This window comes from Notolepis coatsorum, assembly GCF_963971535.1.
Source record: "Notolepis coatsorum genome assembly, chromosome: 14".
Classification (NCBI taxonomy): Eukaryota; Metazoa; Chordata; class Actinopteri; order Aulopiformes; family Paralepididae; genus Notolepis; species Notolepis coatsorum.
Window position 1 is genome coordinate 64,640,254 of NC_140178.1, and position 72,089 is coordinate 64,712,342.

Genomic DNA, 72,089 nt, shown 5'->3' on the forward strand with positions numbered 1-72,089 from the left:
AGACCCCCGTCCTCGTGACCGTTCTGCTGACCGTCCTGCTCCCTCCGTGACTGGTGGGTTTTTTCCCTCCCGAGCTGTGACCGAGGAGGAACCCATGCAGCTGGGACGCACCCGCCTTAGCCCGGCCGAACGGGAGTCCAGGCTCAGGTCCGGCCTCTGCCTCTACTGCGGCCGGGATGGACACCGTGTCTCCAATTGCCCTACCCGGCCAAGAAGACCAGGCTCGCCGGGACCCCGGGAGATCCTGGTGAGCCGTTTTTCCTGTTCCCACACCCGTGCACCACCTAACCGTCTGACGAGCGTCACCCTAGCCTGGGCGGACCAGCGGGCGACGGTGGGTGCACTCATTGACTCTGGTGCTGATGGGAGTTTCCTGGACATTGAGTTTGCCACCCGGGCCAACATTCCACTTGAGGACCTCGAGAGGCCCTTGGAGGTTTTCGTGCTGGATCATCGCCGCCTGGCTGACATCACTCAACGTACCTGTCCCGTCCTCCTCACCATGGCTGGTAACCACGTTGAGAGACTCCAGTTTTTTATTACCAGATCCCCTCTTGTCCCCGTAGTCCTGGGTCGGCCCTGGCTCGCGCAGCATGAGCCCCACATCGCCTGGTCCTCCGGCACCATCAGGGGGTGGAGCCCCTCCTGTCATGCCCAGTGTCTTCAGGCGGCGTCCAGTCCTTCGCCCCGGGGTTCCCCTTGTGTCCCTGTCTCTAGCCCCCTCTCCGGGCCTCTGTCTCCGTCTCTGGCCTCCCTCGCCGGTTCCCTGTCCCTTTCTCCGGCCCCCCTCACCGGGTCCCTGTCCCCGTCTCCAGCTTCCCTCGCCGGTCCTCTGTCTCCGTCTCCGGTCCCCCTCTCCGGGCCTCTGTCTCTGTCCCCCTCTCCAGTGCCCCTGATCGCCGGCTTCCTTCGGTCCCATCCAGGCAGGCCGGGGCCGAGTGGGTCGCCGGGTGGCTCCCGTGGAGGGGGGGGTACTGTGAGGATTTGTTCATTCCCCGCCACACGCTTCTTAAGGTACTGTGATGATTGGTCCATTCCCCGCCACACGCTTCAGGAGCGATTATTCAATTCCATCACGCACCTGTTGTAGTTTGTAATTAGCGCTCCAGAGGCTTCATATACTAGGACCTTCTTTCAATCGATGTCGGGTCGTTTTGAGTACTACTGCTTTGAATACTACTGCTTCTGCCTGCTTTCCCCCCGTTGTTGTGCCTCGTCTACTTTTCCTCCAGGACATCTTTGGATTGCCGCTGGTGAATACCTTGTTCCTCTATTTGGAGCTGCGCTTCGTTGCCCGCTTTACGCGTTTGCGCTTTGGTGAGTTGGAACCAAACCCTTTTTGGATTATCTGTTTTTGTGTGTTTAGATAACACTGAAGAGTATCGTTTTTGTTTGCACTGGACTCAGCTAAATTGTGTGTTTAAGATAAACACTGAAGAGTATCGTTTTTGTTTGCACTGGACTCAGCTAAATTGTGTGTTTTGGATAACACTGAAGAGTATCGTTTTTGTTTGTACTGGACTCAGCTAAATTGTGTGTTTTGGATAAACACTGAAGAAGTACCGTTTTGTTTTGTTCTGGACTCAGCTAAGGGAGGACGGTACTGCACTGCCTCTGTGTACTGTTGGACTGTTGTTGATCTCTCTCTCTCTCTCCGTTTCCACGTCGAGTTGAAGCTGGGAGTATCTGCAGAGCCGCAACGGCGTCAACGCCGATTCCCCACCTCTAACACCAAGAGGATCTGCAGAGCCGCAGATAACTCTGCCGAAGGCAGTCTCCTTTTTTGTTGTTCAGAATTGTTACTTGACTCTTTTTGACTCTGTAAATAAATACGCCCTAGTATTTGGCTAACTCTGAACTACCTGTCTGTGCCGTGCTGTTGAGGTCGGTTTCAAACCCTAACAGGAAGTGCCTCAGACAAAGTTTTACTTGCAGCGTATTCCATAAAAAGGGAGCATAGTGGGAGAATGCAGCTTTACCAAGCTCTGACTGCATCAAAGGAACATTTAAAAGCATCCCATTTGCTGCTCGTCTGGTATTAAAAAAGCAAGTATAAAAGGACAGAAGTCTGGAGATATATAAGGGCAGCTTACCTAGCAATGACTTAAGGATAAAAATCAACATGTGTGATTGTCTTCTTTGGTACAGAGAGGACCATCCTAAGGACTGATACAGAGTGCAGTGGTGGGTGCGAGAGCCTGCACCCGTTACAAAACGTATGGTACGCAGAATCCAGCTTTTTAAGCAGGGAGGAAGGAGCATGCATATAGATCACATCGCCATAGTCTAATACAGACAGAAAGGAACTCTGCACAATTCTCTTCCTGGCTTCAGACAGGAAACATTTCTTTAGACGGAAGAAAAAGCCCAGTTTAGGTCTAAGCTTTCTCAGTAGGTTCCCAATATGAACATCAAAGGCCATCTTGTCATCAATCCATATGCCCAGATATTTGTAGGATGTTACTTTGTCAAGGCATGTCCCTTCCAGTGTCAGAATCGGAGGGACAGCTGTATTAGCTCGAGAGCGAGAGAAGGTCATGTACTTGGTCTTTTTTGCATTAAGGAACAGTCTTAGCCTTAGCAAGGAGTGTTGCAGTGTATTAAAAGCATCCTGTAGAAGCTCTATGGCCTGAGTTAAAGAGGAAGCCACTGTGTAAACAACTGTATCATCGGCATATAAATGAAAACGTGATATGAAATTGAGTTTCTCCCAACTCTCACATTGACATGCAAAGGCTTTTCCCTGTGTTGTAAACAAGTAGTCATCTCATGTACAAGTTGTGAAAAACTTAGCCTTTGTCAGTATAGTACAGTATGTGGGAATATAGGAGCAGTATAGTACAGTATGTGGGAATTACAACATACGAGCAACACTCGAAATATGTGCCCGTCAATTGCTGGCAGAGCTGATGCTAAACAATGCCAGAAACAAAGATGTCAGCACTTTGTCCACAGCAGATATAAATAGCTCCATAGTTGTTTTAAAGGAGTAGTTCACCCAAATCACAAAACAATTTTGTTTCCCTTACCTGGAGTGCTATCTATCCACCCCAACAGTTTTGGTGTGATTTGCTGAGGTTTGGTATCCCTCAGCCTAATACAAATGGTGCTCAAAATGTATTTGGAAAACTCAACAGCAATGTCTCCAAAAATCATGACTCAGTTACTCGCAATAAATCCACAGACCGCATTGTGAACAGTTTAATTGGGAACTGTTTTCCACCAAAAACACACAGACCATAAGAGTTGTGAAAGTGTTCACAATGAGGTCTTTGGATTATCTTCAGTAACCATGCCATTATTTCTGGAAAGAGATGTTGCAGTTGAGCTTTTAAAATGTGATTTTCTGATGCTTTGAGCGCTACAAAAAAAATACCCATTGTACTGGCAGCTAACATCTCTATGGCTGATATCTCCAGCAAATCACAGTGAAACTATCTGGATGGATAGACAGCTGATGATAAAAATCTGATTCAAAATGTGTTTTTCAAGGGAAAGGGGCACATTTTTGAGACATGAATATTCTAGTAAGAATGAATCATGTTGGATGAAGAATCTGATATGAATTTTCTTTTTTAATGAAGGCTGTTAATTTTGTAAGGAAAAATGGGCAAATATTTGTCAATGCAAAAGTATTTGTCTACACAAAAGTCAACGAGACGGTTGAGAAAGGAAGAATTATCTGGCGCTCGCCAGAGAAGAAAACAAACATTGATTCAAATGATGATTTAAATTTTGAAGTGCTAAACTGATCTCTCGGAATGCTGATCCCTGCTCTTCACACAGCTGTGATCGCAATGACCCAAGGCCATAAATAGGACACCACATATGACACTGTGGAAAGAATGTAAAGTGGTGTGTGTCTGTGCCTGGCATTCTATATCGGCCTGCATTACCCGACCATCACACTTGACACATTTTAGTTCTGTCTTTGCGATCTTCTTTGACGAAAAAGTGGAGAACATCCGCACCTCCTTCTCCCAACCCCCACCCATTCCAAATACTGAATCGAGAACCTCATCCTTCACTCTGTCATCTTTCTCTCCCATTACAGATGCTGAGACCCTCACGCTGGTAACGCTGAACCTTTCCACTACATGCCAGATACCCTCCCCACTCCTTCAGACCATAGCACCAGACATTCTCCCATTCCTAACTGCAACCATCAACTCCTCCCTCAACTCGGGGGTGGTCCCCACCTTGCTAAAACAAGCCAGAGTCACACCGCTCATAAAAACAACAACCATGAACCCCACCGTCATAGACAACTATTGGCCTGTCTCTCTTCTCTCCTTCCTGTCTAAAACATTTGAACGTGCTGTATCCAACCAACTTACTGATTATCTCTTAAAGAATGACCTCCTATACTCATCATCTATCACCTATAATCATCAGGACTTGTCACTCCAAGTTCAAGTTCAAGTTCAAGTTTCTTTATTCAATCAATCAATCAATCAATCAATCAATCAATCAATCAATCAATCAATCAATCAATCAATCAAATGTATTTATATAGCACGTTTAAACATGCCGCTTGTCAACCAAAGTGCTTCACATAGCTAAGCTAAGAACAAAGAAAAGTATAAAATAAACAGAATATAGAAATACAGAATACTTTTATATGAAATGCTTCTTTCCGTTTTGCTCCTGAGAGTGTGCTATATAAAAGGATAAGTATAAAAAGTATAATATAAGTATAGAATAGAAAGTCAATTACGTAAACAAGTGTAAACAAAACAAAAATTTTCAATATACATATATACAATACAATATACAGTGCAGAGTAGAGAAAGGTAACTGAGTTCCCATACAGTACAATTACTGGACAAGCTCAACTCTTTCTACGCTCGGTTTGGTGTAGACAGTGGTGCTGCTAGCTCTCCGGCTAGTGACGTCACTGGCGCGCCGGCTGTTGTAGAGGGGGGGGGGGCAACCGCGGGGGGGGCGGGGACGCTCTCTCGTTGTCGGAACACAGTGTGAGAAGAGCATTTATGCAGGTGAACACCAGGAACGCGGCAGGCCCAGATGGTATAACAGGACGCATACTTAAGTCCTGTGCCAACCAGCTAGCCCCGGTGTTCACCGCCATATTTAATCAATCCCTGGCGGAGTCAGTGGTCCCTGCCTGCTTCAAGATGTCTACCATCATCCCTGTACCGAAGAAACCCTCCCCAACATGTCTCAATGACTACAGACCGGTGGCACTCAACTCTGTGGTCATGAAATGTTTCGAGAGGCTGGTCAAGGACCACATTTGTGCCTCCCTCCCCAGTGATATGGACCCTATGCAATTTGCATACAGGACAAACAGGTCCACCGACGACGCGGTCTCCCAGGTACTGCACAGCACCCTCTCTCACCTTGTACTGGACTTTCTGAGTGAAAGACCCCAGGCGGTCAGGGTGGGGGGTCAGACCTCCAACACCATCACCCTGAGCATCAGGTCCCCCCAGGGCTGTGTTCTGAGCCCCCTGCTGTACTCACTCTACACACACGATTGTGTGGCCAAGTTCAGCTCCAACTCCATAGTGAAGTTCGCAGACGACACAGTGGTGGTGGGGCTGATCTCGGACAACGACGAGAAGGCCTACCGGGAGGAGGTTGAGGTACTGGAACGCTGGTGCCAGGACAACAGCCTGCTCCTGAACATTGGTAAAACCAAGGAGCTGATCGTGGATTATAGGAGAGAACAGCAGGAGACACACACACCACTGATGATAAACGGGGCTACCGTGGACAGGGTGAGCAGCTTTAAGTACCTGGGGGTCCACATCTCAGAGGATCTGACATGGCCAACACACATAGACACATTCGTAAAAAAGGCGAAGCAGCGCCTCTACCACCTGAGACAGTTAAGGAAGTTCAGAGTATCGGGGAAGATACTCCAGTCCTTCTACTCCGGAGCTGTAGAGAGCATCTTGACTGGAAACATCACTGCCTGGTATGGAAACAGCACGGCACAGGACAAGAAGGCCCTACAGAGAGTGGTGCGCTCAGCCGAGCATACCACGGGTATTGCACTACCTCCCCTGCAGGTACTATACAACAAGAGGTGCAAATCCAGAGCCTGCAGAATAATGAAAGACCCCCACCACCCCAATAACAGCCTGTTCCAGCTGCTGAGGTCAGGCAGACGCCTGCGAACCCCAGCTACTAGGACAGAGAGGCTTAGGCTCAGCTTCTTCCCCCAGGCCATCAGAGCCTTGAACAATGAACACTGAGTGCCACAGAACACTGATCTATCCACACACAAGCACACATGAGCACACACACGACACGCACGCTGTGCACGCTCACACACTAGCAGCCACTTTAACACTTTAACATGAGCAGACACACACTCATGCCACACACGCCCACACTTATGGCCAAAAAGGAAAGGTCACTTTAAATTAGTATAACAACAGTAACAGTGTATTGCACTACCTAAGCTACCTAGCATGTCCTATATGCCCTGTAAATAACTATGTACAGATACCGAGATGTCCCACCATGCTACCTGTTACCTGTCTATTGCACAATGTTGTTTTTTATTGGATTCTATTACATGTTGTACCACTGTATTGCACATCGTTGCGGGCAAGACCACCCGCATTTCATTGTATACTTGTATGCCGTGACAAATAAAAACTCTTGACTTGACTTGACTTGAATGAGGTACAACTTAGCTTAGCTTGTGGTGCCACCTTGTGGTGGTGAGGTGCAATGAGGTAAAATATACAAATATTCCAGTATACCAATAAATATAAAGTGTGTTAAGTGTCTAAAGTGGGTAAAGTGGGTGCTACAGTGAGTTGTTTATTAAAGTGAGTGTGTACATGTGGATGTGTGTGCTGTGAGTGTATTTGATGGTTTGTTACATAGTGTTATTTTCATTGATTGTCATTGAGCATCCTGATGGCCTGGGGATAGAAGCTCCTTCTGAGTCTCTCTGTGCTTGCCATGAGACTCCGGTATTGCTTGCCTGACCGCAGCAGTTCAAAGAGGCAGTTGTTTGGGTGGCTAGAGTCTTTTATTATTCTCTTAGCCTTATTTTTGCAACGCTTGTTGTAAATGTCACCCCCACCCTCAGATCACTTCACTGGCTCCCGTGGAACACAGGATTGAGTAGAAGGTCTCCCTCCTCACGCACCAGTGCGTACACAGTGGTGCCCCTGCATACCTCAAGGAACTCCTCACCCCCCAGTCCTCCTCACGCTCCCTCCCCTCCGGCACAGCCTACCTCCTCAAAGCCCCCAGGACTAAGCTGCACACCATGGGCGATTGAGCCTTCTGCTCTGCCGCACCCAGACTGTGGAATGCTCTCCCCAACCACCTGAGAGCACCACAAACTGTTGACACTTTTAAACATGGACTCAAGACCTACCTTTTTAGAAAGGCCTTTTATTAGTTTTTATGTCTTATCATGTTTTTCTTTTTTATATATCTATTTTTCTTTTATTCTTTTTAGGCACTCTGTAGCACTCTGAGATTATTATTATTATTATTATTATTATTATTATTATTATTATTATTATTATTATTATTATTATTATTATTATTATTATTATTATTATTATTATTATTATTATTATTATTATTATTATTATTATTATTATTATTATTATTATTATTATTATTATTATTATTATTATTATTATTATTATTATTATTATTATTATTATTATTATTATTATTATTATTATTATTATTATTATTATTATTATTATTATTATTATTATTATTATTATTATTATTATTATTATTATTATGTCTTGGAGAGTGGGGAGCCCACCACCTTCTGCGTTCGGCTGAGCGGCCACTCTCTGTAGTCTGCTGCGGTCTTGTGCGGTGCTATTCCCAAACCAGGAGGTGATATTGCCTGTCAGGGTGCTTTCTATTGTGCATGAGTAAAAGTTCTTAACTCACGTTGAACCTCCTTAGGCGCCTAAGGAAGTAGAGGCGGTGTCGTGCTTTCTTCACTACACTGTCAATGTGTGTGGTCCATGTCAAGTCCTCGGATATGTGGACTCCGACGTACTTAAAACTGTTTACTCTCCACAGAGACGGCCCTCATTGCGGTCACAGAGGCACTTCACTTAGCAAACGCGAAAGGCCTCTCCTCTGTCCTGATTCTCCTAGACCTGTCTGCAGCCTTCGACACAGTCAACCATCAGATCCTCTTCGCATCCCTCGCAGGAATGGGAGTGGCTTGCTCTGCGCTGACATCATACCTCAAGGACCGCTCCTGCCAAGTGTCATGGAGAGGGACCCTGTCGGCCTCCCGCCCCCCTGCAGACCGGTGTCCCCCAGGGCTCAGTCCTTGGACCCCTTCTCTTCTCCCTCTACACTAAATCTCTGAGTAACATTATCACGTCTCATGCCTTCTCGTACCATTAGTATGCTGATGATACTCAACTCTTCCTCTCCTTTCCTCCCTCGGATATCTACGTCTCTAAGCGGATCTCGGCCTGTCTGTCCGACATCTCCGCCTGGATGACGACCAACCACCTCAAACTGAATCTAAGCAAAACAGAATTGCTTCACCTGCCGGCCAAAAAGAATGCAGCCATCATCATTAGGGCATCCAAAATCATCAACTGCACACTCCCCACCCTGGACTCCATACACAAACATCACACCATCACACGCGCACACAAAATCATCAGTGACCCCCTGCACCCAGCTCATCACCTCTTCCAACTCCTCCCCTCTGGTAGAAGGTTTAGGTCACTAGGTAGTCGCACGGTTAGGTTCAACAACAGTTTCTTCCCCAAGGCCATACAATTACTCAACTCCAACTCATCCTAATTTCACCCCCTGCTGTTATGTTATGTTATGCATGTTATGTTATGTTATGTTATGTTGTTGTTGATGTTATGTTGTGTTCCATCATCCATGTGGTGTATTGTCGCAGCTACCACCTGCACCGTGCTCAAATTCCACCGGCCTGGCCGTGTGGCAATAAAAGAAACTTGAACTTGAACTTGAACTTGAGCCATGACCGCATCCCTGACCGCCAAGAACCTTGATGTTGTGCTCGACGACCAGTTGAACTTCTCCGCTCACATCGCAGCGACAACCAGAACCTGCAGATTCCTCCTGAGCAACGTCAGAAGGATCCGCCTCTTCCTGATAAAAGAAGCCACCCAACTCCTCTTCCAATCAACAGTCATCTCCCGCGTTGACTACTGCAACGCACTGCTTGCTGGCCTTCCGACCACTGCCACCAAGCCTCTTCAACTCATTCAAAACACAGACGCCCGCCTGATCTCAAACCTACCGAAATCAGCCCATGTCACCCCACTTCTTAGGGACCTGCACTGGTTCCCCATTGCCGCACAAATTCGTTTCAAGGCCTCGACCTAGCATATCGTGCGGCGAAGGGAATGGCTCCCGCCTACATCCAGTCAATGGTCTCTAACTACACACCCTCAAGACCCCTACGCTCTGCATCTTCCGGCCGCCTCAGACCTACTCCTATCCGAGCTCCAGGAGGGTCATCAAAGAAGCCACCTATTCTCAGTCCTTGCCCCACAATGGTGGAACGAACTTCCCACCAGTTAGGACAGCCGAAACCCGTCCAATATTTCGCTGTCGACTAAAGACACACTTCTTCAACCAATATCTGAAATGAAAAAAAATAACCCTAACTAACCTTACTGTCATGCACTGTCACACACTTATACTAACCTACACTGTAGCACTCAACACTTTGATGAGCATTGTTATCCAACTGATTTGAGTTGTGCCCTTCCTGATGACTTGTCGTACAGAACTTGTAAGTCGCTTTGGATAAAAGCGTCAGCTAAACGACTTAATGGTCTCTAACTACACACCCTCAAGACCCCTACGCTCTGCATCTTCTGGCCGCCTCAGACCTACTCCTATCCGAGCTCCAGGAGGGTCATCAAAGAAGCCACCTATTCTCAGTCCTTGCCCCACAATGGTGGAACGAACTTCCCACCAGTTAGGACAGCCGAAACCCGTCCAATATTTCGCTGTCGACTAAAGGCACTTCTTCAACCAATATCTGATATGAAAAAAAATAACCCTAACTAACCTTACTGTCATGCACTGTCACACACTGATATACTAACCTACACTGTAGCACTCAACACTTGAGCATTTTTTTTTCCGATTTTTTTTCCGATTTTTCTCCCATCCCACTGTTAGTCGTTATGCCAATTCCCAACCCCCTTCCTGGTTGTTGCGCACCCCCCCCCTACTGTTGGTCCGGGAGGCCGGAGACTGTCACATGCTTTCCTCCGACACATGTGCAGCCAGCCGGCAGCCAGCCTGGCAGCGCAGAATCTCACCGGGGAACGTGTGGAAGGTCACACTACCTTTCTACAGATCCTACCCTCGCTGTGCAGGCGCCCCGACCGAACTGTAGGGGTCGCTGTCCACAATGCCCAGGACCCACCCACGGCTTCCCTCCCCCTAACTCAGCCAAACGAGTTAGTATAGCGATCAGCCCAAGCCAAGGCAATGCTGACTCTCCGGGAGTCGAGACCGCAGCCTCTTGCATTGGTGACGAGCACAATCTCCGCTACGCCACCTGACCGCCCATTGATGGGCATTGTTATCCAACTGATTTGAGTTGTGCCCTTCCTGATGACTTGTCGTACAGAACTTGTAAGTCGCTTTGGATAAAAGCATCAGCTAAATGACTAAATGTAAATGTAATATAAATGTCTAGTACCAATTACCCAAATCAGATAAAAACGCCCATGTTAAAACACAGTGTGTTTCCCTCGCTGCTCTGGGAGATATGTTTGACCCTGCAACTGGGGCCAGAATTGTGTGTGGAGTAACTATTCCTTGGAAACCATCAATGTTCCTGAGAAACGGCCACTGATGCAAGCATTTGGACCGGTTAGGTCATCATTGTCCTTAAATGGAACCCATTGTGGGAAATGTCTTTTTCCTAATCTTTGTGTGGATCTGGAAGTCTGAAATGTAATTTAGGCACAGGGGAGGGAATGACATAGGTATTCCTTGCCATTTGGCCAGGATTTGAAGTATCTAGAGTCTAGACTAACAAGCCTAAATAAACTATTCAGAAGTATTGCCCTTTGTGATGTCACAAGGCAGACACAAGCAATAAATGAGCTTCATTTAATCAAATAGCTGTGCTTTTTGGAGCCAGGAACACAGGCCTACCTAATGTGCTGCCCAATATGTAAAAGGTGTTTACTCTTGGGTGCAGAGTAGCCAGGCAGGGAAGGAAATACGGAATTTAAATGTGTGCTACACTCACCAAAAATTCCATGTTCAATACAAGGGAAGAGTGAGTGGTGCTGTAAAATAAATAATTTAAATTATATTTAGATGAGAATTTACAGGAATGTCCCACAGATTCAAGGAAGTCATATACATTTTTTAAAGGTACATACTATCCCCTTCAATGCCTGTGTTGTAAAGATGTGTAGAAGTAAAGAACATGTTTGTTTAAATCTTTTTCCTGGATACATTTGAGATTTATGAGAGTAGACAACAAAAAGCCTATCATTTCAATAATGATTTGTCAAAAACTATCGCCGCCAAACACGTCTGATTTCTTGGCATGTTGATGTGTTGTTCTCATCTGTGGTAACCATTGAGGATACTTTACATACTTCTCAGAAATAAACAAAGGAGTAATTGAGGGCAACGCAGAGAGGGAGAGATAGACTGAGGCTGCGGTTACACTAATGGCCAGTTTTCGTTTCGTTGTCAGGGTCAGTTTCGCTTTTCAGAACGCAATGTAATGGCAGGCAAGTTAGACATTGTTTTTTCCTCCTGAGCAGTGATGTATATACATGTAGTACAATGCCAAAGCAGTAGGTGGCAGTAGGTGGCGATGTAGTTCAAACATGGAAGGCAATTTTCAACCAATCAGAAAAGTTGAATGTGCCAATACACTTCCTGCTCAAAATCAACAATCTACCATCTTTAAATGCCTCGCGTGAGCCATTTAGCCAACGTAGCATTTATTTTTCAGCAAAGAAAGTGCAATAAAAGTGCAATAAAGAAAACGGATACATTCACTGTGTGTTCTGCCTCTCATTTGTTGATGAAACAAAACTAACACAATTGACCACCAAGAGCGGAGTTTAGTCTCACAAAAAGATTGTTGCCGATTTTGTTAGCTTACGTGCTAACGTGATTGGAATATGCCAGTATAACAGTATAGCATTGTGGCTAGCAGCGCAGTTTGTTAGCTTATGTGCTAACGTGATTGGGATATGCCAGTATAACAGTATAGCATTGTGGCTAGCAGCTTGGTAACGTTAATGCTAGCAGAATGAATGGATGTAAACTTTATTTAACAGATTGCAGAATGGGTACAATATACGGCTCAATACAAACAATTGTTAAGGGAATGCAGACTGTTGTAGCTTGGACTGGGCTCCTTATAACAATAACTTGAGAGAGAGAGAATTACCTGGAAATTATGGCTTGACGAATAGTAGTCTATCATACTCAGCAGCATTGCCCAACAAACAAGGACGTGCTGCTAATAGTCATGGAATGAGTCATCGGGGAAGGTCAGAAGACATAGTGTGACTTTACAAAATTACCATGTAACATTCACACAAAAATAATATGTTAATTTGATGGGTTGTGACACCTTACAGTAAAGGATATGAGAAATGCAACCAATCATAGAGGCTTTTACACAGGAAGTGAGGCCACCGTGGCGATAGTGTCCTAACAGGAATTAGATTGACTGATAAGCTGTCTCTGGTGCCAGGAACCTTTCTGAACCTCCCAGGTCACTACAGTGCAGTACACTAACACCATGTATTGCATATCACACACAGGCTTACACTACTTCCTCATCACATCTCTAACACATTTAACACACTCTGGATAATATATACTGGACATCTACATACCTGACACATAAATCCACATACATTCTGCAGATCCACACAAACACACACACAAACACACACTCTTTCTCATACACACACACTCTCTCTCCACGTCCAACTATCCACATTCATGATCAGGGGCATAGCTGGGGGGGGGGGGGGGGTAGCTTAGGATGATTCCAAGGGCCCAGCACTGGGGGGGGGGCCCAAATTTTTTTTTTTTTTTTTTTTTTACTAGACATCACTCAGGTGTATTATTGATGCTCTCATTGATACTATGTTTGTTTCTGAAGTGTGTGTGTGTGTGTGTGTGTGTGTGTGTGTGTGTGTGTGTGTGTGTGTGTGTGTGTGTGTGTGTGTGTGTGTGTGTGTGTGTGTGTGTGTGTGTGTGTGTGTGTGTGTGTGTGTGTGTGTGAGATATATAGAGAGAGAGGGGGGGGCTTTGGTAGACTATTGCATTGGTCCATTCATTGAAGATGAACGCAATGCGACATCCTTTACTAGGCTCACCCACCAACAGTGCAGGTGCTGAACTGCTGATCCGAATGTATAGGTAAAAACCATATTATGCGTTTTCATCAATAAAAAAATGGCACAAAAAAATTCTGCTCGCGCGCTGACGCGCGCTCGCATTCACTGGGGGCCTACAAATACATTCTTTCAGGGGGCCCAGAATCTGGAGCTACACCCCTGTTCATGATGTACGTCATACAGCTGACATCTTCCAGTGCCTTTCTGAGATGAGCTGAGATTTTAGCGTCTAAAATAGAGAAGACCCTGTGGCGTGGTGGTATACCTATCTCTCTCTCTCTCTCTCTCTCTCTCTCTCTCTCCTCTCTCTCTCTCTCTCTCTCTCTCTCTCTCTCTCTCTCTCTCTCTCTCTCTCTCTCTCTCTCTCTCCCTCTCTCTCTCTCTCTCACACACACAGAGCAAACAAACACACCTACAATAGTTAACAAATGCAGATGCCATCCATTACCATTAGTTATAATTACCTAATACACTTGCACAACATACACAGAGATTGTCCATTGTCTGCGGGAAAAAAACATAGACAAAGAAAGCAGATCTCCCTGCACTATTCCTATTAAACTATTACATATTAGACATTACACACTATTACACTATTACTATTACACACTATCACACTATTACACTATTACTATTACATACTATTACAATATCACACTATTACACACTATTATAATATCACACTATTACACACTATTACAACAGCACAATTAAGAAACATCAATGAATACAAGAATGGTAACAATAGGTAGTAGTAGTAACATCAAAATAAAATATTAAATGAGGTAAGATAAAAAGTAAATTATTTACATTTAAGTGTCTTGTGTGTAGTGTATGTGCATGATAAGGTGCAGGGTGTATGTGTCCAATAACAATAATACTTTATAGAACTTTATATTATTAATAGTAACCTCTGGTCAGGGCCGCCTGGGAGAAATGCGAGGCCCTGTGCGAGATTTAACGCGAGCCCCCCCCCCCCCAAAGGTTAAAAAAAATAAAATAAAAAATTATATATATATATATTTTTTTTTTTTTTTTTTTTTATACAGTCAACATATTCTTAAATAATAGCGCTGCCCGAGGCGGGGCATGATACAGTCAACATATAGCAAAAGAGAGAGCGAGAGAGAGCTCCCGTTCTACAGTCAATATACAGTGTACAGAGAGAGAGAGAGAGAGAGACACATTGGAAAGAAATTGAAATGCTATTTGGCCCTAAACAGAGAGTACACAGTGGCAGAATACCTGAGCACTGTGACTGAAGATCCTTGACTATGTACAGACTCAGCGAGCACAGCCTAGCCATCGAGAAAGGCCGCCATAGGCAGACTGTGTGTGTTAGAAAGAGAGAGAGAGAGAGAGAGAGAACATGTGTGTTTGTCATGTGTGTGTGTGTTAGAGAGAGAGCATGTATGAGAGATCCAAAAGGACAAAGATCAACACTTTAATCCAAGAGAGAGAGAGAGAGAGAGAGAGACACACATTGGAAAGAAATTGAAATGCTATTTGGCCCTAAACAGAGAGTACACAGTGGCAGAATACCTGAGCACTGTGACTGAAGATCCTTGACTATACAGACTCAGCGAGCACAGCCTAGCCATCGAGAAAGGCCGCCATAGGCAGACTGTGTGTGTTAGAAAGAGAGAGAGAGAGAGAGAGCATGTGTGTTAGAGAGAGAGCATGTATGAGAGAGAGAGAGAGAGAGAGAGAGAGAGAGAGAGAGAGAGAGAGAGAGCACGTGTGTGTGTTAGAGAGAGCATGTATGAGAGATCCAAAAGGACAAAGATCAACACTTAAATCCAAAGAGAAGAGGGTCTATACCAGAGAAACCAAAGCAGCAAGGAGCCAATGGCCGACATCAGCTAAATAGGCTAGCCAGGTACTGTGACACCAGGCCACACACAGCTTTGGCCAACGGCCCAACGCTACCCAAGCTACACAAACGACCAAGACATTCACACACAGCACATGTCGTATCTCCAAATGTTGTGAAGTAGCATATGTTTTGCCTGGAAAAAAACATCGTTATTAACAAAACATTCGGGAGGGGAAGGAAGGAAGAGTGGGGTAATGTCATGACATTTTCATTAATCTTACCTGCACCAAGGAACGCAGGGCGAAAGGCCGCAACACAGGTCTCCACGTTGACGAAAGGCCTCTCGCTGTCGGGACAAAAATAAGCTGCTGCCAGAGCCTTGTCATGGTGCAGGCCCGACTACATCTTCTGTCAAAGATGATGTCGTAGTCAGAGTGCCAGAACCCCCTGCTATTCTCACGGCTAATGTCAATGGTCGTAGCACAAGCTAACAGCTAACTCAAGGCTAACTGATAGCATCAAACGAACGTTCCCAGCCGAGCGCAGCCGGCAGTTAACGTCGAAGCTAAACAGCTAACTGGCTAACAGTTAGCTCAACCAGGCTATCGCTAACCATTAGCTAACGCAGAAGCAAGCTATGCGGCTACATACAGCCAGGTGCTGACACCAGGCACACACCGTTAGCTACTAGTAGTACTACAATAGCTAGTCGGCCAGTTTAGCTCCAGAGAGTGAGAGAGAGAGAGAGAGAGAGAGAGAGCGATGTCCACGGCGGGAATAGAATAGAGTTAATAGAATAGGTTAAAAACTCACCAAACGTCCAAGAGGATGGAGACAACCGCGTGGAGTTGACGAAGTTCATCTGCCAAACGACCATCCTCTTCATCTTGGCTGCAGGTTAGCTAACGCTAGATAGCCTTTAGCTAAGCTAGCTACTAGCCGACATCATCATGGGCCATGGCTATATCCCGACTGCATCATGACAAGGCTCCGGCCATTTGTCCCGCCTTTCGTCAACGTTCCTTGGTGACTGACCGACTGATAATGACCGACCTTGGCTGGCATAACTAAGCATAATAGTCAAAAGCTGCACGCGCGAAATATTCAAACGCAGCTGACTCTTCTTCTTCTTCTTCGTTTAAGTTTCCGGCGGCGTACTATGATGTAAGTAACCACTCCCTTCGTTGAAACCAATAGTATGTCTGCTGCAGAGCACCAGAGCTCCAATAGTGACCCAGGTGCAGACCCAGGAACAAGTCAGACACATTCTACAAACGTGTCTAATGTGAAATATATAAGCATATAAGCAAAACTAGATTTTAGGTATGTGATGAAAAAGGGCCTCGCGGGAAGGGGGGCCTCGCAAAAAAATAAAAAAAAATAAAAAAAATAATTTTTTTTTTTTTTTTTTTTTTTTGCGAGGCCCCCCTTCCCGCGAGGCCCTGTGCGACCGCACTGCTCGCACACCCCCTGAGGCGGCCCTGCCTCTGGTGTTATGGGTCAAATGTTACCCGTATAGATTTATGCTAGAAAAAGCTGAACATTTAAGCTTTTTTATCATAAACACAACATTATTTTTAACAGATACTTCATACCATCCAGTACTCTCCCAGATCCCCTCATACCACCCATTACCCTCACAGATCCGCTCATACCACCCATTATCCTCCCAGATCCCCTCATACCACCCATTACCCTCCCAGATCCCCTCATACCACCCAGTACCCTGGCAGATCCCCTCATACCAGCCAGTACCCTGGCAGATCCCCTCATACCACCCAGTACCCTCCCAGATCCCCTCATACCACCCAGTACCCTCCCAGATCCCCTCATACCACCCAGTACCCTCCCAGATCCCCTCATACCACCCAGTACCCTCCCAGATCCCCTCATACCCTCCCAGATCCCCTCATACCACCCAATACCCTCCCAGATCCCCTCATGCACCCAGTACTCTCCCAGAATCCCCTCATACCACCCAGTACTCTCCCAGATCCCCTCATACTGTACCACCCAGTACCTTCCCAGATCCCCTCATACCACCCTGTATACTGAAATTAACCTGACAGAGATATTTATAGATGTTCACGCAAGACAATCTGTGCAATGTTTTTCATGCCACGCCCCCCACAAGATGATCAAAGCCTACACTGTACTGCAAGAGTGTGTGTGTGCATGTGTGCGTGCGTACGTGTGTGTGCGTGCGTGCATGTGTGTGTGCGCATGCATGTGTGTGTTTACATTCAAGTTGAATATCAGTGTCCATATTCTGTGAGAAAGGTTGAGTTCCCGTGGGGGGAGTGGTGCAGGAGGGATTGGGAGAACAGGTGCATGTTGCAAAAAGTAATTGTTCCCGTGGAGGAAAGAGGTGGGGGTGGGGTTGAATCTTGACTGACCCAAATTTGACCCAGAGTTACCCACAACATTTAAATGCACTGCTGGGTCTAGAAAGTATTCTACTTCCGTTCGTAAGCACAGAATTTTTAATGTGTGCACGCATTTTTTTTTTATATATATCTTTTTCCCCCTCCATTTTCCTCCGATTTTCTCCCATCCCAATGTTAGTCGTATGCCAATTCCCAGTCCCTTCCTGGTCGCTGCGCACTTACCCCCCACAGTCAGATCATCTGGGAGAGTGGAGGCTACCACGTGCTTCCTCCGACACACGTCCAGCCAATCACCGCTTCTTTTCACCTGGCAGCGCGGATTCTCATCGAGAGGGCGTAGCGTGTGGGAGGATCACACTATCCCCCTCAAGTCCTATCCGCGCTTAGCAGGCACCCCGACCGAACTGTAGGAGTCGCTGTTTACAACGACCCGGACCCACCCCGCCAGCTTCTCCCACCCTCTAATACAGCCAATTGTATTAGTGCAGACGGCCAGCCAAGCTGGTGACAACCCCGGAGCTGTGAGCTGGATTCGAACAGGCGAATCCAGCTGGATTCGAACAGGCGAATCCAGCTCACAGCTCCGGGGTTGGTGACGAACTCAATCTCCGCTCGGCCACCTAACCGCCCCTACGCACACCTGTCTTGATAAATATCACCTTGCTCCTAAGCTGGAGCTTGTGCACTGTTTTAAGTATTTGCATGCCAGAACCGCCCCGATTAACCATATACGGTAATTGAACACCCCCATGAAATGTGGAAAAGTGGACTAAGCCGAGGGAAGCGTGTTATGGAGAAATACGTGACAGGCTGACAGACGTGTACACGTACGGTGATGTCGGATATGATATCTATTAACCATTGCTGCCTGGGCAGCGCAAACACTAATAAAGACCGTGCTGGAATATGACTGCCTTTTTCCGTTTTGTTCGATTAATACCCAGGGATTAAAGTTCTCCTCAATTTTATTCCAAATCGCGACGGATTTTCCATCAATTTTCTACCTGCTGCATATGATTTCTATGATTTTCACTTAAGTTAAGTACCCTCCCTTTGTTTACGGCCAGCAGCCCCTGAAAATTAACACCTGAGTGCTAGTTCTAAAGTGACATAGGAGTGGTAGAGGAGTGGCAGTGGGGACCTGATTCTGGAGGGCTTCTACTGTATCTAGGGGCATCTATGGATCTCAGGGAATGTATTCCCAGTCTCGGAAATGTTGTGTCTGTTACGCTTGAGTAAATTGTAATTAACCAAAGGAGAATATACATTTTCTTTTTTTTCTTTTCTTTTTTCATCTTTGACGGTGAATAACAGCATGCTAATATTGCCCAGACATGGAAAATTGCCACTGAGCTCATTCAGCACCTTCTTGAGATCACATATACAAGAAATCTAAGCAAATTAATAAAGGGCAGATGATTAAACAGAAGGTTTTGTAGATACAGTACTGAATTCTGCCATCCGGACACATGCTATTTGAAATATGATTATAGAATATAGAATATCAGGCCTATAAATGACCTTATTATGACCAAGTCACACATCAATGGATCAGGCCAAATCTTCCCTTTCCAATGGTAGAGTTCAATCTGGATTTAGTATCAGGCGTGCAGCAAAAACCGTGAATGAAATCTACTGTAAGAACAGTTACCTTTTTATAATGTACATTTCTCCGCCATTTTCCATCAGATTGCAACACCGTTTTTTTCTAGACGTTCAAAGAGAGGTAGAGAAACGAACTGTGTTCTAATTTATGGCAATAATGTTCAGGTTTGTTCCACTTGTGAGATATGATCCCGAAAATAAAGAGAAAAAAGAAAGAAAAAGAAGTCAGATGATTGACAGGGGCTGGCGTGAGCTGGGAAGTGTAGTATTTTAGAAAGCCCTGGGGCTCTTCTCTCAAAAGACTACACTCAAGTTAGGTTGCGCCGAATCCTTGCGACAATCCTCGCCTTTTTCCGACTCGATGCCCTGAGATTTCTATAAACTAATATTTCACTAATAACACAATCATTGGTAAATAAACGTAGTGCTGAAAATATACACTTCGACTGATGTTTTAACAGGGTTAGGGTCTTTACTCTTGGCTACATTTGAAAAATAAACCCAACATTAATTCATACATTCTGTAGAGATGGATTTATGGCGTGATGTCATTCTCATAACGGTACCGGACCGCTCGGGCTTAAGAGGTTAAATACGCTCCAGTCCGTGATGTGGAGGGCTTGTATGCATCCCGGAAGGGAGTGTAAACATGATCCAGCTTGTTGTTCCCGTGGGTCAGAAAGTTGATGACTCCTCTCGACTCCTGGAGTCAGCATTGCCTTGGCTTGGGCTGATCGCTATACTAACTAGTTTGGCTGAGTTAGGGGGAGGGAAGCCGTGGGTGGGTCCTGGGCGTTGTGGACAGCGACTCCTACAGTTCGGTCGGGGCGCCTGCACAGCGAGGGTAGGATCTGGAGAAAGGTAGTGTGACCTTCCACACGTTACACTCTCCCGGTGAGAATCTGCGCTGCCAGGCTGGCTGCCGGCTGGCTGCACATGTGTCAGAGGAAAGCATGTGACAGTCTCCGGCCTCCCGGACCAACAGTAGGGGGGGGGTGCGCAACAACCAGGAAGGGGGTTGGGAATTGGCATAACGACTAACAGTGGGATGGGAGAAGAATCTGAAAAAAGAGGGGGAAAAAGATAATAGGAAGAAAGTTGATGTGCTGCTTGTATTTTGACAATACTTTCTTCATGTTTGCTCAATTGAAATCTCCAGCAACAATGAAGGCTAAAGGCAGCCTCCGCTCAGAGAGTCTCATGTCTATCGATAACGTTAAACAGCTCGTCCAGAGCACGCATCTTTTTGGCTTGCGGTGGAAGGTACACAGCCGTTATCACAACAGATGAAAATTCTCTTGATAAATAGAATGGCCGGCATGTGATCGTTAGGTGCTCTATATTAGCAGAGCATCCCTTAGAAATAATCTCCACATCTGAGCACCACAGTTTGTTGATCATAAAACAAACGCCCCCACCTTTGGATTTACCTGAGTCTGCGGTCTGATCCTGCCGGTAAACAGCTATGTGCAGGAGCTATAAACAGGAGCCAGAGAGCTGATTCCCAAAGGCACTGAGCAGTGAACCTTTGTAGTATCACCTTCTTGCTTTCAGAAAGTGTAACTTCATACTGAATATCTATTTCGATGGACAATGATAGAAATGTATTTAAATACTTGTTGAAAAATATTCCAGAATACTGTCAGTTTATGTGCAACATTTCATCCACCTCTGCCTTGTAGTTTTGTTTTGTGAGATTTGCTGTGGATACACAGACATACACACACACAGACAGACCGGGCCGATTACATGATCTCCCCCGGTCTGGTGGAGATAACTACATTCATGGTGAATACTACATCATTTTTAAGTTAAGACCTTTTTCATCCCGAGGGAAGTTTTCCTTGTTGACAGCAGAGGAGTATAAAAAAGAATAAGAAATATAAGAAATCACCACTAAATAACCACTAAATTATCTATGGACAGAAATATATCTTATGTCTTGGAGCAACCGTAGGACTCACCACAACAATTGAATTATTTCCTATTTTCATGGTTCAAAGATGTTGTTGCACTTTGCACTTGAAGTCTCAATCTGAATTTGGGGCTCACTGAATTCAGCTGTGCAAACAGTGAGCGACGCCTTTGTGATCGCTAAGACTTAAAAGTAATCTCATAAAAGTGGCATAACATACAAACCTTGAAGATCTCCCAGCTCAGTCAAATACGGCTAAACCCACGGCCCGCAAAAATATTTAGTAGCATAACATTCTTCAACCCCTTGCTCTTCTTTTCATTAGAGAACTCAGCTTCCCTTATTTTCCCTCTATACCCACTGGGTTACGGGAACTGTGTGCCTGAGTACAGTTTCTGAGTCAGTGTGGGAAAACCTACAGTATGAAACAGCAGCCTATTCCTCTAAACGGAGCGCCTCAGACCACTAGACTGCTATGTGAGTGTAAATCACACAGATATGAGTTCAGATACATCATCTAGATATGTATATATGTAAGTACAGCAATGTGGGGGAAAAAACATTTGTTTAGCTTACCAGTGACACAAACCAAAAGAAATGTAAGGCACGCGCGCGCGCACACACACACACACACACACACACACACACACACACACACACACACACACACACACACACACACACACACACACACACACACACACACACACACACACACACACACACACACACACACACACACGGAGAGAGAGCCAAATCTGTCATGGTTCTAGCCAAGCCTCTCACCCTGTGCTTCAGATGTAGTGCCAGAGGCCCACAGTGCATTGGAATAACAGAGACTATTGAGAGGCTTTCTCAGTTCCAGGTCACTTGGTTTGTTAGCAGGCATGACTGACACAGCCAGTTGACTGGTGAACTCTGGTTTAAGTACACAATATATTTATTATTTCTAAAGTCTCTGATGATGTCTGATAGTGGTTAAGTCTCTGGTCTCCATCCTGCTCTTAGATAAACTTTTAAAAAGGTCCTTCCATTCCTCACCATCTAAAGCCTACTGTAGATGGGCCATTACAGTACTGTAGAAAGTAATTGGAGTATTTAAAACCAACAAAAAAGGCCTTTCCACGCTAGGGGTGGGGGAAAAAATCAACACAACATAGTATCGCAATATTTTGCATGGCAATATTGTATCAATACACAGACGGTAAGTATTTTTTCTGCAATGACTGAAAATGTTATCTTATTATTAGATAAAACAGATGTTGATCAAGTTTTCCTCTGGGGACATAATTTGCAGTTGAAAAAGGTAATAAATTGCAGCATATCGCAAAATGTTTAAAATCGCAATACTATCGCATTGGACTTCAGTATAGTGATAATATCGTATCGTGGGGCCTCCAAATGCTTTAATGATGCTTGCGTTGCAGTTTCTATGGAGACCTCAAGCTTGTGTGGAGGTTTTGTTTTTTCTCATGTAGACCAACTCACTGCTTCCTTCCTTCCATTCACTGTCATTATGATTCCGGGAGGGACCATAAAGACGGGAGTGTGCGCGGCTCAGAGTGATGACACAATAGATTTTCTGGAAACAAGTGGAATGTCATGGAGCTATCCTGGTGGCGTGTAGCATAATGACAAGCAAGCAGTGCAAAAATGCGGAAGCATTCGTCACCGCACGCCACTACGGTAAAGCGCCTTTCTTTTCAGGCCCGCTTTGGGAGCTGTCGCGCGGAAATAGGCTGTCTATTGCCATTCTCTTTGACAAACTCTAACCTTAACCAGCTCCTTAACAGCGCCTAAACTTAACCGTTCTAACCTTAACCAACTCCGAAACAATGCCTAACCTTAACCTTAACCTTAACCATGCCTAACCTTAACCATAGAAAGAATATTGCCATTCTCTTTGACAAACTCTAACCTTAACCAGCTCCTTAACAGCGCCTAAACTTAACCGTTCTAACCTTAACCAACTCCGAAACAATGCCTAACCTTAACCTTAACCTTAACCATGCCTAACCTTAACCATAGAAAGAATATTGCCATTCTCTTTGACAAACTCTAACCTTAACCAGCTCCTTAACAGCGCCTAAACTTAACCGTTCTAACCTTAACCAACTCCGAAACAATGCCTAACCTTAACCTTAACCTTAACCTTAACCATGCCTAACCTTAACCATAGAAAGAATATTGCCATTCTCTTTGACAAACTCTAACCTTAACCAGCTCCTTAACAGCGCCTAAACTTAACCGTTCTAACCTTAACCAACTCCGAAACAATGCCTAACCTTAACCTTAACCTTAACCATGCCTAACCTTAACCGGCGAAAGAATACACGTTAAAAAAAAATCACGTTAAAAAAAAAATATTTGATGGGATTCAAACTCGCCAGCAAACAAGCTGTAGGATCCACAGCCATGCAGTCTTGCCAATTGAGCTATTTCTGGATACTGAATAAGGAGCGGTGACTTATATATATTGAGCTCCGCTCGTGTCGAACCAAGGCGGGATCTCATGCGCATGCGCGGGCACCTCGCGCGAGCACGCCGGCGCACGCACGCACCTGAGCGAGCACGCCGCCGCCGGTGCACGCACCTGGGCGCTGGGCGAAGGAAAATGAAAGGCGCATTACCGCACGCCACTACGGTAGAATGCTTCCGCATTCTTGCACTGCTTGCTTGACATTAAGGAACAGGCATCCTGGTGCTCGCTCACCCTACCCCCATTATCCTGGTGGTCTGAGTTAGACAACACCTGACTCACCTCTGTGGACACAGCTGCCCTTTGCCCAAACTCATTAGGCTCTAGTAGTCTATGGCCAGCGTCACCCCCCCCCCCCCCCCCCCCTGGTAAAGGTATGGTAAAACGAAGAATCCCACTGTGTCCTGCATGCTGGGCTGTCTTTGTTGAACCTGTGGGGTTGCTGCTTTGTGATCAACCACAGCTCAGGCTCTCATCACACCAACACCACACCACACCACACCACACCACACCACACCACAACACACCACACCACACCACACCACACCACAACACAACACACCACACCACACCACACCACACCACAACACACCACACCACAACACACCACACCACACCACAACACACCACACCACACAACACCACACTACACCACACCACAACACACCACACCACACCACAACACACCACACCACACCACACCACCCGCACCACCCCACTCTCTCCCTGGTGGAATTGTGGTGAACTGCCTTCCACTAATGAGTAAAAGAGTGAAGTGGTGGGTATAACTTAAGACAGCAAGGCCTGGGCATGACAGGTTAACCCTGAGTTAATCAGTCTATAATCCCCCCCCCCACACACACGCACGCACGCACGCACGCGCACACACACACACACACACACACACACACACACACACACACACACACACACACACACACCCCTAGGCTAAGAGTGATCCAGCATATAGCTGAGTCAGCAGGAAGAGGGAAGGGAGTGTGTGTGTTGGGGGGGGGGGGGGGGGTGTATCCACCATTCATGATTGTACTGTGATGTGTATAACCTATAATAACTTTTAAGTAAGTAATAATAAGCAGTACAAAACATACTGCTTTTGGAGAATGTCTTCCTTCAAAACTGGATGTTAGAACCTTAAGTAGAATGATAGGGACTTTGGAATAGGCATAAAACAGTATCAAAACCATTGCTATGGTAGGGAGGCTGCCATAATAACAAAATAAAGGCATAATAAACTTCCATAGCAATGGGGAAATACTATCATTCATGCGTTCATGCCAGCTGTTGTTGCTAAAAGTAATGTCCCCTGAACCATACTGGTGCCCTCTATGGGCGGTTCAGCCACATGGTACTCTGCCCGAGCTTGCATACGGTAATGCTCTTTTTAGGAGGAATTATGATGCACTTACAACAACTATCAAAAATGTGACATATAACCTCAAATTTAAAGTTAAAGTTAAACTTGATCAAATCAAACTAATAAATCTATGATATATAACTCTAAATTCATGTTAATGTGTACCCCTCCTGGCCTGGTGACAAAAAAAAGCTTCCTAGAACGATGATTATAACATGATCATTGCATTGCACCATAGGCACGTTGATACAGACAGAAGACGCATTGCTTGGAACTCTCTCCTTAACTTCATTTAGAAGGAACAGCACGGGGGAGGGGACTTCATACCAGGAAACCTTAAAAAAAGAAGCTTACTGTCAAATCTGCCAAGAGGCCTTTACTGGAAGGAGGGAGGAGCCTCCTGACACATATGAGCGCTACTCTCTGTGGCAAATGAACTCACTACAACCCACTGGGCAATGAGAGCACACACGGGCTTGTATAGTGCACTGAAGGAACACGACTCAACTCTGTGAAGTGTGCATTGCCGAGGATTTTACATTCATCACAATACTATCCCAAGAGAACATCGTCAACAATTCAATTTACTCAAGGATTGTGAAACATTTGGATTTAAATTCACAAGTTTTGAGAATCAGCGAAGGTAAGAGTCGTGACCGTTATGTTTGTATTCCTGTTTTTTATTCCCTTTTAATTGCTTTCACTTTGAAAGTAACTCAAGACTTAAATAAGTGGTAAACTAAGTTTGTGAATATGCTGAGTGATAGTGTAGGACCGGTCATATGTAAATTAATTGCGCAACGGTTCACGGACTATGCTGTCTTTACTGGAACCGGCCGAGGTGCGTGAGCCCCGGGGGCAGATCATATTAAAAAACTTTCCCGTAAATTGTGGCAACTCATAATTGTTGTATGCAGATTTGACCGTGCATTTATATCGCTACTCTAGCCCATCCAACTATTAAGTATACGTTAATAAGTAGATAGCGATTTGCCCACTATGAGCAACTCTCAACTTTTAGCCTAAGAAGGGAATCGAGCAGGGTTGAATCGTGGTGTGTTTCTTCAGGGGGGAGTTTGTGGGCCCATGATGTACAACCACATTTGCAATAACCAAAGCATAGTCTTTGCCTAAGAGCTGCATTGGTCGAACAGTATCACATTACCCCTCATCCTGTCACAGTTCCACTATAAATAAATCAGATCTGGACGATCATATTAGTGTGTAATTAAAAGATAGATAATGAATTGTTATATTCCTTGTAATAAATTGGCATTGGCCATCGACACCAATGCTACATGTTAATCATGTTTTAATGTAAACACTAGGCCATACTGTGCTCACTTGTTCCATACAGATTCCTAATACTTCTTGTCTTTTGTCTTTTCAGGTGTTACATCTCCGGACTGACTTCAAGATTTAGTGACAGCTGACATCCACTCGCTCTCTCAGAGAGTCCTGAACCTCTGTTTGACCCCCTCTCTTCTCTTTGTCTGCGTGGTGCCCAGTGCTCACGAAGCAGTCCAGAGGGCGGGCACAGCGCCATGGTAACTCAAAGCAAGTTTAACTCCGCAATGAGCTGCAGCCCCTTCGACGCCAACATGCGGCTGCCTCACCGTTACAAGACCTTCAGCTGCCGGACGCAGTACCAGATGGTACTCACCACGGTCCACAAGCTCCAAGAGAGCGGCTTCTACTGGGGTGCCATTAGTGGCAAGGAGGCCAACGCCATGCTGTCGTCTGAGCCCACCGGAACCTTCCTCATCCGGGACAGCTCAGACAACAGACACTTCTTCACCCTCAGCATCAAGACGGCGTCGGGTACCAAGAACCTGCGTATCCAGTGTGACACAGGCTCCTTCTTTCTGCAGACAGACCCCAAGAGTGTCCAGTCTGTCCCCCGCTTTGACTGTGTCCTCAAGCTGGTCCATTATTACATGCCCCAGAGCAAGGGGGCCTTGTCGTCTGTGGGGAACACACGTGGCGGGAACGCCTACTACATCTACTCCGGAGGGGAGAAGATCCCCCTGGAGCTCATCAAGCCCTTTTCCTCCAGCTTGTCCACCCTGCAGCACCTGTGTAGGAAAACGGTCAATGGACACTTGGACATATCTACGAAAAGGGACCAGCTCCCCCATCCTCTCAAAGAGTTCCTCCAGGAGTATGATGCTCCTATTTAGAGACTGTGGACTGGTGCCACTGAAGGGGGCCAGAGACTTAAGAGTGATGAGGGAACTCAGTGGTTGCAGAGTAGCCATGTTCCTATGTTCCTGACACCTGAGAAGATAAAACGCTACCAGTGTCTTAAGCAGGATATGGTTGAATCAAAGAAGCGAATGGATGTGGATGGGTCTTATACCTCCATAGCCCAGGCCTGAGCTGGTCATAAGAAACAGTACTGTACTGGCGAGTTGAATTCAACAGGTCTACAGCTCTCACCATCAGCCGTTCCAGAACCTCATTCAAGGTTGAGCCATTGAGTCTGTGTGGACTAATCCATTAAGAGGGTCGGCAGAAAGAGTGCACAGCTATAGATTGGGGTGGAAGCAAACAGCACCTTCCTCAATTCTATGACCTAAAAATTCCTTCTGAAGGCTGCTTGAATGGGACTCACAGCCAGCAAACCAGACAGAGATGACGCACACGTTCCTTCTGCTGCTAACCATGGGGCTGTAGGACTGACAGACACACACAAACCAGCCTTAGAAAATTATTCATCCATTATAGCTGGACTGGCTTTTATGACTGGACTGGCTCTAGCTGGCGCTGGATGGTAGTCATCATGGACATAAATCAGCCTCAAACCTGGAAGTATTAGACATGTCAGACCAGCCCTCTGGGATCTTTAAAGAGTTCTGAGTGGGCATACGCTGTGAATTCACAGACAAATGAACATTGGTGGTGGCGTCTTTTGTGAATCGCTGTAGCCCGGACATAATCAGAAAAGGCTTGAACTTTGTCCTTCATGTTACAGAAGTTACAGAAGAAATGTCAAAACCAAAATGAGGCCTTTTTTTAGACATGACTTATGTGGAAAGATGTGTAACAATAACATTCATCGGAAGGGTTTATTATGCCAAACTTGCCTGAACTAGCCAATGAACATGACTAAATGTCAAATCAATCTCACGTGGGGTCACTTTAGACTAGAGTACAGTATCACTGCTTCAGGGCGAGTGAGCCTACAGATCCTGACACAAACCCCAAAGGAGTCAGCAGCATCCGCACCACAGGCAGGATACCAGTCACTTGCTATTGAATGTATGAGAATCTATTTTTTTTTCTTACAAAAAGAGGTTTATATTATTTGATAGATTTTCCTTAAAACAAGACAATGTTTACATTTGTGAAGATAAATAGCATGTCTGTGTTTCTCCTATCTTTTATAAAGATGCAATGCCCAGCCAGTACACTGGCTGTAGATGTGTGAATGATATTTGAAGAGATGTTGAGACATAGCAGAAGCAAGCAGACTGAAATAACTTTGCACATATTTATATTTATATGATCATTTCAATAATTTATAATAAAAAAGACACTATTTTTCTATGAATGGACTTCCTGTTGTGTGCTTTGCTTTTTGTGGATTAAAAACATTGAACCATGATCAGGTACAAATACACCATTTGAAACATTGGGAGGTACAAATACACCATTTGAAACATTGGGAGGTACACATACACCATTTGAAACATTGGGAGGTACACATACTGGCTTTTCTTTTTTACCCGCTTGGGGACCAGGTTTCCATGATGCCAGTTACCCAGGTGGGGTATCTCCCAGGCCTTTCTGTGTGGAGTTTGCATGTTCTCCCCGTGCTCGCAAGGGTTTCCCCCCCCGATAAGATAAACCCAATGGAAAAACATGCACAACAACAAGATCGCTAACGCTGTGGCGTCCTTGACGAAGACGGACAGGAGCACTTGGATTGGTCCCCTGGCGCGGCTCACGTGGCGCCTGTCTGCTCCCGGCTGCCCTTGGGGGGGAAGGACGACGGGATGGGTTAATCGCAGATACGCATTGTATGCATGGTTCGCATGTGTGCCAAATGATGACCTCGGAGCAGGTCCTAAATTATTATTATTATATTATTATTACACCATTTTGGGAAAGATCCTCTACACTAGTGGTCCCTGACATTTTCCTGCACACATGTTAAAATTAAAGGTCAACAATTTAAAGACATTTTCCTTGGTTATCCCACAACATAAACACTTATAGTAAACATATTTTGCAGTACACTCAAGTTCTCTATCTCCTTTCATATGACTATTTGCCTCCAATTCATGGAGGCCTCAGCCCTCCCTCACACATAACACACACAAACCCTTGCATCTGAGCCCCCAGTTGGGAATCACTGCCCTGCACAATATTGCATAATTAAAGCCAAAACACTGCATTTTATTGCAATACAAACAAGCAGCTGAATATATCATCACTTTTAATCTTTTTGCTGTGTTATGAATGCCCTTAAAATATTCAATGTCATGATAAGCAGAGATGCAGTGGAGGGTAAACCCACCTACATTCTTATAATTAAATACAATTTACCCACTCTTTTAAGCTAATATAAACCTAATGATTTAAATGATAGTTATCAGATGGATGGAAGTTACATGCAAATGTAACTTCGAGAAGACACAGCTTCACATACGTACATAGTGACATTATTGATAGAGTATACTGTACATGTCTCACCTGTTCACTCAGGTAAGAGTGTGCACATACATCTGAACCAAATAGGGCAGATACTGAGCCAAAGGTGAGCAATTTCAAATCAACAAATTAATAAAAAGCTTGCACACTGCAGAGCTCCAATGTTCAATTATTAAATTATTTATTGCACCTGAATAGTGTTGTCTCCAGCTAATGCTCTTCTTTAGATTTACTTCAGACTTTCTTCAGGACTATTGGGGTAGAGATAGTGGCTCAGGAGGTAGAGCGGTCATCTGGTAATCAGAAGGTTTACAGTTCAATGCCTGCTCCTCCTGGCAGCACGTTGAAGTGTCGTTGAGCAAGACACTTAACCCCTAACTGCTCCCAATGAGGAGGTTGGCACCTTGCATGGTTACCTCCACCGTCGGTGTGTGAATGTATGAGTGAATGTGAGGCATAAGTTGTAAAGCACTTTGGATAAAAGCACTATATAAATGCAGTCCATTTACTATTGTGCTGGCCTCTCACACCTGGCCCACACCTTGGTAACCTCATATGACCTCACATTATTGATTATTGTACTTGATGAATATAGAGTTATGTATACTGAGTGTATACTAGAATGTGTGTGTATATGTATGTATGTATGTATGTATGTATGTATGTATGTATGTATGTATGTATGTATGTATGTATGTATGTATGTATGTATGTATGTATGTATGTATGTATGTATGTATGTATGTATGTATGTATGTATGTATGTATGTATGTATGTGTATTATATACACTGTACTTAATATGTATGATTCTTTATATTAATGGGGATAAGTGTTATTGCACATGATGTGACCAGAGCAATATTGTAGTCGAGTCACTAAATATTGAGTCAGAGTCGAGTCTCGAGTCCCCAGTGTTCGAGTCTGAGTCCAAGTCCGAGTCACCAAAGAAGAGCCTGAGTCGAGTCCGAGTCGAGTCCCCATTACCAGAGTCAGAGTCAGAGTCCAAGTCATCAAGGTGAGTCCACTCCACAGATGTCTGTTGAAGTTTGAGGTTGCCCCAGTCTTCTCTTCAATAGTTTGTTTACATATAATGGTAAATGGTAAATGGCTGCTTTTTTATATAGCGCTTTTATCCAAAGCGCTTTACAATTTGTTCCTCACATTTTACCCATTCACTCACACATTCACTCACACATTCACACACCGAAGGCGGAGGCGACCATGCAAGGTGCCAACCTGCTCATCGGGAGCAATTAGGGGTTAAGTGTCTTGCTCAAGGACACATCGACACGCTGCCCGGGAGAAGCGGGAATCAAACCGGGAATCTCCGGATTGCCAGACAACTGCTCTACCTCCCGAGCCACTGTCGCCCCACATATCGAACATCTAGCAGTGCTCTTGCTGGAATTTGATGTAAAATCACACGTGTCTGCCCTTGACTTACTTGACTTAAACCCTTTTGCTCTTTGGGGAGCATAGGTCATTCATGAAATCTCTCCAGCTGGTTCGGTGTTGGGCGATTTTCTCTGCTTCCTTCCATGATGTTCTTTCTTCCTTGAGATTCACCTCGACAGACCTTCTCCAGCTGTTTCTGGGTCTTCCTGGCTTTCTCTTCCCCTGTGGGTTCCAGGTTAAGGCCTGCCTGGTTGTGTTGGAGGATGGTTTTCTCAGGGTGTGTCCAATCCAGCCCCATTTCCTGCGTTTGATTAGGGTTTCAAGTGGTTCTTGTTGAGTGGTTTGCCAGACCTGTTCGTTTGTGATGGTGTTTGGCCAGTAGATTCCCAGGATGTGTCGTAAACATCTGTTTATGAAGGTTTGCAGTTTGTTTGAGGTTGCTTTTGTGGTTCTCCATGTTTCTGCTCCATATAATAGAACTGATTTGACATTGGTGTTGAAGATGCGGAGTTTGGTCTTTGTGGAGATGTGGTTTGAATTCCATGTTTGCTTCAGTATTAAAAATGCTGTTCTTGCCTTCCCTATTCTTGCTTTGATGTCTTTGTCGCTGCCTCGATCCTTCCCCACGATGCTTCCCAGTGTCTGCCCTTGCACAAAATTAAATAATATTACGGTATTAATATAGCCATCAATATCTTATGCCAAATGATTAGGGCCTATTACAAAAATATATATAATTAAATTAATTAACAATGAACAAGTCCGAGTCTGCACCTTCTGAGTCCGAATGCAGTCAATGCTTGAGTCCAAGTCCAAGTCAGAGTCATCAGTGCTCAAGTCCAAGTCGAGTCACAAGTCCTGAAAATCTGACCAGGACTCGAGTCACAAGTCCTGGAAATCAGACCAGGACTCGAGTACTACAACACTGGACCAGAGCATACAGTCTATCTAAAGATGGCAACCATGTTTGTATGTTTAAGACGGAAGACAAACGTTAGCTCGAAACGTCAATACTACTACTATTCAGGTGCAATACATTATTTAACATTGGAGCCCTGCAGTGATCAAGCTGTTTATTTGTTAATCCGATCTTTATCTTTAGTGTTGAGTGTCTGCTTCAAACAAAATACAGCAGAACGATCACTCCTTTTATTTTCTAGAGAAAAAGGAGTGCCTACATGCTCTATATGACTCAGTAGATTCTATGTGTGTGTGTGCTTGTGCATGTGCGTGTGTGTGCATGTGTGTGTGCGTGTGTGTGTATGTTTTATGAAACAAATTTATAAGCACTGACATGGCCCTCATTACAAACACTCTACTTTGCTGTGTTTCAGCTCAAATTGAATGCCCTCTCATTTGGTCGGTTCTCCGAGAGAAAAGCACACAAACTACTTTTCATATTCCCAGAAATAACAATCCCCCTGGGGAAGAAAGTTATAATATAAGCACTATTTAAATTCAATTCAAACCTTTATTTATTCTCGAAAAGACAATTGAGGTCACCCTCATTTTCAATGTCGTTGAGACTTTACAGACATTTCAATGCACACATTTCTACAATATATAACAATAATAAATATGAATAACTATCTATATAGTACTTTTTTTCACACATGGACCGCAGTCCAGAGTGCCCCACAGCAATTAGTATAAAATGGACATAGTCATAAAATCAGCACACAATTGACAGAATAAAAAACAATGCCTAAATTTCAGACATAAGAATAGGTATAAAATACAATAAAAGTAGTGCAATGTAAACGTGTGTCAGAATGCAGGTAGGTGAATTCCAATGGTTGAAGGCAATCACAGAGACAGAGAGTGTTTACTCTTGAACAGGTTCGACTTTAATAGTAAGAACACAGAGTAAATTCTAAGAGAGAACAAGTGCTAAAAGCACAAGTGTAAGATAAGGTAAATGGGAGCTTATTGGAGGTCCAAAGTAGAACCGTCCGCGTTATCCCCGAACGCAATTAGTGAAGACCTGACAATGGACAAGCAGAAGAGAGGTATGTTAAATAGAGACAAAATACCAACATTCCACACACACCCCCGTGACAGCCAATCAGGAACCACCCCTAAGTGACAGCACTAATTGACAGGGAAATGACAGGTGACAAGCCCAGTGACAAATGCCAGGAATGTGCGTGGTCACCGACCGAGGTCGGTGTCCAGAACGTAACAGTACCCTCCCCCGACGAACGGCACCAGACGTTCACCTAGGAGCCTCGGGATTCAGCCGCCGGAAATCAACGATCAGGCTGGGATCTAAAATATCCCTTTGAGGCACCCAAGAACGCTCTTCTATCCCGTACCCCTCCCAATCCACCAAGAACTGAAACCCCCTACCCCTCCGCCTACAACCCAGTATCCTCCGCACCGTGTAAATGGGTTGACCGCCAATAAACCGGGGCGGAGGAACCACAGGCAGTGGCGGGGCCAAGGGCGATGAGAGGAATGGCTTCAACAGGGACACATGAAACATCGGATGAACCCTCATAGAGCTCGGAAGTCGTAGCTTGTAAGCCACTGGATTAACCCGATGAATCACTTTAAATGGTCCTATAAAGCGAGGAGCCAGCTTCTTGGATTCCACCCGGAGAGGGAGATCCCGGGTGGAAAGCCAAACCCGCTGCCCTGGACGGTAAACTGGAGCCGGACGACGCTTACGGTTAGCCTGCCGTTGGGTACTGACCGAAACCTTCTGTAGCGCCTTCCGAACCTGTTTCCACGTCCTGCGACAGCGAGCCACATGTGCCTGGGCCGAGGGCACCTCCGCCTCCTGCTCCTGCTCGGGAAACAGAGGAGGTTGAAAACCATACTGGCACTGAAAGGGAGACATACCGGTAGAAGAGGAGAGAAGGGTATTATGCGCGTACTCAGCCCAAGCCAACCTCCTACTCCACGTTGCCGGACTACCGGCAACGTAACACCTCAAGACCCCCTCCAAATCCTGGTTGACCCTCTCCGTCTGCCCGTTCGACTGTGGATGGAACCCAGACGACAGACTGACAGAGGCGCCGAGGCCGGCGGCAAACACCTTCCAGAACCTGGAGGCGAACTGAGGACCCCGGTCCGACACGATATCTGCTGGCAGCCCGTGGACCCGAAAGACATGCTGTATAATTAAATCAGCAGTCTCCCGGGCCGAAGGAAGCTTGGGGAGAGGGACAAAGTGAGCCGCCTTAGAGAACCGATCCACCACCACCAAAATGGTGGTGAATCCGTCCGAAAGGGGAAGACCAGAAATAAAGTCCAGAGATATGTGTGACCAGGGTCGTTTAGGAATAGGAAGTGGTCGGAGGAGACCCGCCGGTGCCCGTCGAGAGGTCTTACTACGTGCGCACACCGGACAGGCCGCCACAAAGGAACGCGTATCCCCCTCCACTGTCGGCCACCAGAACCTCCTACGGATAAATTCCAGGGTCCTGGTTGCCCCAGGGTGGCTGGTGAGGGATGACGCATGTGCCCACTGTAGCAAGCGTGAGCGCGCCACCTTGGGAACATACGACCGTCCCGGAGGACCCCCACCAGGATCGGGCTCCCGCGTTAGCGCCGACCTTACCACCTTCTCTATGCCCCAAGACACGGGTGCCAAAATCAAGGCCGGTGGAATAATGGGATGGGGCTGCTCCTCCCGCCCAGGAAGATCAAACTGGCGCGACAACGCGTCAGGTTTGATATTCTTGGAGCCGGGTCTATAGGAGATGGTATATCGAAATCGTGTGAAGAACAACGTCCACCTGGCCTGGCGAGCGTTAAGGCGTTTAGCCCCTTGGATGTAAGCCAAGTTCTTATGATCAGTCCAAATAATGAAAGGATGTGCCGCCCCCTCCAACCAATGTCTCCACTCCTCCAGTGCCAATTTGATCGCCAATAACTCCCGATTACCCACGTCGTAATTACGCTCGGCTGGTGACAGACGGCGAGAAAAAAAAGCACACGGGTGCACTTTCCCATCCTTTAAGCATCTCTGAGAGAGCACCCCCCCCACCGCGACGTCAGAGGCATCCACCTCCACAATGAACGGAACCTCCGCGTCATGGCGGATCAATACAGGAGCGGATGTAAAACGACGTTTAAGATCGCAGAAGGCCGACTCAGCCCTAGGCGACCATTCAAAGCCAGGGAGAGAGGCTTTAGTGAGAGCTGTTAAGGGATCGGCTAAGGCGCTAAAATTGCGAATAAAGCGCCTGTAAAAATTTGCAAAGCCCAAAAACCGTTGTAACCCCTTGAGCGACGAAGGCCGTGGCCAGTCCAAAACTGCACTCACCTTGGCTGGATCCATGCGCAGATCGCCCTTCGTCAACACAAAGCCCAGGAAGGACACGGTGTCCGTGTGAAACACACACTTCTCAGCCTTAACGAATAGTTGATGCTTGAGGAGACGGTCTAGCACCTCCCGAACGTGCATTTGGTGTTGCACCATATCGCGAGAAAAAATCAGGATATCATCTAAGTAGACAAACACCGACACCCCAATCAAGTCTCGCAGCACGTCGTTAACCAGGGCTTGGAAGACTGCCGGAGCATTAGCCAAACCAAAGGGCATGACCAAATACTCATAGTGCCCATTGGGTGTGTTAAATGCAGTCTTCCACTCGTCTCCCTCTCTAATCCTGACCAGGTTGTATGCATTACGTAAGTCAAGTTTAGAAAAGACCTGTGCCCCCTGTAAGCACTCAAAGGCTGTGTCCATGAGGGGTAAAGGATATCGGTTCTTGATGGAAACGTCATTCAATCCCCTATAATCAATGCATGGGCGCTGATCCCCATCCTTTTTATCAACAAAAAAGAAGCCAGCGCCGGCAGGGGAAGTGGAAGGGCGTATGTGCCCCGCAAGCAATGCCTCCTCTATGTAGGTGTTCATGGCCAAGGTTTCGGGGCGTGAGAGAGAACATTCGCCCGCGAGGCGGGGAGGTACCGGGTAGAAGATTAATGGGACAGTCGTATGATCTATGAGGCGGAAGTGCTTTAGCACGCGTCTTGCTAAAAACATCCGCCAGGTCCCAATAGATCTCAGGCATCCCTACTAAATCGGGATTAGAGGGTAGATCAGAATCTGCCACGCTCCCCACCATCCTGGAGAAAGAGGGAGGAGACAAAAGAGAAGAGGGGGGGGGAGACAAGGGTTTGGGCAAACTCCCGCTGACGATCGACTTGACGTTGGCCGCCGTTGAGAGTTCGCCCGTGCTCCAATTAATGACACGAACACATGACGACAACCAGGGATGACCCAACACCATGACAGAATAGGGGGAAAAGATGACAAAAAAAGTAACCCATTCCCACTCCCCACCCTCCACCCGGATGTGTAAGGGAACTGTGCGCTGGGTGACGCTCCCACTGCCCAGGGGCCGACCGTCCAGGGCATAGACTGGTAAGGGAACCCCTAAATCCTCCACCGGGGTTCCCCACTCCTTCACCAATCCCACGTGAATAAAATTGCCCGCCGCCCCTGAGTCAATGAGAGCCTTAGTTCCCCTAATGTCACCCCCACAGTTGATCGCCACCTCAAAAAATGTTCGAGAATCCGTGGTTTTGGCAGGAATGAGCCCGCCTGCTGGCGCCCTCTCGAGGCCCGACGGCGCACCTTCCATCCCCGATTGGCGCCGAGCCGATACAGCCTGGACCCGACAGCTGCCGAAGCGGTGACCGGTGCGGCTGCACCGGAAGCAGCGTCGCTCTTTGATGAAGCGCTGCCTCTCGTCGTCCGAGAGCGACAGCGCTCCAAGCTGCATGGATTCATCACCCAGTGGCCCACTCGTGTAATGCATGGAATTATCAACACCAGGAGAAGAAGGAAAACATACCTGGAGCTGGGTGTTGTTGACATGCTCCTTCTCCCTCTCCCGGTGCCGATTATCCATCTTGATGGTGGTGTTGATCAGCACTTCCAGCTGCTCGGGGATCTCACGCGCGGAGAGAGCATCTCGCATCCGCGCTGAGAGTCCCCTGACGAACAGAACCACGCAGACGTTCTCCGCCCAAGCTGTCTCCCGAGCCAAGATCCGAAAATTGATAGCATAAGCTGCGACTGTGCGGAGGCCCTGCCGGCAGTCGAGAAGACGACCACCAGCCTCGAAGATCGAGAGTACCCGGGAAGTATCGAATACTCTTCTCAATTCCCGGGTAAAGGCGTCCAGACTGTCGCAGATTATCGCCCCTGCCTCTAATTCCGCCGTAGCCCAGGAGAGAGCTTGGCCGGTGAGCAGTGTGATAATATACGCTACCTGCGCTGTCTCCGATGGAAATGATCGTGGTTGCAGCCGGAAAACGAGTAGACACTGGGTGATGAATTCCCGACAACCATCCGGTGATCCGTCATAGCGAGCGGGCGCCTGCAGATGTGGTTCGCGGGACCGCTCCTGGACCCCGAACACCCCCCGACTTTCCTCTGCGTGGAGCGCTGCTTCCCCCGCCGCCGACTGCACACCAGCCACTCCTTCTTGGGCTTGTCGGGCTGTGGCCAACGCCGACTGCGCCACCGCTTGGGATGATCCGACGACCCCATTGAGTCGGATTAACTCGGCGCTGACCAGCTGCTGATGTTCCTCCATCCGTGTCTGGGCTGCTCCCTGCGTCCGGAGCATCTCCATGATGGCCTCCATGGAATTCTGATGGTCAGGTCTTCTGTCAGAATGCAGGTAGGTGAATTCCAATGGTTGAAGGCAATCACAGAGACAGAGAGTGTTTACTCTTGAACAGGTTCGACTTTAATAGTAAGAACACAGAGTAAATTCTAAGAGAGAACAAGTGCTAAAAGCACAAGTGTAAGATAAGGTAAATGGGAGCTTATTGGAGGTCCAAAGTAGAACCGTCCGCGTTATCCCCGAACGCAATTAGTGAAGACCTGACAATGGACAAGCAGAAGAGAGGTATGTTAAATAGAGACAAAATACCAACATTCCACACACACCCCCGTGACAGCCAATCAGGAACCACCCCTAAGTGACAGCACTAATTGACAGGGAAATGACAGGTGACAAGCCCAGTGACAAATGCCAGGAATGTGGGTGGTCACCGACCGAGGTCGGTGTCCAGAACGTAACAAACGTGCAGATTAAGAATAGGCATAAAATAAGTACAATGTCGCTCAAAGGCATGTTAACCCCCCCGGAACGCGTGTATACCTTCCGCAACGGAATTCGGTTTCCGGGTTCCTCTGATTGGCCGCGACCGCCACGTGACCCGCCGCCCTATCCAGCGCTGCCGCTGCCGCGCGCGACAGAGCGAGCGGCCGCGGACTCGCTCGCTTCCTCAATTTATACGCATGGAAGTATTGACTGAATGAATGAATGAATGAATGAATGAATGAATGAAAACTTTATTTAACAGATTGCAGAATGGGTACAATACAGTACGGCTCAATACACACAATTGTTAAGGGGATGCAGACCTGAGAAAGACGTTTGTCTTGTTTACATCAGGGTCCTCCATTTTCAATTCATATAGAACGACTACGGCGTAACAAATCATTAAAAAAATATACCGTTAACTGGAATATGTTGTGCCTTTACACATATGTTGGATTATGTAATTGGTTTGTCATGACAAACAAATAAAAAAATTGCGATTTACCCGCTGGCTACAACAACACTCAGTGACTGCATGTAGTCAGAGCCAGAGCTCAGCGATGCAGCTCGCGGCAGCACATTCTCGCCGCGGGCTGAGCTCTGGTGTCCGCTGGAGCAAGCCAGAGACAGCCGGCGATGCAATATTTAATTTGTTTGTCATGACAAACCAATTACATAATCCAACATATGTGTAAAGGCACAACATATTCCAGTTAACGGTATCTTTTTTTAATGATTTGTTACGGCGTAGTCGTTCTATATGAATTGAAAATGGGGGACCCTGATGTAAACAAGACAAACGTCTTTCTCAGGTCTGCATCCCCTTAACAATTGTGTGTATTGAGCCGTACTGTATTGTACCCATTCTGCAATCTGTTAAATAAAGTTTTCATTCATTCATTTATTCATTCATTCATTCAGTCAATACTTCCATGCGTATAAATTGAGGAAGCGAGCGAGTCCGCGGCAGCTCGCTCGGCAGCGGCAGCGATGGATAGGGGGGGCGGGTCACGCTGGATAGGGGGGCGGGTCACGTGGCGGTCGCGGCCAATCAGAGGAACCCGGAAACCGAATTCCGTTGCGGAAGGTATACACGCCCCCGGAACAGGCAGTCCCCCAAACACCCCACACATCAATCCCTACCAGATCCCCATCCAAGACCCCCCCCCCCCCCCCCCCACCGCTATTACACTGGTACATTAGTAAACTATTACACACTATTACAATATTATACTATTGCAGACAATGAAACACTATTATACTATGACACTATTACATTATTTATTATACTATGACACTAAATGGTAAATGAACTGCATTTATATAGCACTTTTATCCTTTTTACAATTTATGCCTCACATTCACCCATTCACTCAGACATTCACACACAGATGACGGAGGCAACCATGCAAGGTGCCAACCTACTCATAAGGAGCAGTTAGGGGTTAAGTGTCTTGCTCAAGGACACCTCGACACCTTGAGGAGCCGGAATCAAACCAGGAACCTTCTGATTACCAGACGACCGCTCTACCTCCTGATCCACTGTCGCCCCACTATTACATTATTACATACTACTACATTAGTATACTATGACACTATAAGACTATTACACTTGCACACCAGTACACTATTATACACGACACTCTTATACTAATACACTAGCACACTAGTACACTATTACACACTATTATACTATTACACTATTATTGTTACAAAGGGTCAGATTAAACCGAATATATATATTTATTACTTGAGATCCCTTGTATAATATTTGTATATCGTTTGATATCCCTGGTATATTCTTTGTATATATACACGGAATATCCCTTTACCTAGGTACAAACCAGACCATAATATTCGTTCTCCTATTGGACAGCGACCCCTAGGCGCCAACGGCCATACCCCCAATGGCAAGTTCAAAGACAACGCCAAGGCATGTCTCAACATGTCCAGGTTTGCGCAGTAATACGAGACAGAACTGAGGTTGGCACTAGATTATTCACCTTACGTATAAATACGTCGCAGGTGAATACAGCAGTAGAGTATCCAAAACGTTGAAGCCTTCACCACGATACAACGTGCCGTGAAGTGGGCCTCTTTGCCCCTGAATAGAGCCTTGAGAACCGCGTGCGAATATATAGCTAAAGTGTCAGAGTTTAACGCCGTATCGTCGAGTTCGACTTATTCTATTGTGAAGTAATAGTCTATTATTTATAGTGTATCGTGCGGCTACCGTTCTTCCGTGACCAGCATTACCACCGGTTCGTCGTACCTATAGCTAGTGCACTTATCCAGGCTGGGCGGCCTAAACTCATGCCACCACCCGAGGAGTCCTAGACGAGAACTGTTGGATATGTACACCGGAGAACCTACACCGGCGAATGCAGAGCCTTTTCCGGCTGGATTATATTGCTTTGGTACCGTGGCTGCTGGAGCAGAGAACCGTCTACCCCACTGCTGTGTGGGATCTACCCCTGTGAGGAGCACCCTCGAGCCCGCCTCTAGGACCAGAGGCTGGCTAGCTTTCATCCATGCTGTCGTGCATACTGGATTATAGCTGTTGCTTTGTCTGCGGACCAAGGGAGTACTGCACTGGCTCCTGTATCTGGAGCCTCGTTATTCCGCGTTGATCCAGATTTTGCTCCCGAACATTCCTCTACCCTGCCGGCTTACAACCGGAGGGAACCCCCTAGTGTCTCCAGCTGACTACGAGTGTGCCTTATGTAATTACTATGCTACAGGTGGCGTCAGTTATACCCATCTTACTATTCTCATGGACTTACGCTCTTGACCTACTTTAAGTGTTCTTCACCTTACAAGCGCAATTATAATTCTCAATCTGTAACCTACCGTTGCTGCTCTAATAATAATAAATACCTCTAACTAGAACTTTCTTTGTCATTGCCGTATTCTTGTGTGGGTGTTCACCAGATATATCATGTACTGTATGGCCAGTAATTAAAGTACATAACTAAGTAGTGGTTTAATAATACCATACTCTCAATACAGTCAGGGAATTGTACCCCTCAGTTACAATTGGTCCTTCGAGCCGGAGGAATATCAGTGTAATATCTAAATATAATATTGATATTAACCATGGCCAGCGGTGAACACTCCCCAAGCGGCTCTCCCAAGCTAGAACGCCCGCAGCGCAGACGTCAGCCACCTCCCTACCTAGAGGAATACGCTGTCAGTCTAATACCTAGCTTTATACAGACGTTAAATGCGGAAAAAGCAGATAGTAAAAGCATGTCAAATCCCACCGACCAGGCGACCCTGCCAGTAGAGACCCTAGTGGGTTCTAACGTAACTGACCAAGCTCACAGGGGGGACCAGGGGGGACATGACGTGACTATACCCCCAGACAACGTCAACGGGACGGTCCCCGGAGAGCTCCAGGATAAAGAAAGCGCTCCAGGGACAGAACCCGACCCACTACCAGAAGAGAAGCGCGCCCAGGAGATAGACCTCGGGGCGCGCCAAGAGAACAGATCTCCAACGAGCACTGTCAGAAGCCGATCACCTCCGTCAGTGTCTTCCCCCAGCGAAGCGGACAAGATGCTGGCGCAGGCATTCATCGCCACCCTGGCAGCCTCCACTGAACGCGATCGACTCCAAGCACAGACGCTTAGTGAGCGCGAACATTCTTCCATGGAACAAGAGCGCCTCCGGGCGCAACAACTAAGTGAGCGCGAACACTCTACCATGGAAAGAGAACGCCTGCAGGCTCAACAACTGAGTGAGCGCGAACAATCTGCAGACCAACGAGAGCGCCTTCACGCGCAACTCCAAGCGCAAGCCCTTAGTGAACGCGAACACTCTGCAACCCAGCGAGAGCGCTTCCAGGTGCAGCAAAGGAGTGAAGACGACCGCATACGCCTGGAGACCAGACGCCTCCAGACGGAAGAGAACATTGGAAGAGACCGCGCCGATGCACAGCGCGCCGCCGCCGATGCACAGCGCGCCGCCGCCGATGCACAGCGCGACGCCGCCAATGCACAGCGCGACGCAGCCCAAGCCCAGCACGAAGCAGAGCGCGACATCGCCCACATCCAGCGCGAAGCAGAGCGTGACCGGCTACAGGCGCATATAATGGAGCAATTGATTGCCAGGGCGACACCCCCTCTCTCCGCACGGAGCTCCAGGGCATCATCACGACAAGGGTCTAGGGCACCTTCCCCTACCCGACCAAGTGACCCGGAGCCCGGCCAACAGAAGGATCCTATCCACGTCTCCGAACCCCCTCCCCGACCGGTCCATACGAGACCCAGCAACCGGGAAGAGCCGGCCTATGCCGCCGAGAGACTGAATAGAAGACTTCAAGACCTAGAAGACCTAGCAGAGGAAGAGGAAGAGGAGGAAGGTCAAGCCCACCAGCAGCAACGTACTCCACAGGACCAGGAGGTCCAGTACAGCCCAGACTTCACCCCCGAGGCACTGCGCTACAAACCCCCGACTCAACTCAAGGGTGAGTTTGACACACAGCCAGCACAGAGGAACAGCACCTGGGTACCCGGCCTCTGGTACCCACCAAGTACCAGCCGACGACAACACGTACGGGGAGACTCGCCCAGGAGGCCTCTCCCCCAACGCTCACCGATGTGCCAGCCATCCATGGCATCGCACCTTGGCACACCGACGTTCCCGGACTTTACGCACGAGGACAGAGCACAGTACACGGAATTACGGATGTGCTTAGAGACTATGATGTCCGACGTCCCTGATGAGTCGTACAAATATGCTATCCTCCTCAAGCATCTCAAGGTGCCCAGAGCGCATAATATAGCGCTGGCATATTCCAACTCAAGCACCCCATACTCCGCGGCTCTAGTAGCCCTCGACCAGCGTTATGGACGCATATGGGACTACGTGATACAAGAAATAAGGAATATTGACCGTCTCCCCCCAGCCACAGACAATCGATCATTGGATGACCTCTCTATCAAGGTACAATCCCTGGTAGGGATGCTGGGGTCCCAAAAGGAAAAAGGGAGACACGAACTATATGCTAACTCTAATGTAGAACGAATATTAGAGAAGCTCCCTCCAGCCCGCCAAGAGCGATTTAGGCGGCAGAGAGACCACCGTGATCCCGACGGTCCCGAGCCATCCCTCCTAGACCTGGCCGACTTCCTCGCGAGAGAAGTCAGCAGCCTACGACTGGATACGTTCGTGCGGAGTGGACCAAGCCCAAGAGATGGACCTTGGAGATCCAATGATAACCGCCGGTTGGTGACCGTTATGCACCACGCCGAATCAGTGCGGCACAAGAACCACAACACCCCCTCGACGAAAGAGAAGTGGAAGATTGTATGCCAGTACTGCGAGAAAGAACATTGGCTGTCTCAATGTGACACTTTCAAGAAGATGACCGCCGACGAAGTGAGTCAGTGGATCAAAGCCAACCGCCGCTGTTTCCGCTGCGCGCGCAGCCATATGGCAGCCGAGTGCCGCCTAAAGAAGAAATGCAGCAGGTGTGACGGCGCCCACTTGGATGTCTTGCATGACAGCAACAGGAAGAAACTCGCACCCCCAAGTAGCTCGAGAGTAAACGTCATGTATATCGACCCCGCCAGCAGTGGGAGCTCCCGAGTGCTCTTGAAAGTGGTCTGAGTGATATTAAGCTACGAGGACAAGGTCATGGACACTTACGCCGTCCTTGACGATGGGTCAGAAAAGACTCTCCTCCTCGCATCCGCTGCAGCCCGGCTGGGTCTGCGGGGGAGCGAAGAAACAATGACAATTCGTACTATAAGAAGAGACCTGAAGACAATAAAGGGTGAAAACGTCTCCTTCACTATCGCAGCAAGCGGGCAGCCCGAGAGGCAGTATAGGATTACTAACGCTTTCACCAGCCAAGACATAGGCCTGTCACAGTACACCTACCCCATCCCCAAGCTGATGGAAAAATACGTGCACCTACGTCAACTACCTATACCGCTCATCGACGGCGCCACCCCGACCCTGCTCATAGGATCCGACCACGCACACCTCATCGTCCCAACGGACCGGGTCCACATAGGGCCCAGAGGCTGTCCAGCAGCAGTCGAGACCCGCCTAGGATGGACACTACAAGGCCCCCTCTCCAGGTCTCCCAACCGACCAGCAGCCACTCGCTGCCTCCACTCCAGAATGACAGAAGAAGACACCACCCTCTTACAGCACGTCGAGAGGCTATGGACACTAGACACAATGCCCTTTAAGAATGAAAAGAAACTCATTCGTTCAAAGGAAGACACTTATGCCATAACCCTCCTCGAGCAGAGGACAAAGAGAGTCGAGGTCAATGGAGTGATGAGATACGCAACTCCACTCTTGAGGCGAGAGGGTATGCCCACCTTCCACGCCTCAAAAGAAGCGACGGAGCGATATCTACTGAACACCGAGCGGCGTCTAGCCAGAGACCCCACCAAAGCCACTGTGTACCGCACTGAGATTGACAAGCTAATCACAGCGGGACACATAAAGAAAATTGACATTCAAGAGGCCGATCAGACGACCGAGTCATGGTACGTGCCCCACCACAAGGTCCACCACAACGGCAAGGATCGTATTGTGTTCAACTGCAGCTACCAGATCGGACTACAGAATCTGAATAAAGAACTCTTGCCCGGCCCAACACTCGGCCCCTCTCTACTAGGCGTGTTGCTACGTTTCCGCCAAGACAAGGTGGCCATCAGCGGCGACATCAAAGGGATGTTCCTGCAGGTGCGACTAGTGGAAGAGGACAAGCCCCTGCTGCGGTTCTTATGGAGAGAGAGGATCGGGGATGAGCAACCATCCATCTACCAATGGGAGGTCCTCCCTTTCGGAACCACATGCAGCCCATGCTGTGCTACGTTCGCACTGCAAAAACATGTCGCAGAGGACCCAGCAGCTGACGAGGAGGTCCGACAAAGTGTAGAGAGGAGTTTCTACGTGGACAACTGTCTACAAAGCGTCTCGACGCCAGAAGAGGCCGAGGCCCTCCTACTCAAGCTCCGCGCCTCCCTGATCAAAGGCGGCTTTGATCTCCGGCAGTGGGCCAGCAGCGACCCTCAAGTACTTCGCAGCCTCTCCCCAGAGAACAAGGCAGCAAGCAGCGAGACCTGGATGGCGACCATCCCAGGTGAAGCCCAAGAAATGACATTAGGACTAGTCTGGCGCTTCAAAACAGACTCGCTCCATTACAGACACACACCCCTGACCAAGGAGCAGGGAAGGTCGATTTCACTACCGACCACCAGACGGAGTGTATACAGAACACTCGCCAGACAATATGACCCGTTGGGATGTATCCTACCTTACACCACCAGGGCAAAAATGATTGTGCGAGAGCTGTGGGACAAGGAACAGGGCTGGGACGACCCCATACCCGACCACCTTGCTTCCACATGGAGAGAGTGGGAAAAGGAACTCAACTCGCTCCCAGGTGTCAACATACGCCGCAGCTACTTCCCACCCACAGTGCGGCTGGAGACGTGCCAGATGGACCTGCACGTCTTCAGCGACACCTCAGAAGTAGCCTACGGCTCGGTGGCTTACTTGCGGGCCCGAGAGGAGGGAGGAGAAATACATACCGCCTTCATCCTGGCTCGCTCAAGGATAGCCCCCCGCAAGCAACAATCGATCCCGCGTCTAGAGCTCTGCGCAGCCCTAGTAGGCGCGCAACTCGCCACGTTAATCCAACGTGAACTCACCATCCCGGTGCAAAGAACAATCCTGTGGTCAGACTCCATGACCGTACTCACATGGATCCAGTCCGATTCGTGTAGATACAAGGTCTTCGTGGGAGTCAGAATCACAGAGATCCAAGACTTAACAGAATCAGCATGCTGGAGGTACGTGGACACAAAACAGAACCCAGCAGATGTCATCACACGGGGAATGTCCCTAGATGACCTCACACGTCACAATATCTACAGTGACGGTCCCGAGTTCCTCAAGCTCCCGGAAGAAGAGTGGCCTAACCCCACCCCACGGGAGGCTAGTCAAGAGGAGGCAGAGATGAAGAAATCTATGTTCTGTGGGTTGACGCACACACCAGTCCCCACCGACCCTAACATAGACGACTGCCCCACCCTTGTGAGTGCGCAGTTAAAGACATTCCTGTGGCACCACCCTGAGGTTTCCTCCACTACTGACATTAATGCAGCTAATTACGAAGAAGCAGAACTCCTTCTGCTACAGCGAGCCCAAAGAGACTCGTTCCCCGACGAGCTAGACTGTCTGCAGGGATCAAAGCCAGTCCCGTCAGACAGCAGACTGCTCCACTTGGCCCCTGAGCGCGACGCCCATGACCTCATCAGAGTGGGTGGTCGCCTGAGACGGGCCCCGGACTTAACGGACGACGTCAAGTTCCCTATAGTTCTCAACAGCCGACACAAGGTCACCGAGCTCATCATAAAGAAATACGACGAGGATGTGCACCACGCTGGGGCAGAGAGAGTCTTCGCTGAGATCCGACGTCGCTATTGGATACTGCAAGGAAGAGAAGCAGTACGACGCTTCCACCGGACCTGTCTAGACTGTCGCAAGTGGCGAGCACAGCCCAGTATACCCAGGATGGCTGACCTGCCTCCCTGTCGCCTCCGACTTGGCGACAAGCCCTTTCACTCCACCGGCATGGACTGCTTCGGCCCGCTGTACGTGAAGAAAGGAAGAGGGACGGAGAAGAGGTGGGGCATTGTATTCAAATGCATGACCACCCGAGCGATACACATAGAACTCCTTCCAACCATGAGTACGGACTCATTCCTTATGGCCTTCCGGAGATTCACAGCGCGGAAAGGAAAACCGTCTATACTATTGTCTGATCACGGGACAAACTTCAAAGGCGGAGAAAGAGAGCTGAGAGAGAGCTTCCAAGCTATGGGCCCAGAACTTAAGACCCACCTCGCTCCCTCTCAGATTGACTTCCAGTTTAACCCCCCGAACGCCCCTCACTTCGGGGGAACTTGGGAACGAGAAGTACGTTCAATAAAGACAGCCCTGTACACCGTGTTTGGGGCCCAGACCGTGGCTGAAGAAGTCCTCACGACAGTCCTCACAGAGATCGAGGGAGTATTGAACTCAAAGCCCCTCGGTTACGTCTCAAGTGATGTAGCAGATGTCGACCCAGTCACCCCCAACACTCTCTTGATGGGACGGCTGGACCCCGCGCTCCCACAGACGGTGTACAGACCTGAGGAAGCGAACGGCCGAAGAATGTGGAGGTACAGTCAAGTATTGGCTGACAAGTTTTGGAACAGTTTCCTCCTCCACTATCTACCGTCTCTACAGACCCGCCAGAAATGGGTAAAATATAGAGACAACTTGACGGAGGGCACAGTCGTCATGATCATAGACCAGTCACTACCCCGAGCTATGTGGCCGGCCGGCCGCGTAAGCAAAGTGATCACTGGTGCCGACGGAAAGGTCAGAGCGGCAGAAGTTCTTGTCCAGGGACGGACATACACCCGACCCGTGGCGAGGCTGATAGAGTTGCCAAGGCTCCCTGACTCCCTTGATGACGACCATGACCCACTGACTTTGTGAATTCCCCTACTCTCCACAACGGACATTGAGTAGTTGACAAGACGGTTAATCTGTCTCTGCTTATCTAATTAGGTGCGGACTAATTAGGAGGCGGCTGTTACAAAGGGTCAGATTAAACCGAATATATATATTTATTACTTGAGATCCCTTGTATAATATTTGTATATCGTTTGATATCCCTGGTATATTCTTTGTATATATACACGGAATATCCCTTTACCTAGGTACAAACCAGACCATAATATTCGTTCTCCTATTGGACAGCGACCCCTAGGCGCCAACGGCCATACCCCCAATGGCAAGTTCAAAGACAACGCCAAGGCATGTCTCAACATGTCCAGGTTTGCGCAGTAATACGAGACAGAACTGAGGTTGGCACTAGATTATTCACCTTACGTATAAATACGTCGCAGGTGAATACAGCAGTAGAGTATCCAAAACGTTGAAGCCTTCACCACGATACAACGTGCCGTGAAGTGGGCCTCTTTGCCCCTGAATAGAGCCTTGAGAACCGCGTGCGAATATATAGCTAAAGTGTCAGAGTTTAACGCCGTATCGTCGAGTTCGACTTATTCTATTGTGAAGTAATAGTCTATTATTTATAGTGTATCGTGCGGCTACCGTTCTTCCGTGACCAGCATTACCACCGGTTCGTCGTACCTATAGCTAGTGCACTTATCCAGGCTGGGCGGCCTAAACTCGTGCCACCACCCGAGGAGTCCTAGACGAGAACTGTTGGATATGTACACCGGAGAACCTACACCGGCGAATGCAGAGCCTTTTCCGGCTGGATTACATTGCTTTGGTACCGTGGCTGCTGGAGCAGAGAACCGTCTACCCCACTGCTGTGTGGGATCTACCCCTGTGAGGAGCACCCTCGAGCCCGCCTCTAGGACCAGAGGCTGGCTAGCTTTCATCCATGCTGTCGTGCATACTGGATTATAGCTGTTGCTTTGTCTGCGGACCAAGGGAGTACTGCACTGGCTCCTGTATCTGGAGCCTCGTTATTCCGCGTTGATCCAGACTTTGCTCCCGAACATTCCTCTACCCTGCCGGCTTACAACCGGAGGGAACCCCCTAGTTTCTCCAGCTGACTACGAGTGTGCCTTATGTAATTACTATGCTACAGGTGGCGTCAGTTATACCCATCTTACTATTCTCATGGACTTACGCTCTTGACCTACTTTAAGTGTTCTTCGCCTTACAAGCGCAATTATAATTCTCAATCTGTAACCTACCGTTGCTGCTCTAATAATAATAAATACCTCTAACTAGAACTTTCTTTGTCATTGCCGTATTCTTGTGTGGGTGTTCACCAGATATATCATGTACTGTATGGCCAGTAATTAAAGTACATAACTAAGTAGTGGTTTAATAATACCATACTCTCAATACAGTCAGGGAATTGTACCCCTCAGTTACAATTATACTATGACAATATTGCATACTATTACACTATTACATTCTTATACTATAACACTATTACACTATTACACACTATCACACTATTACACACTATTACACATTATTATACTATGACACTATGACACCATTACACACTATTACACTATTACACAATTACACACTATCACACTATTACATGATCACATTATTAAACACTAATACAATATTGCAATAGTACACACTATTACATTATATTATACTATTACACAGTATTACACTATTACACTATTGAGTGGAAAACTATTTGAGTGGGAAAAAAACATTTTAAACTATTTGGTAGTTTTCCTATAACCATTGATTTGGTGAGCTTATTCTCTGGAAAGCATGAATGGAGGGCTGCTGGTTGGAGTAACAGGCTGCATCAGACAAGAGGGCTGCTGGTTGGAGTAACAGGCTGCATCAGACAAGAGGGCTGCTGGTTGGAGTAACAGGCTGCATCAGACAAGAGGGCTGCTGGTTGGAGTAACAGGCTGCATCAGACAAGAGGGCTGCTGGTCGGAGTAACAGGCTCCATCAGACAAGAGGACTGCTGGTTGGAGTCACAGGCTGCATCAGACAAGAGGGCTGCTGGTTGGAGTAACAGGCTCCATCAGACAAGAGGGCTGCTGGTTGGAGTAACAGGCTCCATCAGACAAGAGGGCTGCTGGTTGGAGTAACAGGCTCCATCAGACAAGAGGGCTGCTGGTTGGAGTCACAAGCTACATCAGACAAGAGGGCTGCTGGTTGGAGTCACAGGCTGCATCAGACAAGAGGGCTGCTGGTTGGAGTAACAGGCTGCATCAGACAAGAGGGCTGCTGGTTGGAGTCACAAGCTACATCAGACAAGAGGGCTGCTGGTTGGAGTAACAGGCTGCATCAGACAAGAGGGCTGCTGGTTGGAGTCACAAGCTACTGTACATCAGACAAGAGGGCTGCTGGTTGGAGTCACAGGCTACATCAGACAAGAGGTGCTCCCGTCAATTTAGAAGATTTTTCGGATTCAGAAGTCATGCTTACCCGTGTTGTGTAGGGTTGAGTGAGAGTAGCAATGGTGATATTGGTCGCAATTACAGATGTCCGATATTATCGGCCTACCGATATTGGCATTCAAATGTAATATCAGAAATGATCAGTATCGGTTTTAACTTTTTTAATGACACAACTTTTACACAACATGCTCATTTTATACACCAAACTCTTCAGCTACTTCTCCTCTCACTCAAAATGTCAATATGCGAGATGTGATGTATAGTTTTTGAGATATTTATGCTTGTTTGGCACACCTTGCAATAAATGCTTTGGCTTTCGCATTTCTGAGATGTTTGAGCAGACATCTATCGGCGCACGCTTGATGACATCATCGAACTGCATCGTCACTTGCAGCATAACAACAAGCCTGTTAGTGGAGTTGCTCACTATGTCTTTGATTTGGAATTGTTTAAAAATGTTGGGTTCGAGCCCAGCTCTCAGCATTGCTACCAGCTTGGCTGGTCGTTCATACTAACGCAATTGGCAGTGTTAGGGGTGGGAAGCTGGTGGGTGGGGATCGGACGTTGTGGACAGCGACTCCTACAGGTCGGTTGGTGCGCCTGCGCAGCAGAATCAGGAAGCAACAGGGGCGGCGTGTCCCTCCCACGCAGACCCTCGCCGCTGAGAGATCGCGCTGTGCAGGTGAAAAGATGCAACGGCTGCCTCCTCGTGTACCGGAGGGGACACGTGATGCAAGGCTTCGTCCACATTGCAGCCGGCCTGTGGGAGGCATGGCCTAACAGCGTTGGAGACAGGGGAGGGTAGAATTGGACGATACGAAATTGGGATGGGAGAAAAATAGAAAATGGGAGAAAAAGTAGATAAAAAAAAAGAATTATTTCAAAATTTCTCCAGATATTAAACTTGCCGTTTAAGTTAAGGGACAACCATGAAGTACCAGTTTATGAAAAATAAAGTTTTACATGAGTGTATAGTTTTTGGATGTCCCATTGTACTGTAGCTGAGACAATTGTTCCTCTGCCAAAGTCAAACGTTTTGTCCAGAGCATTGGTAAGCGTTTGTTTAAAATTACATTTTGCAATGATAAGTCAGTATAACCCTATGACCAGATTTGTCAGGTGCAATGTCACCAGGGCCGCCTCAGGGGGTGTGCGAGCAGTGCGGGCCTCGCGGGAAGGGGGGCCTCGCACAATTTTTTTTTTCTTTTTTTTTGCGCGAGGCCCCCCTTCTCGCGAGGCCCTTTTTCATCACAGACCTAAAATCTAGTTTTGCTTATATGCTTATATATTTCACATTAGACACTTGTTCCTGGCTCTGCGGCTCTGCACAGACTGCAGTGTTCCGGTTTCTGTGGCTCTGCTGCTCTACAGATAGACACGTTTTTAGAATAGTGTTCCGGGCTCTTCCCGGACCCACGAGGTACAGGATCTATTCAGCGCTATTCAGAGGAGCGAGTGGATGTCTTTTGAAAAGCAGCATGGAGCAGAAGAAATTACACCATGTGCCATAAGCTTGTTATCAATATAAAGTATGATGGTTATGCCAACTTTGCCAAGACGAAGAGGATGTTCGGCAGATGGACTGAAGATGAAAGTTGTTGCATGTTAGAAGAACCTTCAGTCAGGCTATAGCTATGAATCAAAATGAATATTCCAATTGTCTGATCGGGTCCCTGACATGAAATGGCACAAAATATGCATCAAGTGTGCTGGACGCGTTTCAAGTTGCTCGAATTAAGCGTTTCACTTGCCCGGGTCCAAATTCTACGCCCGGCTCGAGGTCTCAGAACGAGTTCCAATGATAACACAGAGGTCCGTGAGAGTGTATAGAATATTTAAATAATTTTTTTTTAAAAATGATTGGCGGTGAACCGCTGGCGGCCAATAACGAGTATACTCGTGCTTTTCCGCATTCTTAAATCCTGTTCTTAGCGAAGAACGAATCCCAGATAAGAAACCATTCAGGAATGCTAGAATAGTTCATGTTTCAAGTTCAAGTTTTGCTTTATTTGTCACGTATAAAGTACATGTACTGATACCTTTTTTTTGTTTTGTTTTTTACAGTCCATGTGAAACCAGCAGACCCAAAGTGGCACTTTACTATAAGGCCTGGCGGAGTTTGTAAGATTTTAAAGCTGCACTACATAACTTTCATAACAAACAAGGAGAAATCAGCCAGAAAGAAATACATTTATTCAAGCAAGATAACTTTGTGCACTTTTCTTCATTTGTGTCGTTCACATTTATGTTTTAGAAATGAGACTGTATGGGGACCCTGCTTTTCTTTATCATAACCCCAATTATCAAATCATGGGGTATCATTGGAAAGCCACACTCATTGGCTACAACCCTGTCCAAAGATTTTCAAGATCAAGATCGCCAAATGATTGACGGAGGTAGAGCCCCCGGAGGTCGGTGGTGGTAATGTGTACTTTGGCGCACGCCTCACATATCGGCATGCAACTTGAGAACCGCTGAACGGATCTTGTCACCTGAAAGGGCAATTGACAGGCAACAAATGGGCTTTAATTCGATCTATATATTGTAGAAATGCACACCCAAGCGGCTAGAGGGTGGCAAAGTGGCACGTCGCGAATCGTCCTCATGAGGGCCCACCATAACCCTATCAAAACAGCAGTCAAAGTGTATATTTTCATTAAACTTTTTACTTACATTTTTATTTGCAGTTTTTTAAACATCAAAGACAATACAGTTACAGACAAAATTATAAAGACATAATATCAAAAAACAAATAAAAGGGGGACAAAAATAAATAAAAAGGAGTGACATGGGTTCATCGGCCCATACATTGTTTATTTACATTTCAATTATATTCCTCCCACTTTTCCCATTTTGACTCCAATTTCTCCTCTTGTAGCCTCAGCATATGTGTGATTCTCTCCATTTCCTGTATCCCCTCTATTATCTCTATCCATTTTTCCTTTGTCTGTGTTTCTACCCTGTACCACAGTTTAGTCAATACTTTCTTTATTTGTCTTCTCCCTGAATTTCTTTCTGTGTCAAGTTCCCTAGGTATAGTACTTGACCTGTCTGGGGTATTTCATAACCTACTATTTCATTTATTATCCCTCCTATCTCTTTCCAATAGTTTCTTATTTTCTGACATTCCCAGAATATGTGTGTGTGGTTCGCTACTTCTTGGCCACATTTTCTCCAACATGGCTTCTGTGTTGGCATGTAATTGCCCTGTATTTCTGGTGTTATAAATAATCTAATTATGTTTTTCCACCCAAACTCCCTCCATATCCTTGATCCTGTGGTTGATTGTTGTATCTTACATGTGTTATACCATTCTTCCTCTGTTTTCTCTGTTTCTAATTCCTCCTCCCACTTTTATTTTATATACAAGGTTGTAATTTCCTTGCTGTCCATTATTGCCTGATATAGTGCTGATATAGTTCCTTCCTTCCTTCCTTCATATGTTTTTACCATTATCTTAATTATCCCATTCTGTTCTTTGTCTCTGTCTTGTTTTATTTCTTTGTTATAGTAATCTCTAATCTGTAAATATCTAAAGTGGTCTCTATATTCTCTAGTCCGAATCTTTCTTAAAATCTTTGTAGAGTCTGCATCTCCCCTCCTTTGTCTATCATTGTACATATTGCTGTTATACCCCCCCGTTCCCATCTTTCGAACCCATGGTCATCTATCCCTGGTTTGAATTTGTTGTTGTGTGTTATCCATCTCAGGATCTTGTACTTCCATTCTTCCTTTGTCCTTTGGTAGTTGTAGAGTCACATATCTGATCCTTGGCCTTTCTCCCCCCAAATGAATCTTGATATCTGTCTATCCCATTCTCTGAATTGTTTTTGTGGTATTAATATAGGTAAAGACTGAAATAGGTATAATAATCTTGGTAATATGTTCATCTTAATGATTTCGATCCTTGAGCTGAAATCTAGGGGCATTACTGTCCATCTTTCTAGGTCTCTCTTGATTTTCTGATTAATGTGTGTATAGTTTGCATCGTATAACCCCTCCACCCCTCTTGTAATGTTCACCCCTAGGTACTTGATCCTGTCCATGTCCCATTTAATTTTGTATTTTTCTTTGATCTCTATCAATGGAGTGTAGTTCAGTGCTAAAGTCTGTGTCTTCGTCACATTAAGTCTATACCCTGAGTAATATCCATATTCTGTCAGTAAATCCATCAGTATCGGGAAGCTTGTGTCTGGTTGTCTCATATATACTATCACGTCGTCTGCGAATAGTCCCAATTTATGTTCTGTTCCCCTTATCTCCACCCCTTTGATGTCTTTGGTCTGTCTAATTAGTTGAGCCAGTGGTTCGATGAATACAGCGAAGAGCGTTGGCGAAAGACAACAACCCTGTCTGGTAGCTCTCGCTAGTTTAATCCGGTCCGTCAGACTGCCATTTACCTTAATCCTTGCCGTCGGTTCTTGATATAATGCCCTAATTGTTTTCATAGCGTTTTTGTCTAATCCAAATTTCTCCAATACTTATAAAAATATCCAGCTCACACTGTCGAATGCTTTTTCTGCATCTAGGCTAACTAATACTGCACTTCCTCCTTCCTTTTGTATCTCCTCTACTATCTGCACTGTCTTCCTTATGTTGTCCTGTGTCTGTCTTCCTTTAATGAATCCGGTCTGGTCTTTGTCTATAATATCTGGCATAAATGTCTCAAATCTTTTGGATATTATTGATGTATACATCTTGTAATCTACATTAAGTATGGACACTGGTCTGAAACTGCTACATAGTTCTCTATCTTTCCCTTCTTTTAGAATTGTAGTAATTATGGCTTCTTTCATCGTGTGTCTGAATGCTGCTTCTAATATGGGGATCAGTTCCTGTCTAAATGTTTTGTAGAATTCAGAAGGGAATCCGTCGTTACCCGGTGACTTACTGTTCTTTGCTTTACTGATCGCATTCCCCACTTCCTGTTCTGTAATCTCTGCATTTAATATTTCGTTCTGTTCCTTCCCTATCGACGGTCAATCTAGTTTTCCTAAACATTTCTTTATCTCCTCTTCTCCTGCCGCTATCGGTTGTGTGTATAGTTTCTTATAGTATTCTTCAAATGTCTTCTCTATTTCAGCTGGTTCTCTTAGTATTTTGTTAGTGTTCGTGTCCCTTATTGTGTGTATTGTGTTCAGTTTTTGTTGTGTCCTGATTCGTCTAGCTAAAAGTCTGGTTGCTCTCGGTCCGCCTTCATAGTATGTCTGTTTCATGTATCTAGCTTTCTTCTCTATTTCTGTCAGCAGTTCTTTGTTTATCTTTTCTCTAACGTCCTTTACCTCTCTAAGTGTCCTTTGGTTCTTTGAGTTTTGGTGTTTTTTCTCTAATTCTTTCAGTTCCTTTATTAAGTTCTGGTATGTCTCTATTCTGGCCTTCTTGAGTAATGCCGTCTTTGCTATCAGTTTTCCTCGTATTACTACCTTTAGTGCATCCCATAAAATGTTTGGGTCTACCTCTCCGTTGTTGTTTTCTTCTCTGTATCTACTTATGTCTCCTTTTACTTCGTTAACCAAACCTTTGTAATTTAATAGCCCTATGTTCAGTCTCCAAACTGTATTTCTCCGTCTACTTTTAAGATTTACTGTCAGATATGTTGCACTATGGTTTGATATGTCTGTTACCCCTATCCTGCAGTCTTCTACCCTGTATCTGTCCCCTGTTGTCATGAGAAAATAGTCTCTCCTTGAATATGTTGTGTGTGGGTGTGAATAATGTGTGTATTTTCTGTCTAGTGTGTGTATTTCTCTCCATATATCGATGATTCCTAATTCTGTCATTTGTATATTCATATATTTGCCAATGTTTGTCCTCCATTTCTTTGTGCTCACCGTGTCTATGTCATAGTTCAATACTACATTAAAATCACCTGTACAGATTAGGACCCCTTCCCCTTCCATCGCTATGATATCAAAGATTGTTTAAAATAGATATTTCTCACTTTCTGGTGGAGCATACACATTCATTAGTGTTACCATTTGACCTTCCATTTTCCCCTTGCCCATTACATACCTCCCCTCTTTATTCCTTATTTCCCTGATCATTTCAAACTTCACTGTGTTCTTAATTAGTATAGCTACTCCTCTTCTAAGGTTATGTTTAAAAGAACTATAAAACAAATTCTCATACCCAAATCTCTTCAGTTTTTCATGTTCTTGTGGTATTAGATGTGTTTCTTGTAAGAAGATAACCTGCGCCTCTTCTTTCTTAAGTGTCGTCATCACCTTACTCCTTTTGATCGGACTATTCATACCATTAACATTCAACAACATCATTTTGATACCCTTAACTTATGTCATATTTCTTTTCCAAATGTTCTCCCGTTCTACCCATGTCACATAAAATAATATTTGTGGTTGTAGCCACTGCTATCTCTGTCCAACTTACATGTAAAGAACCATAATAAACAATAGCATCAACAATAACATTTGGTACTTTCATAGTAGTAGAGGATCTCAGTCGTATCCCTCTTTCCCCCGCTGGCGGGTGGGGAGTAGTGGCTCTCCTAGTGAGAGGGATCCCCCTATTGGCAAGATGCGCACTATACATGTCCAACTTGTTCTGTGTGTGACCTCCGAGCTCCCGGTCAAAGCTCTGCATTAGTCACTTTCATGTTCATGTTTATTTGTATTATGTGTCACGTGTAATCCTGTGGTTCTTTCATGTCAGTCCAATGTTTATATTGGTAAGTCTTTCATATTGATATTGTATTGTACTTATCCTTCCTTGGATCACCGTGTTCCCTCTCGTCTCGTCTCCTCTGCTCCCCTTCCCCGTGTCTTTTTGTCGTTCTTCTCAGTTGATCCGCTTTGAATCAGTTCAGATCCCTGTCACCTTCCCGTCCTCCTCTCCTCGTCCTCGCCTCTCAACTCTGGTCCATCTGCGCGCCTTCTCCATCCTCTGCATCAGCGTCGGTCTCTCTCCTTCTCCTCCCGGCACCTTCCATCCTCTCCGATTCGTGTCCCTCGTCGCTTCCTGCACGTCGTTGTACGCCTTGATGCCTTCTTTCCAATGGACCTTCAGCGTGGTCATCGGTGATTGGAATCTGATTCCTTTCTTTTTCAGAGTACTTTTTATTTCTACATAGCTCCGACGTTTTACAACCACCTTTGTTGAATAGTCATTGTAGGAAAGCCCTGTTAATAAGACTACTTCGTTCTGTAATAGCCCTTTAATATGTTGTTGTTGACAGGAAAGGGTAATTGATTTATGCCAGTGTAATCGTTCAGCATGATGTGCCCCAGCTAGTGTCGCACTCTAGTCCTCTGATAAGGTTACTGGCCCTTTAAGAGTTTCTCCTTCTAACGTGGGCTAGCTGGTCTCCGTGTTGCTGTCTGACGACGTGCAGCAGTAGTTTACTCCTGTCCCTTTGGGATAACGTGTGCGTCAATGAACGTGAGTACAGTACTTATGTTTAGTTCCTGCCTAATTCGTTCATTCAGCTTACTCTGCACTTACAGTATGTCCACATTGACCCATTCCTGTTGACGTTGTTTCTCTCTGTTATTGAAACGCTGCGCCGTTAGCTTAGCTGCACGTTAGCCAGCCTAGGTTGCCCCTGCTATGATATGCTGCTGCGCTGCGTGGTTAGCCTAGCCGCACGTTAGCTAGTCTAGGCTATATAACTATAACTCACTCACTACCTCTAGTGAATTGAATGTATCTTTACACCTTGCACTGCATGAGTAATTCCCTGCATAGGCTATGTAGGTTATATATAGTAACTCTGGTTAAGTGAATGTTATATATAGTAACTCTGGTTAAGCGAATGTCTTAGTTACTAGTTGCACTATACTAGTACTACTAATGAATATTATTGTAGCTATAGACCACATGTTTATGTAGGTCACTACTGTGTTACTAATGTATACTGTATTGTATTCCTTTGTAGACAACCACACATGCAAATCAACCCAAATACAACCAGTAACTGCAGCACGCCTCTGTGTGATTCTTTAATCGGAGTTACAACCCCATAGTGTCCGCCAGCTCTATCAAACGCACCCGTGGAGGCCTAAGCCCTCCGTTTCATGGTCCTTCGAGCCGGATGGAGCTCCTTCAAGACGCTATGGCAGACCAGGACACCACAGAGACCACCGCTCACCCGCAGAGAGAGTGCCACCTACCAAGCCACCTACGTGACTTCGAAGTGGGATACAGTACTCAACCCAGTACTCAACTCAGTACTCAACCCAGTACTCAACCCAGTACTCAACTCAGTACCCAACCTAGTACTCAACCCAGTACTCAACTCAGTACTCAACCCAGTACTCAACCCAGTACTCAACTCAGTACCCAACCTAGTACTCAACCCAGTACTCAACTCAGTACTCAACCCAGTACTCAACCCAGTACTCAACTCAGTACCCAACCTAGTGCTCAACCTAGCACTCAGCCTAGTACTCAACCCAGTACTCAACTCAGTACTCAACCCAGTACTCAATCCAGTACTCAAGCCAGTACTCAACCCAGTACTCAACCTAGTACTCAACCTAGTACTCAACTCCGTACTCAACCACAAGATGAACCCCCAAAGGCCCTATCCCACGCATCACGGCGCCGGGCTAGCGAGACGAGGACCCCATCTATGAGGAGCGAGCGGTCAGGTGTTGGCTCCCATCGTTCATACCCGGCGAGTGAGGCAAGGGCCCCGTCTGAAGGTAGTAGGCCCTCACATCAGTCAACTCCTAGACCCACCATAAGGTCAGGTGTCGGCTCCCATCGTTCATACCCGGCGAGTGAGCCAAGGGACCCGTCCGAAGGTAGTAGGTCCTCACACCAGTCAATTCCTAGACCCACCATAAGGTCAGGTGTTGGCTCCCATCGTTCATCCGGGAGTGTACACCCACAACATGCTCTCTCACCAGTCCAGGAAGCTATCCTCCAGGAGCAAAGATCGTTAGCTCAAAGCTATTCCGGCCAGTTTATCAACTTCCTGTCATTTAGAAATATGATTTTATAGTGAAAATCATTACCAAAATGTCCGGAAAAACCTCACGGGAGCATTATAGACTGTCATACAAATGTACAAATGCTATAAGGTGGCAAGAAATGCACTATAAACAATACCGGCGTCGTTTCTTGAGGCTAATGCTGGCTAACAGAAGCTAGCGCAAGAAACGACGCCGCAAAGTATTGTTTATAGTGCATTTCTTGCCACCTTATAGCATTTGTACATTTGGCCAGAATAGCTTTGAGCTAACGATCTTTGCAGATGCATTCCATTCTAAACGTAACGTTAGTTGTTCAAAACATTACCCGTCTATATAATTTGTTCCTCAACCTTATATAGACGGGTCATGTTTTGTAAACTAACGTTATGTTTAGAATGGAATGAATACATGGGTCGGGAAAGATAGTTAGCTCAAAGCTAATCTGGAAGGGCAGCTAACAGTAGCTACTGTCTAACTGTGATGCATTTTCTGTTTGCAGTCCAATGTTCAGCAAAACACACACCCACACACTTATAATTTGTTCCTCAACGTTATATAGACAGGTCATGTTTTGTAAACTAACGTTATGTTTAGAATGGAATGAATACATGGGTCGGGAAAGATAGTTAGCTCAAAGCTAATCCGGAAGGGCAGCTAACAGTAGCTACTGTCTAACTGTGATGCATTTTCTGTTTGCAGTCCAATGCTCACCAAAACACACACCCACACACTTATAATTTGTTCCTCAACGTTATATAGACAGGTCATGTTTTGTAAACTAACGTTATGTTTAGAATGGAATGAATACATGGGTCGGGAAAGATAGTTAGCTCAAAGCTAATCCGGCTTGTTTAACCACTAGCTTCTGTTAGCTAATGAAGGCTAATGCTGGCTGAGCAAGGACACTAACAGTAAACGTTTTTACATGAAATACAGCCCAAAAACCCTGCTGACAAACGTTTGCTTATTAAATACATTCTATACTATAATAATACAAACGTTTCATTGCCTCTCTGTGACGACAAAGTTGTTTAAATAAGGGGAGAAAAGTAGCTAAAACCAATGTATTTGGATGGGACAGGAAGTACCATTGGCAACCGGAAGTCAGCCGGAAGTGCCTACTTTCAGGTTGTGCAAGTGGAGAATTGCGTATTTTCAACATGGAATTAAGGAATATCAAAATAAAAGCACACGTTGTTGAACTTGATCATCCATATTATTTATTAGAACATTTTATTACAGCACTATGTTATCAATACACATTTATAAAACGAGGCATATTTAGCCTATGTTGCCAGAACATAAAAAAATATATATATATATTTAAAAAATAATAATAATATTTACTTGCCAATGCGCTACCCACGACCCCACTTTGGGTCGCAACCCGTAGTTTGAGAACCGCTGCTTTAAAGGTTGAACCTGTTCCACCCCTCTGGGTCGGTACCGACCCCTTTTGCCATTATGATCATAGATCCATATTTTTATGATTGATGGAAATCATTTGCGATTTTAAAATCAACCGTTTTCAAGTATTACCATCACAAACATGTCACAAAAGCATGTAGAATGTAAAACATTAGGTTGGCAATAGGTTAGCAATAGGTTATAAGCAGTGATGCCACAGATTACTTGTACTGATTACTCCTTTAAAAAGTAATCTAAGTTACTTTACTGATTACTTGATTATCAGAGTAACTTAGTTACTTTGAAAGTAACTAGGTTACGAAGTCGTCGTCGTTCCCCCAACATTTTTTTTAAGGGCTTTATTGAAAGTGCATACATTTTTTTAACTTGTTTCTCTGCACATAACGTAAATTGTTAAACTAGTGCTTCAGCTTCTGTACAATCAAGTATGGTAAAGCAACAGTCTATGATGCTCACAGCATTAGATCAGCCAGCCAGTGGTTTTACAAAACCAGTGTATCACATCTAACAAATGCAGGCTGAACTATTCAATTATATCAACTGTAACTATTAAATTGTTTTTATAAATGTCTCTCTATAAACATACAATCAGTCGCTCTTTAACATGTAAATTAACTGTAAATCTGGCAAATAAGAGCTTTTTCTCTGCCACCATCAAATATACATTAATCAAAAGGGAAAGAAACAATCTCTCTCTTTTGCTGTTTGGCTGGTGGACCTCCGAGTCCTCCTGTACCTAGTCGAAGCGTCGGCTAGTGTTGTGATTCCAGATGCTTTCAATGCAATTGGATGTGCTGTTTTTAGCGGTAGACAGTATTTTGTTTCCTCCGCATATGAATGTTTTTTTCACTCGGCTTAGCTGACACAAACGTGAAGTAGTGACTGAGGCTACGTTTAGACGAGCGTTTTGGGATGGAAGTCTGAACAGAAACCGCAAAAGTCGTCTTGCGGTTTCACTTTAAATTTAGCGTTTAGACAAGAGTTTTGGGGTGGAATTCTCCGTGCAGACGAGGCTGTAACGATGGAGCCCTGCTGTCACACGATTGGCGCATATGTCACATGACATGCTGTGAAGACCCGCCCTACTCTGCCTCTGATTCGCAGACTGTGGATGGGGAATGTGATTGGACCAAAGCAGAGTCACTCACAGACAGAGGGTCCAGTCACGCCGCGGGACACATTCTTGTGTATTTAACCCTTTCACTGCCACACGACGTCACTCCCAAATAAGAAAAACAGCTCAAAATGTATTTTTGACTGTCGAAAACGAAATAAAATACTGCATTCCGCCTGCATTATGAATTTATGATGAGATAGTAACGAAATAGTAACGCACAGCCACTTGGACAAGTAACTGCAATCAGATTACTGGCTTTTAAAGATTAACGCGTTAGATTACTATTTTCGGGGAAAAGTTATCAGATTACAATAACACGTTACTTAGTAACGCGTTACTGGCATCACTGGTTATAAGTGGCATAATATGGTTTTACCTTCTCGTTTTGAAGAAGTATAATCCGAGCCGGCGACCATTTTGGAAATATAAAAAAATGCAAATTGTAGTTTCTTTGTGGCCATTTTGTCGAGGGCATCCATAGGTGTAGAACAGCGTTGACATTTTTCCAAACTACATTTCCCTTCAAGTTCTATGGGGGTTCAAAGTTCAGAGTTGAATTATGGAATATGTCAATAACTTATTATTCTTGATAATAAGCCACAAAAAGTAACGATTTGACAAATATTGAAACGCAGTTAGTTTCTCCTCCCTATTGTGAGCATATAGGAACAACTAGATCTGAAATTAGTTTCAAAATGGTTGCACTGTGAGAAAAATAAAAAAGTACAGTCGAGTACAGTAGATATTATTATCTGTTATTATGCATGCCTGGTGATACTAAATCCAAATTGAACTCGGGCATTTGAAAGATACTATATGTATATATATATAAATGTGCGAATTGGCTATAATAAGGTAATGTATAAGCATATATTCTATATTCTATAATAATATTTCAAATTGCATTGGTCCGGATGGGAGAATTCAGTACTGTATATACAGAACCTTCGGTTTTATCATCTTCCCTTTATTAATTTCCTTAGATCTTTTGTACACATGATCTCAAGAGGGTTTCTTAAGTCTGGTCATTATTATCATGGTGTTATTCACTGTCAAAGATGAAAAGAAAAATCATAATTCATATTTTCCTTTGTTTCATCACAATTTAAGCAAGCCTAGTTGTTACAAAGGATCAGATTAAACCGAATATATATATTTATTGACTGATATATATTGCATAATATTTGTATATTGTTTGATATCCCTTGTATATTCCTTGTACATATACACGGAATATCCCTTTAGCCTAGTACAGACCATAATATTTCATTCTCCTATTGGACAGCGGTCCACAGGCGCCAAGGCCATGCCTCCAGAGTCAGGTTCAAAGCCACCGTCAAGACATGTCTGTACATGCCCGGCCTTGCCCAAGAATACGAGACAGAAATGAGGTTGGCACTAGATTGTTCGCCGTGCATATAAATATGGCGCAGGTGAATACAGAAGTATGTTACCCAATAAGTTGAAGCCTCACCCACGATACTCCGTGCGGTGAAGTATGGCCTGTTTGGCCCCAAATAAGAGCATTGAGACCGCGTGCGAATTAATAACTGAATTGTCAGAGTTTGGCGCTATACCGTCGAGTGCGACATATTTCTATTAAGTCAGTAATAGTCTATTTGTGTATAGTGTATCGTGCGGCTAAAGTTCTACAGTGACCAGCATCACCAACGCTTCATCGTATCAGCTAGAGAGCTTATCCAGGCTGGGCTGCTTTCATGACGCTTTCACCCGAGGAGCCCTAGACGAGAACCGTGTGGACATGTACACTGGATTAATCTACCCGACGACTACATAGCCCTTTGCGGCTGGATTATATTTGCTTTTGGTCCTGTGATTAATGGAGCGGAGAATCGCCGACGCCTACACGTGTGTGGGATTTACCCTGTGAGGAGCCACGTCGAGTCTGCGCCTCAGAGAGCCTGAGGCAGGCTAGCTTTCTTCCCTGTGGATCTACAGGCTACGGAGAACAGCTGTATTCGTCTGTGGATCAAGATCTTATTGCACCGTCTCCCGTACTCGGAGTCTCCTTATCATCGTTGACCCAGGCTCTACTACCGACAGATCCTCTACCCCTGCTGGCTTACAACCGGGGGGACCCTTCCAGTATCTCCCGCTATATATTACTAGTGTACCATAGATATAATTCCCTAAGATTCAGGTTGTATAATTACCTCCTGCGTAACCAGAGAATGGACATTCATTATTGATTTGCCTACGCACATTCCTTTGCCTTATAAGCGCATCCAAAGTAAAATAGAGAAGTATATTATGTACCTTTTGCTGCAATAAATACTTAATTACAACTTTGTGTGGAACCGATTCATTGTGGGAAGTGTTCATCATATTTATATATCATGTACTGTATGGCCAGTAATTAAAGTACATAAGACGGTAGTGGTTTAATGATACCATACTTATCAATACAGTCAGGGAATTGTACCCCTCAGTTACAATTGGTCCTTCGAGCTGGAGGGTAACTAGTGTAATATTAATATAGTGGTATTAATATTGACATGGCCAATGATGAACACTCCACAAAACGGTTCTCCTAAAGTAGATCGCCCGCAGCGTAGACGGCAGACACCTCAGTACTTAGAGGATTACGTTGCCAATATACTACCTAGCTTTCTACAGACGGTAGACGCGGAAAAAGTAGATAGTAAAACTATGTCCGACCCTATCGACCAGGCTACCCCGCCAATAGAGGCCCTAGTTAGTGGGTTCTAACGTAACTGACCAAGCTCACGGTAGGGACCAGGAGGGACCCGACATGACTTTACCCCCCGCCAAGACCGAAGAAGTAGTCCCCGGAGAGCTCCAGGATAAAGACAGCCCTCCAGGGATGGAACTCGACCCGCTACAAGAAGAGGCGAGCACCCCGGAGATGGATCTCCAGGACTCGCCACAGGAGAACAGATCTCCAACGAGTACTGCCAGGAGCGGATCACCTCAACCAGCGTCTTCCCCCAGCGAGGCGGACAAGATGCTGGCACAGGCATTCCTCGCCAGCCTAGCAGCCTCAACAGAGCGCGATCGACTCCAAGCACAGACGCTTAGTGAGCGCGAACATTCTTCCATGGAAAGAGAACGCCTTCAAGCGCAGCAACGGAGCGACAAAGATCGTATACGTCTAGAGATTAGACGCCTTCAGACGGAAGAGAATATGGTAAGGGACCGGGCCGAAGCCCAGCGCGCCGCCGCCGAAGCCCAGCGCGCCGCTGCCGGTGCCCAAAGAGAAGCAGAGCGCGACCTCGCTCTCACCAAGCGCGAAGCCGAGCACGACCGATTACAAGCGCAGATAATGGAGCAGCTAATCACCAGGGCAACACCCCCTCCCTCCGCACGGGGTTCCAGGGCCTCGTCAAGACAAGGGTCAAGGGCACCCTCCCCTACCCGATCAAGCGACCCTGAGCCCGACCACCAGAGAGAGCCTATACCCCCCTCCGAACCCCTTCCCCGACCGGTCCAAGTGAGACCCAGCTACAAGGAAGAAACGGTCTACACCGCGGAGAGGCTAAATAGACGACTACAGGATCTAGAGGACCTGCCAGAGGAAGAAGAAGAGGGAGAGGAGGAGAGTCAAGCCCGACAGCAGCACAGTACTCCACAGGACCAGGAGGTCCAGTACAGCCCAGGCTCTACCCCCGCGGCTCTGCGCTACAGACCCCCGACTCAATTCACGGGTGAGCTTGACGCACGACCAGCCCCGAGGAACAGCACCTGGATACGCGGGCCATGGTACCCAGCAGGTACCAGCCCACCAAGAGGCGTAAGAGGAGACTCGCCTAGGAGGCCTCTCTTCCAACGCTCACCGATGTGCCAGCCATCCATGGCCTCATACATTGGCACACCGACGTTCCCGGACTTCACCCACGAGAACAGAGCACAGTACACGGAGCTACGAATGTGCTTAGAGACAATGATGTCCGATGTAGCTGATGAACCATACAAGTATGCTATCCTACTGAAGCACCTCAAGGTGCCCCGAGCGCACAATATAGCGCTGGCCTATGCCACCTCTACTACCCCATACACAGCGGCTCTAGCAGCACTCGACCAAAGATATGGACGCATATGGGACTACGTAATACAAGAGATAAGGCATATTGACCGCCTACCCCCAGCCACAGACAATCGCTCACTAGATGACCTGTCTATCAAGGTACAATCCCTGTACAATCCCAAAGAGAAAAGGGTATGCACGAACTGTACGCAAACTCTAATGTCGAGAGGATTTTAGAGAAGCTTCCGCCCGCCCGACAAGAGCGCTTCAGGCGGCAAAGAGACCACCGTGATCCTAACGGTCCCGAGCCATCCCTCCTAGACCTAGCCGACTTCCTGGCGAGAGAAGTCAACAGCCTACGGTTGGATACGTTCATGCGGAGCACACCAAGCTCCAGAGAGGGACCTAGGAGAGCAAACGATGGCCGCAGATTGGTGACCGTCATGCACCAATCAGAATCAGTACCGAGCAGCAAGAACCACAGTACCCCCTCGATGAAAGAGAAGTGGAAGATGGTGTGCCCGTACTGCGAAAAGGAACACTGGTTGTCACAATGTGACACGTTCAAGAAGATGACCGCCGACGAGGTGAGTCAATGGATAAAGTCCAACCGACGCTGTTACCGATGTGCGCGCAGTCACATGGCAGCCGATTGCCGCTTAAAGAAGAGGTGTAGCCGGTGTGACGGAGCCCACCTAGATGTCCTACACGACAGTAACAGAAGAAAGCCTGCACCCTCAAGCAGCACAAAGGCAAGTGTTATGTACATTGACCCCGCCAGCAGCGGGGGCGCCCGGGTGCTCTTAAAGGTGGTCCGCGTAACATTGAGTTACCAAGATAAGGTCATGGACACTTACGCCGCCCTTGACGACGGGTCAGAGAAGACCCTTCTCCTCGCGTCCGCTGCGGCCCAGCTGGGGCTGCGGGGGAGCGAAAACCAGATGACGATTCGGACAATAAGAAGAGATCTAAAGACGATAAAGGGCAAGAATGTCTCCTTCACTATCGTAGGAAGCGGGCAGCCAGAGAGACGGTATAGGATTACTAACGCTTTCACCAGCCAAGAAATAGGCCTGTCGCAGTACACCTACCCCATCGCCAAGCTGATGGATAAATATGTGCACCTGCGTCAACTACCTATACCGCTCATAGACGGTGCCACCCCGACCCTGCTGATAGGCTCCGACCATGCAGACCTCATCGTCCCGATAGACCGGGTCCACACAGGGCCCAGAGGCTGTCCTGCAGCAGTCGAGACCCGCCTAGGATGGACATTACAAGGCCCCCTCGCTAAGTCTCTTAACCGAACAGCAGCCACTAACTGCCTCCACTCCAGAGTGACAGAAGAAGACACCACCCTCCTACAGCATGTCGAGAGGCTATGGACACTAGAGACAATGCCCTTTAAGAACGAAAAGAAAGACATTCGTTCCAAGGAAGACATTTACGCTATAGCCCTCCTCGAGCAGGGGACAAAGAGAGTCAAAGTCAACGGAGTGATGAGATACGCAACTCCACTCCTGAGGCGAGAGGGTATGCCTACCTTCCACGCCCCAAAAGAAGCGACGGAGCGGTATCTATTGAACACAGAGCGGCACCTAGCCAGAGACCCCGCTCAAGAGACTGTGTACCGCGGTGAGATTAACAAGCTAATCACAGCGGGACACATAAAGAAAATTGACATTAAAGAGGCCGATCAGACGACCGAATCATGGTACGTGCCGCACCACAAAGTCCACCACAACGGCAAGGATCGTATTGTGTTCAACTGCAGCTACCAGATCGGATCACAAAATCTGAATAAAGAGCTCTTGCCCGGCCCAACACTCGGCCCCTCTCTACTAGGCGTGTTACTACGTTTCCGCCAAGACAAGGTGGCCATCAGCGGCGACATCAAAGGGATGTTCCTGCAGGTGAGACTAGTGGAGGAGGACAAGCCCCTGCTGCGGTTCCTATGGAGAGAGAGGATCGGGGATGAGCAACCAGCCATCTATCAATGGGAAGTCCTCCCTTTCGGAACCACATGCAGCCCATGCTGTGCTACGTTTGCACTGCAAAAGCACGTCGCAGAGGATCCAGCAGCTGATGAAGAGGTCCGACAAAGTGTAGGAAATAGTTTCTACGTGGACAACTGTCTGCAAAGCGTCTCGACGCCAGAAGAAGCCGAGGCCCTTCTACTCAAGCTCCGCGCCTCCCTGATCAAAGGCGGCTTTGATCTCAGGCAGTGGGCCAGCAGCGACCCGCAAGTATTGCGCAGCCTCTCCCCCGAGGACAAGGCAGCAAGCAGCGAGACCTGGATGGCGACCATCCCAGGAGAAGCCCAAGAAATGACATTAGGACTAGTCTTGCGCTTCAAAACAGACTCGCTCCATTATAAACACACCCCCCTGACCAAGGAGCAGGGAAGGTCGACTGCACTACCGACCACCAGACGGAGTGTATACAGAACACTCGCCAGACAATATGACCCGTTGGGATGTATTCTACCTTACACCACCAGGGCAAAGATGATTGTAAGAGCGCTATGGGACAAGGACCAGGGCTGGGACGACCCCATACCCGAGCACCTTGCGTCCACATGGAGAGAGTGGGAGACGGAACTCAGCTCACTCCCAGGTGTCAACATACGCCGCAGCTACTTCCCACCCACAGTGAGGCCGGAGACGTGCCAGATGGACCTGCACGTCTTCAGCGACGCCTCCGAAGTAGCCTACGGTTCAGTGGCCTACTTGCGTGCCCGAGAGGAGGGAGGAGAAATACATACTGCTTTCATCCTGGCTCGCTCAAGAATAGCCCCACGCAAGCAACAGTCTATCCCGCGTCTAGAGCTCTGCGCAGCCCTAGCAGGAGCGCAACTCGCCACGTTAATCCAACGTGAACTCACCATTCCGGTGCAAAGAACAATCTTGTGGTCAGACTCCACGACAGTACTCACATGGATCCGGTCTGATTCGTGCAGATACAAGGTCTTCGTGGGAGTCAGAGTCACAGAGATTCAAGATTTAACAGAAGTAGCAAGCTGGAGGTATGTGGACCCAAAACACAACCCAGCTGACGTCATCACCCGGGGAATGTCCCTGGATGACCTCACCCGTCACAACCTATACAGTGACGGGCCAGAGTTCCTCAAGCTCCCGGAAGAAGAGTGGCCTACACCCACCCCACGGGAAGCGAGTAAAGAGGAGGCCGAAAACAAGAAATCTATGTTCTGTGGATTGAACACACTCGTCTCCACAGACCCCGACATAGACTATTGCCTCACCCTAGAGAGTGCGCAGCTAAAGACATTCCTGTGGCACCACCCAGAGGTTCAGCTCACTACTGACATTACAGCAGCTGACTACGAAGAAGCAGAACTTCTTCTACTACAACGAGCCCAGAGAGACTCGTTCCCCGATGAGCTAGACTGTCTACAGGGAGCAAAGCCCGTCCCATCAGACAGCAGACTGCTCCACCTAGCCCCCGAGAGCGACGCCCATGGTCTCATCAGAGTGGGTGGTTGTCTGCGGAGAGCTCCAGACTTACCGGATGACGTCAAGTACCCGATAGTCTTAAACAGCCGACACAAGGTCACAGAGCTGATCATAAAGAAATACGACGAGGATGTGCATCACGCCGGGGCAGAGAGAGTCTTCGCGGAGATCAGACGTCGTTATTGGATACTGCAAGGGAGAGAAGCAGTGCGGCGCTTCCAGCGAACCTGTCTAGACTGTCGTAAATGGCGAGCGGAGCCCAGTATACCCCGGATGGCTGACCTACCTCCCTGTCGCCTCCGACTCGGCGACAAGCCTTTTCACTCCACCGGTATGGACTGTTTCGGCCCGCTGTATATAAAGAAAGGAAGAGGAACCGAGAAGCGGTGGGGTATTGTATTCAAATGCATGACCACCCGAGCGATGCATATAGAACTCCTTCCAACCATGAGCACAGACTCATTCCTTATGGCCTTCCGAAGATTCACATCGCGGAAAGGCAAACCGTCTATACTATTGTCTGATCACGGGACAAACTTCAAAGGCGGAGAAAGAGAGCTGAGAGAGAGCTTCCAAGCTATGGGCCCAGAACTTAAGACCCACCTCGCTCCATCCCAGATTGACTTCCAGTTTAATCCCCCGAACGCACCTCACTTCGGTGGAACTTGGGAACGAGAAGTACGTTCACTAAAGACAGCCCTGTACGCCGTGCTTGGGGCCCAGACCGTGGCGGAAGAAGTCCTAATGACAGTCCTCACGGAGATCGAGGGAGTATTGAACTCAAAGCCCCTCGGTTACGTCTCAAGTGATGTGGCAGATGTCGACCCAGTCACCCCCAACACACTCTTGATGGGGCGGCTGGACCCCGCGCTACCACAGACAATGTACAGGCCTGAAGAAGCGAACGGCCGAAGAATGTGGAGGTACAGTCAAGTATTGGCTGACAAGTTTTGGAACAGCTTCCTACTCCACTATCTACCGTCTCTACAGACCCGCCAGAAATGGGTGAAAGAGAGAGACAATTTGACAGAAGGGACAGTCGTCATGATTATCGACAAGTCACTACCCCAAGCTATGTGGCCGGCTGGCCGCGTAAGCAAAGTGATCACCGGTGCCGACGGAAAGGTCCGAGCAGCCGAAGTGCTCGTCCAAGGACGGATCTACACCCGACCCGTGGCGAGGCTAATAGAACTGCCAAGGCTCCCCGATACTATCGATGACGACCATGACCCCATGACTTTGTGAACTGCCCGACCCCTCACAACAGACATTGAGTAGTGGACAGTGCGGTTAATCTGTCTCTGCTTAGCTAATTAGGTGGGACTAATTAGGAGGCGGCTGTTACAAAGGATCAGATTAAACCAAATATATATATTTATTGACTGATATATATTGCATAATATTTGTATATCGTTTGATATCCCTTGTATATTCCTTGTACATATACACGGAATATCCCTTTAGCCTAGTACAGACCATAATATTTCATTCTCCTATTGGACAGCGGTCCACAGGCGCCAAGGCCATGCCTCCAGAGTCAGGTTCAAAGCCACCGTCAAGACATGTCTGTACATGCCCGGCCTTGCCCAAGAATACGAGACAGAAATGAGGTTGGCACTAGATTGTTCGCCGTGCATATAAATATGGCGCAGGTGAATACAGAAGTATGTTACCCAATAAGTTGAAGCCTCACCCACGATACTCCGTGCGGTGAAGTATGGCCTGTTTGGCCCCAAATAAGAGCATTGAGACCGCGTGCGAATTAATAACTGAATTGTCAGAGTTTGGCGCTATACCGTCGAGTGCGACATATTTCTGTTAAGTCAGTAATAGTCTATTTGTGTATAGTGTATCGTGCGGCTAAAGTTCTACAGTGACCAGCATCACCAACGCTTCATCGTATCAGCTAGAGAGCTTATCCAGGCTGGGCTGCTTTCATGGCGCTTTCACCCGAGGAGCCCTAGACGAGAACCGTGTGGACATGTACACTGGATTAATCTACCCGACGACTACATAGCCCTTTGCGGCTGGATTATATTTGCTTTTGGTCCTGTGATTAATGGAGCGGAGAATCGCAGACGCCTACACGTGTGTGGGATTTACCCTGTGAGGAGCCACGTCGAGTCTGCGCCTCAGAGAGCCTGAGGCAGGCTAGCTTTCTTCCCTGTGGATCTACAGGCTACGGAGAACAGCTGTATTCGTCTGTGGATCAAGATCTTATTGCACCGTCTCCCGTACTCGGAGTCTCCTTATCATCGTTGACCCAGGCTCTACTACCGACAGATCCTCTACCCCTGCTGGCTTACAACCGGGGGGACCCTTCCAGTATCTCCCGCTATATATTACTAGTGTACCATAGATATAATTCCCTAAGATTCAGGTTGTATAATTACCTCCTGCGTAACCAGAGAATGGACATTCATTATTGATTTGCCTACGCACATTCCTTTGCCTTATAAGCGCATCCAAAGTAAAATAGAGAAGTATATTATGTACCTTTTGCTGCAATAAATACTTAATTACAACTTTGTGTGGAACCGATTCATTGTGGGAAGTGTTCATCATATTTATATATCATGTACTGTATGGCCAGTAATTAAAGTACATAAGACGGTAGTGGTTTAATGATACCATATTTATCAATACAGTCAGGGAATTGTACCCCTCAGTTACACTAGTAATAGACACAATATTTCTGACACATAAGAATACATTCATTGAGGTCCATAGATGTACCTAGATACCAAGAATATGCAAATAGCCCTTGTAGAAGTGGAGCAATATTCCATTTACCTAGGTATACATTTTATGCAGATTTTCACCTGGGGTGGAACAGGTAAGACTAAGATGCTATCTCCATTGTTCTCAAGCTTGACAGATGAGTCAAAACTAGTCTGACCTTTTAGTCTAGAACCATCAGTAACATCTATTATTACAGTAAGTGTACGAAGAAATTCTGTTGTTCGTTGTGATTCCAGAGAAGAGAAGATAGTGCTGAGGAATGACCTCAGTGGTTACACAACCCCGTCAATCTGTCTACTACGTTCTCGCTAGACTCCCGCCCACAAACTAGCTCAGTGTATTTAAGGTGACACTGTGAAACCA

General features: G+C 46.7%; 1 protein-coding gene across 1 annotated transcript; it reads left to right on the forward strand.

The window, feature by feature from the left end:
- The first annotated feature begins 25,409 nt into the window (after positions 1-25,409).
- socs3a (suppressor of cytokine signaling 3a) lies at positions 25,410-28,557 on the forward strand. Its single transcript, XM_084328606.1, has 2 exons — positions 25,410-25,593; positions 26,341-28,557. The coding sequence occupies exon 2, from the start codon at positions 26,495-26,497 to the stop codon at positions 27,128-27,130; it is 636 nt and encodes a 211-aa protein (XP_084184732.1). The 5' UTR covers positions 25,410-25,593; positions 26,341-26,494; the 3' UTR covers positions 27,131-28,557.
- The last annotated feature ends 43,532 nt before the right edge of the window (positions 28,558-72,089 follow it).

Excerpts from the sequence above, each read along its gene's own strand:
- socs3a (XM_084328606.1), top strand. The coding sequence starts at position 26,495 with ATGGTAACTCAAAGCAAGTTTAACTCCGCAATGAGCTGCAGCCCCTTC.